Here is a 61,251-nt window from a genome sequence, read left to right on the forward strand (position 1 = left end):
CACTCCTACTTTATTCCATTTTTACTCTTATTTGGCCCACCAAAACTTACCCACTCACAATACTTTAATATTAGTTTTCACCCACTCACATTGTTGGACAATTTATAGCCACTTATTTTCCATTTGTTACTCCACCATCACATGTTCACCAAAATTCCTTAATTACCGTGCAAATAGTAACCGTAAAGATCATTTAGGAACGGAGGTAGTAGTAACTATTACAAACATATAGTAACCTTTGAAATCATATAGTAACTAATGTACAAAAAATAAGTTCTAAAATAGTATAGTAACTATTGTACAACATAATAGTAACCTTTCAAATAATATAGTAAATACAGTAAACATAGAGTATCCATTTAAATCAGATAGTAACTATTTATTAGACATAGTAATTGTTTAAATTTATAATAACATTTAAGAAAGATAGTAACTATTTATAACACATAGTTACTGTTTTAAAGTTATATTTACTTTCTAAAAAAGATAGTAACTATTTATAACACATAGTTTCTGTTTTAAAGTTATATTTACTTTCTAAAAAAGATAGTAACTATTTATAATACATAGTTACTGTTTTAAAGTTTATTTACTTTCTAAAAAAGACAGTAACTATTTATAACACATATTATTGTTTTAAAGTTATATTTACTTTCTAAAAAATATAGTAACTATTATAAACAAAAAGTTTCTGTTTAAAAATCATAATAATTTTCTAAAAAGATAGTAACTATTTTAAAAACATAGTTACTGTTTTAAACATATAGTAACCTTTTAAAAAATATAATTACTCTGAAAAACTACTAGCACTACGAATATACCAGTCACTAAAAAAACACTTACAAACTTCGTAAAATAAAATAAAAGGTAACTATATCTTTGAAACAGTAACTTCATGAAACACTAACCCTAATTTCAACAAAAACCACAAACATTTCAATAATTCAAATCAAACAAAAAATAAGTTCAAATTACCAGGAATTAGTTCACAAACAGGATTTGGCCGTCTTCCTCGCCTTCGAGGACCTTCAACTGCCACTTCAGCGACGATATTATCGATTTCAGGTTTCTTCGCTGCCGGTTTCTTCGATGCCGCTTTCTTCACCATTTTTGACGAAAACGAAGATTGGAAGAGTAATTTGATGCAAATGGATCAAAATAATCACTGAAATTAAATTTGAAATGGAGAGAGAAATTCAGAGAGAAGTTCGAAAGCAGTTTAGAGAGGGAAGTTGAGTGAGAATTACAAAAGCCGGGAAAAAAGGAAATTAAAAAAAAACATATATATAATTACGAAAACACGTGGCAGTTCCAGATAATAGCAACACGCAACTTCTCACACACGCAACACGCAAAGACTATAATACCCTGGTCCATAGCATGGAACGGGTTTATTATAGTGTAGGACTTTTCATAATGTAACTCTCCTTACCGTAACAAAATCAAATGTTTTTTTATGGGTTCTGAATCAGACACAATGGCATTACAAATCCCAAACCTTTAAAATGTGTGGGATGGAAACACTATGCTTATGCATAGTGTTATGAGTCTTATATCCTTGATTTTCACTATTCATAAGGAATTTTCCCTACATCCCTTCCCTTTGTTTGCTCTATGCTATTTGCTAAGCCACCCAAGGTTCAAACCTTGATTCAAGCATTTTCCCAAATTCCTTTTCCTTTCTTTATTTTTCCTTCTTTATTTCCTGCTTTCTTTTTTCTTTCTGTTTCTCTTTTCTGGCGGTTCTCTTTTCTTTCTGTTTCTTCCTTCCATTTTTCTCTCCTCTGTTTCCCCTTTTGCCTCACCTTCTCCACCTGTGTCTCCTTCTTCGCTTTGCTCCCTTTGATCCAGCTTGTTGCTTCTTCGCAGTTCGTCTTATCTTGTGCGGCGGCGCTATTCTTCTACGACGATCGGAACTCTTCCAGCCTGTGGGAAGCATTGAATTCATTACCTGACGCAATTGAATTGGTTAGTTAGGCAAACCTTCATTCCTAGATGATCATTCGATTGGTAAATAGTTCATTGCTTCCCACATGCTTGAAATCTTTCCGCCTTTGGTTACTGGTTAGGATGGTGGTTTGATTAACAACTTGATAGGTTGTTAACAGGTATGTTCTATATTTATCATCTACTAATTTTGAGTTTTTTTTGCGATTTAGGGTTTTTTCGATTAAATCTTGAATCTGGAAATTGTTGATTCAGAGTAATTTTGGGGGTTTTCTTTTGCAATTTACCTCTTTTTCGATTGCATCTGTAAATTGTTGATTCTGGTGCATTAATCATCTTCAGCCTTATGTTATTTTTTGTTGCTTCCATTAATTCTCTTGATTACATGTTCATTCGTAGGTTGGAGTGTTAACTGTGGTGTTTTCTCCCCTTAACTGTGGTGCATTAATCCTTTTTCTCTTGATTTTGGGTTCTGGAATTAATCCTCTTCATTACATGTTAATTCATACTCTACAGTATTACTTATGGTGTTTTAGCTTCACACTTAGATTTCTAAGACAACCCTGTTTTTTGGGTTCAACTTGTGCACATCCCTCTTTTTCCTGGGATAGTACAACCTTCCCCTTACTCTTGGGTTCGGCTTGTGCACATCCCTCTTTTCCTGGGATAGTACAACCTTCCTTGTACTCAAAATCACACCATGCTGCCTTTTTTTATTATCCCTTTTTTTGTGGCTGTGTGTGTTAGAGGGCTTTATCAGTTGTCCTTTTTCCAATTTCTAGAACTGCTGGTTTCCAAAAGTAGACACCTATATATAAAGGGAGGGGGGTTCTCTTTCCTTTTTAGGGTTTTGCTTCACCGGTTGTTTTACTTTGTTTGGAAAGGTAGTGCAATCAACTTTGCTCCCTTTTACCAGTTGTTTTCCTTTGTTTGGAAAGGTGGTGCAATCAGCTTTGCTCCCTTTTATTACTCATACTAATAACAAGGTTAAGATTAGCTATGTGTTCATGTTAACTCACATAATTAGAGTGGTTGTAATGTTGCTTCTTGATGCTCGTTTGTTGTCAATCTAATGTAATCTGCCTATTTAAAATCCCAGGCCATATGATCTACCAGAAATTTTGTCTACCCTTGACGGAAATCCTCCTACGATCTATGGACATGTATCGGTGAATACTGAATGTGCACTCCTTGGTCCTTTGCTGGTGTTTTTAAAAAAGAACATCCGTTTTTTCCCCATTTGTTTAGTGTTATTTTGTATACTCTGTGCACATACTTGTAAATTTATTGTCCGTTCTTCTGGGGTGCCATTCTTTCAGTTAACACAAGTTTCTATATAATACAAGATGAGGATCATTATGCACTAAGGTAGTTATGTAGTCATATCCCTAAGCTGTGATGAAATATTGAGATGTTTATGCATTGAGATCCCTAATTCAGTTTGCCGTCTTTATTGGTAACGTCCCTGAATTTCGAGGTTCAATGCTGTAACATGGTCTTTGTGTTGGCTAGGTCGTCGTGTTGCCTTTTACTGCACTTTTTCCCTGTCACTTGTGTGTGTGTGTGCGCACATACACAATATAGAACTATTTTGTCTATGCATAACTTCCCTTTGATGCTAATTTTTATCAGTGTAGTTTGGAGCGAACACGTGCCTCTGTTTCCAATTTTTGTAATTAGGCATGTTTTATCCAGTTGTTGTTTGGCATATATTTGATAGAGTAGTTAGCTAGCTAATTTACGTAAACTGATGTGTAACTGCCGTTTGTTACTGTCTAAGTTTTGCATTTTGGATCCGTGTTTTTATCTGGGGACAACTAATTTAGTCATTTGTTCTTGTCTGTTGTTGCATAGGCAGGACAGGTGTTGCAAGCATCATTGCTCGGTTTGGTTCCGAGTGTTTCCGGCTATCCTTGCTTTGCCTCTTGAGTGCGTTAGGTGAGTGCCCGAACTATTCTGCCTGCTGTTCATTGTGCCGGTTATTATAGTTTTTCCGTCCTGGCCTGCAATACAGGCAGCGTTGGTTTGAATAGATTGTGTTCTTGTTGCTTAGTTGTATGCATATACATGTTTTGCCATTGCCTGCTGGTTTATTAACTCTCTTGGGGGTTACCAAAGCATTCATTTCCGTCCGAGATCCCTCTTTTTCCCTGTAATATTTGGGTCACAACATTAGAGGTAGTCAACCCTTCAACCGCCCTCTAGCCTTATCCTTTTATGCTTATAGTGTAAGCCCTAGGTGTGCATCCATGTGTGTGGTGATGTTTTGTCCATTGACCTGATTATATATTTGTCTTTGGCTTGTTGTGATAGCATACTGAAATGGGACAATTGGGTGGAAGTTAACATAGCATTGCAATTTTCAGCAGTCACGCACTAATTACTACGGGGTGATTCGGGGTATCAATCTGTTGCTATTGGTATGTTTAGTCGTAATATAGATGGAGTATCGTGTATTGTGTGTTTGTTGGTAGTGTTTAAGGTTTACACACTGAAGAGAGTTCAACTGTCCCTGGATATACAGTGCCACTAAAATCCCAAACATATAGGATAGCTCAATATCAATCGAATCCTAATACTATAAGTAAGTATGGCTGACGGAGTCACTGTCTCCATGTAGTCTGCCTGACTGAATAGCTACCTATAGTGTGCTTACTTGAATCAGACTGTGACCTATAGTGTGGTTGGCTACAAGAGTTAACGAGAACCTAAGTCTTTTGGAACCGACTCACCTTTTTCAATTGGTCCTAACTGACAACACGTACACACAGCTAATAGTGGTGAGCCCAGCAAGGTTTCCCCCCTTTATGTTTATCATACACTTACATCCCAATATTTTAAAAAATCCAGTGTTAGGTCTAGGTTTGTGCTAGGGTGGTTAGCCAACATTTGAGTGTTTTAGTTTTTGTTGCTGCCTGTAGAGCAGTTGTACAGTGGGCTAACAAGCTAATTGCCTTGTTCATTTTGCATGGTCATCTGCAATCCTGATTTTAAGTCCAACAGCGAGTTCTTGTACTTCTTGCTTTGCTCGGTGTGCCTAACCATATACGTGCCCAGTCTCAGACTGTTTGCTTGCTTATGTGCCTAAAATCCCCTTAATTTAGCCTTTTCCCATCACAGGTTATGGCAGTGCCGCCCGCACAAATCCGTATTCCTTTTCAGCCTCTTTTGAGGCAGGTTGTAGAGTGCTTGCACTTTCCAAAGCCAATGTACGATATGTTAGATATAGATAAAAATAATGTTTGCGTGGCGGTGAGGCCGGGAACGAGTGCAATTGCTTATGTGTACATTGGCGGAGAAGCTCCTACACTGGAGGAGTCTTGCGAGAGAGCTGCTGAGAAGGCTGTCCGTAGCCTTATAAAAAAATATGATGTTGTTGTTGAGGATTTTACTTCTGCTAGCAATAGGGCCCTTGAAAGATGTGCGAGGTTGTATCGTCTCAAGAGAGTTGAGTTAGAGGGTATTGAAAGCGGACATCCACAGGTCCTGCCTCCAGAACATCATTGTATGGACATTCGAGTTTCTGTGAAACACGTGCGTCTGGATTATATAGGAGTATTGCGCACCGTGGTTGCCCAGACTCAAGTCTTGCTTGCTCCTATTGAGCATCTCCAGTTTGGGCCTCACACTTGGGTTTGTTGGTTGACATTCACAAGTCCGCACAAGAGTAATGCTATGGAGTCTGTTGTTGGGGATTATACAGAGACTCTTGAGGATGCTAAGCAAAGTGTAGCAAAGAAGGCCATCTATTGCTTGATGCGCCTCTATGCTTTTGAACTTGTAGACGCGAACTATGGGTCTGGGAAATACGCTGCTGTTGTGTATTCTCTTGAACAAGAAAGTTGCTCGACTGTGAGGGAGCGCATGTCCGGGGTTAAAGAAACTATTCAGCCTAGCGCCCTTGTGATTGAGCAAGACTGCTTGACTCCCCGTGGTTGTCCATTTCAGATACCCTCTATGATTACTGCTCCTCTCCCCCCCAAAAAGCGCATGTCCAGACCCTCTTTTGTCAGGCCATCTGTTCCTGGTTCTACTTCTGCAACCCCGGTCTTCTTTGTTCCACCTGAACTTGACACTGTGTTCAAACGCCGGAAGACTGTTTAACCTACCGAAATAGTTCAACCTTTGGGGTGTGAGCACACCGTGCTCTGTTTCGTGAAACTGCCTCCTCTTTTGATGGGACAAGCCTAGATGTATTCCTATAATTTAGGTGGCTTGTATATGTAATATTAGGGGTGATGGTTCTCTTTTGGTTCCCTCTTGCTGTATCGCCATACAGTTTCTCTTTTGTTAGCTGTCAAGCTTGTTAGGTAGTTCAAGTTGTAATGGTGCTATGTTTAGAAATTCTGGTTCGTCGTATATGGCGATCATATGTATGCTTTTAATAGCAGTCAACTTTGTATTGAATCCTTATGTTTAAATGAAATTCAGTTTGTTTTGGAGCACTCTTCTTTGTATCCTGCTTTACAGTGCTTTTCCCTTTCCTTGATGTATCGTGTCTCACTTCCCTGATGCTGCCTCCTGCTCATGTTTCTTGTTGTTAATTGCATTCTAAATTTACCTAGGGTTGTTTGATATGTAAATGTAAGTTGGTGGACACACCAGACTAACATGTATGTCTATTCAGGTCTGTAGGTTGTGTTCACAGTTATTGAATGTTGGGTTTTGGTTGAGGAGAGGCTCTCACTTGTGTTGTTCGTTTTGTACACAGCGTGTTCTTTGTGCCTTTGTTTGTCGACTTAGCTTATTTTGTGTTTGCAGATTAAACAGCTGATGGTTTGTGCAGGGAACTGAACATTTGGAAATAGGTAGCGTGCCAACTTATGTGATGAGTAAGTTCCTCCGCCTTTTCATGCGTGTGGTTTTTTTTATTAAGTGTCTTACACATAGCCTGCTATGAATTCTGTTAAACATAGATCAATTCTTGAGTAGTTCGTATGTAAGCCGTCCAAGATGCAGCAAGCGCATGAGGAGTGTGCAGGCCATGGCTGAGCCTACAGGTTCATGCAGGTAATGGTATATAACAAAGCCATGTTCCATAGTTACTTTGCATGTTTATAAACAGGCTTATTCGTTGTTTTACAGTGAGTTGCCTGAGGTTAGAACACAACCACCCAAGAAACCGAGGGCAAAGAATACTAGGCCAAAACCACCAAGTACTTTTAAACATGTCCTTAAATCATCTTAATTATTAACACCTGGTTAAATATCCATCGCTAATATGTATACCCTGTGAACCAGAGGTGCCTGCTGCAGTGATTGGACAGCCATTACCGGCTGCACCTCTTGCACTATCTCCACCTGAATATTGCCCAAAATGTTCTGCAAAGAAGTTCCAATTTGAGTCGCTGCACTTTTGTTGCGGCAATGGAGAAATTAAACTAGCTTCCAATGCATACCCAGATGAGCTTGTAAAGCTATTTGATTCCCGAGACAGTGATGCTGTGCATTTCAGAACATATGCACGGCTTTACAATAATCTATTTGCTTTTAGCTCCCTTGGGGGGGACTTAAGTTCGAAGACCGAAAAAGGCATATATGTATTTAAGCTACATGGGCAAATATATCACTATCTCCCTAATTTGCTTCCCACTAATGACAACCCTAAATATTTGCAACTATACTTTTATGATGGCCAACACGAGGCTGAAAATCGGGTAGGCTGTTTCCCAGAATTAAAGCCAGAAATTATCGCTATCCTAATGAATGTCATGCAAAGAAACCCATATGCTAGATTTTTTAGATCCTTACAAGAAATGGAGGTCCATGAAGATACCCAGATTTTACTTAACAAAAACACTGTGCTAAATCAGAATGTCTATAACGCTCCTACATCCGATGAAGTTGCAGTCATTTGGTCTGAAAGCACATCTTCCAGTACAAGTAGAAGTCCACATATATTGGTTTCCGGAAAATCAAACAGTTCCCATAGAATAATGCATTATTATGGTTGTTATGATGCACTTCAGTATCCGCTCTTATTTCCATTTGGAGATTGTGGATGGCATCAAGGGCTTAAAAAGATGTCAACGGGTGGGCAACAACAGCTTGCCACTCATCAGGATCCTGTCTTATCGTGTGCTGTCCACACTGTTGAAGACTTCTTGGCTCAAGAAGATAACCGTATGCCTTACTAATTTCATTTACTCTGTTCTACCCATGGCTACATTCTTTTTTTAGCATATCTCTTTTGCATCTGTAATAACATATGGCCTATTGTTTTGCTTACCAGTTGCTCATCAAGGTCGGGAAGGATCAGCTAAGCATATCTCTTGCAGAGAGTATTATGCTTATAAGCTTCAGATACGCCCTTGTAACATGCTGCTAAGGGCAGGGAGGTGCTTCCAACAGTACATTGTTGACATGTACGTGAAGATTGAAAACACTCGCTTGGACTTTTTCCGAAAGAACCATCAAACTATCAGGGCAGATTTGTACCAAGGTATACTCGACACTGTCGAGAGCGGTGAAAACAGTGCAGCTAATGTGGGGCATCGAGTTGTGTTACCACCAAGTTTTCTGGGGGGGCCTAGGGATATGAAAAAGAGGTATTTGAATGCGATGTCCTTAGTTAAGAAGTATGGGAAGCCTGATTTGTTCCTTACAATGACGTGCAATCCTAATTGGCCAGAGATTAAACAAGAGTTGGCTGTCGGAGAGGAGGCACAAAACCGGCCAGATTTAGTTTCAAGGATTTTCCGTGCTAAACTGATAGCGCTAAAACACCATATCATGAAAAAAAAAATATTTGGTGAAGTTGCTGCTATGATATATGTTGTTGAGTTCCAGAAACGGGGGTTGCCGCACGCTCATTTCCTTGTTATCCTTAAACCCAATTCTAAGATTAGAAGCCCTGCTGACTTTGATAAGTTTGTTTCTGCTGAGATCCCTCCTCTTGCCAACCCTCACTTGAGGAAGATTGTTCTTCAACACATGATGCATGGCCCATGTGGACAACTGAACCCTGATTGTGCGTGCATGAAACGGAAAGGTAATGAGGGGCACTGCAAGTATGGATATCCGAAAAAATTTGCTGCCGAGACAACTAACAGCAGCGATGGATACCCACTTTATAAAAGGATAGATACTGGAGAAAGTGTTTGTATTCGCAGGGTTAATATGGATAACAGGTCAGTTATTCCGTATAACCCGTACCTATCATCACTTTTTGATTGCCACTTAAACGTTGAGGTTTGTTCGACCATAATGGCAGTCAAATACCTGTACAAATATGTGTACAAGGGCCATGACAGGATCTCATTCAACGTGCAGGATGGTAGCACTGCTATTGTTGATGAGATACAACAGTACCAGGCTGGGAGGTGGGTTTCCCCGTGTGAGGCAGCATGGAGAATTTTCGGGTTCGATCTGTTTGAGATGTTTCCATCGGTGTTGCCTCTGCAAATACATCTGCCTAACTTGCAGACAATCCAGGTAATGCCTCATGAGAATTTAGACGAGATCATTTTAAATGATAAAAGATCTCGAACTCAACTTACAGAATTCTTTAGGATGAATGCTGCCACACCTGATGGAACGGGCTATACATATGCAGAATTTCCAGAGCATTATAAGTGGGAGGGTAAAGAATGGAAAAAAAGAAGCAACAAGACCGTTGTTGTTGGCAGGCTCACTTTTGTAGCACCTGCTGAAGGGGAACGTTACTTCCTCAGATTATTACTGATGCATGTGGATAGCCCGCGATCCTTTGATCATCTCCGAACTGTTGATGGATATAAGTGTGCCACTTTTCAGGAGACAGCTCTGCGGCTGAAATTGCTAGAGGAAGACAACGCTGTCGACTTGTGCTTAGCTGAAGCGTGTGAAGTGCAAATGCCGACTGCATTCCGACAGCTCTTTTCAACAGTGCTGATCTTCTGCCAGCCAAGTGACCCCAATGCCCTTTGGTTAAAATACTACGACGCTCTCTCTGAAGATTATAGGCACCAGTATCCGAGTTCTGATAGCAGGTCAAGGGAGCTCACTGTTAGATCTGTTGAGCAATCTCTTGAAGCAATGGGGAAATCATTTAGAGACTTTGGCCTACAACATTTAAATGATTTTCAAGATGAAGAGTTCAGGCGAACAAAAGACATTATCGATGCACTTGATGCACCGATACCTCGGGACTGTATTGATGCCCGTAACACATTAAACCAAGCACAGCAGGAGGCATTTGACAGCATTATTGACCACGTTCTTAAAGGGAAACCTGGTGCATTCTTCATAGACGGGCCCGGAGGAACAGGTAAAACCTTCCTATACAATGCTCTCTATGCAGAGGTTCGTTTGATGAACAAGATTGTCCTACCAACTGCGACATCTGGAATTGCAGCATCAAATATACCTTCTGGGAGGACTGCTCACTCTCGGTTTAAAATACCGATAGATTCTGATGCTTCCCTTGCTTGCGATGTTCCTAAACAGGGCAGTCTTGCATGTTTACTAAAAGAGACATCGTTGATTATTTGGGACGAAGCTTCAATGGCAAGGAAAGAAAATGTTGAGTCATTAGACATGCTTCTACGAGACTTGTGTGATGAGAATACCCTTTTTGGTGGCAAGCTTGTGGTTTTTGGTGGCGACTTCCGTCAGGTCCTGCCCGTCCTACCCCGCAAAACACACTGATCAGCTGTTGCTGCTAGCTTAGTGAGTTCTGTTCTATGTACCTTTGTTCTATGGACTCCCTGAAGCTAAAAAGGGTATAAACCTTTGCTTTTGTCCTATGTACCTTGATTATCGTCTACAATTATTAAAACTCCAGTCAATGACACAATAATCTCAGATGATTTCATATTCCCAACAACAAAAAACTAATATTTCTAGGCTGCCATATCAGTGTTGGACTATGTTTGCATTGCATAACTGCTAAGCTAAGCTAAGCTAAGTAAGGAAAAAATGTCAGTAAAAAGAAAAAAAAAACGGATAATGGAAGGAACATCAAAGATATTACATAGCCTAAACTAAATTGCGTTGCATAGCTACTAAAAATAGATAGGGAATTTAAGGACTGCTACAACATCATCATTGTGTTTACATTGCATTGCATAACCTAAACTATATTGCATTGCATAACTGCTAAACTAAGTAACGACAAAATACCATCCAATCAACTACGCTAACTTTACATTCAGTGAGAACAGAATACACAGGTAGTTTTTGTCTGATTAGAGCTGTTATAATGTTGCTTCATAATAAAGCGATCATATGCGAAAAAGTGACGGCCTCAAGAAAGTGGCCCGGGGTAACTGAGCTTAAACCTGTTGGAAACCCACACTCATATGCGAAAAAGTGATACACAAATAATGTATGTCTTATTGTTCCGGTAATGTAGATGCACTTCAGAATATAAAGAAGTGTGCCTGACTTGTGAACCTGTCGGATTTTTTCCCTAGCCTTACAACACCTTGCAAGAGCAACGCCATTGGCTCAGGGTTACAATACCCAACCCTCAAATGAGCACGATCAATGCATACCTGGGGTGCTCTGCTTGTGGACGGCGTGGAGACATTCCAGCAGGGACATCCTACACTTGCACCAGATGTAAGGCAGATACCGTGTCTACTCCAAAGTAAGCTGCAAACTTTAGAATGCTTTGTTACAGACGAATACATGTAATGCTGTGTCACACTTTTGCAAATGATCATTGCAGGATTACCTACAATTTCGTGGCATCTGATGGGACTGGCACAATGGAATGCACCTCGTTCACTGAAGATTCTGAAAAGTTGTTCAGGATGACGGCTGCAGACACGTTCAGGATGAAGAACAGCGTAAGCCTATCTCCCTTAGACTAACAAGTCAACCATGGAAGAATGTTGCAAAACCCATTAGAATGTACACATATACAAATTTAGAAAGAAAAGAACGCAACACTGCACATTGTTATAAAATTAGGCGACCACTGTAAAAAATCAACTTTAAATTTATCAGGTTAAAACTGCAAATTACATAAGAAATGAAAGACAAACAGAGACCACACAAAGGGCATTCGAACTTGTTATACACACTTCCCTGATGACATTTAAATTCTTACAGTGGACTATCAAAAACTTAGTAGGTAGATAACTTATTAAACAATCAGCCATATACTTGCATATGAAATTAGGAGCTTATTGCAGTTTGTGTTGCCTTTATTAATCCTTCGGTGTCAGTTGTTTCTTCTACCATACATAGGCTGGAAAACGTTTCCTAAGCTTAACAAACACCTGTGTTTCCAGAATGATGCAGCGACCTTTGAACAGCTCCAGGAAATGCTCAAGTCCAACCACTTTCTGCTGGAAGTCGGTCCAACAATGGGTCTTTCAAAGAACGGCGTGCTTGAATGGTGCTTGAAATCGATTGATTTGGAATCTGGGGAGGCCCAAGCAGAAAATGTTGAGCATCACTTTGCTGATCAGCAGGCTGAACAGGGTCCGAGTGCCAGCCAGGTGCTTGCACAAGCAACGATTGCTAGGCAGCAGCTTGAACAACCAACGCTTCGTAGGAAGAACCCTGAGCAAGCAATGGTTACTGGGAAGCAGCCAGAGCAAGGAGCCATTCCTCAAAAGAAACTGAAGCAGGCCCAAGCAGAAAATGTTGAGCATCGCTTTGCTGATCAGCAGGCTGAACAGGGTCCGAGTGCCAGCCAGGTGCTTGCACAAGCAACGATTGCTAGGCAGCAGCTTGAACAACCAACGCTTCGTAGGAAGAACCCTGAGCAAGCAATGGTTACTGGGAAGCAGCCAGAGCAAGGAGCCATTCCTCAAAAGAAACTGAAGCAGGCCCAAGCAGAAAATGTTGAGCATCACTTTGCTGATCAGCAGGCTGAACAGGGTCCGAGTGCCAGCCAGGTGCTTGCACAAGCAACAATTGCTAGGCAGCAGCTTGAACAACCAACACTTCGTAGGAAGAACCCTGAGCAAGCAATGGTTACTGGGAAGCAGCCAGAGCAAGGAGCCATTCCTCAAAAGAAACTGAAGCAGGAATTCATAGCTGAGCTCCATGCTGCACAGGGGAGTATTGCAAGACAATCAGACGAAGAGGAGGATGACTCCTCTGGTAAGTAATTCAAGTGCATCATTAGTTGTCCCTTTTGCTTAGGATGAAGAAGCCAGATCCTCTGGTATGTAATTCAAGTCAATCAGTCATCCACCCTTTTGCTTAGCTAAGATTAATGTCTTGTAAAATAATTAGTATTGTAGTTGATCTACCTTGGAAACTTGTAAGATATAGGTAGTCTCTACTTAGCCTGGAATCAACGAGTCCTACACTTCATGCCAACAGAAATAGCTTCTGTTGCGATCGTATAGAAGGTGGGAATGAAGCCTCACTATCTAGAACCCCTTACATATTTTGTAATATAAACATAAGAACTCTTGTTCTATTCTAACTCGGGCACTATGCCGAGTACCTTATATTCTAATTTGCACGAGTGCTTTGTATCTATATTCCATTATAACTCGGGCACTATGCCGAGTACCTTATGTTCTAATTTGCACGAGTACTTTGTATCTATCTTCCATAGACAAAATTATGATGGTCGCCAATTCGTACGGTTCCATAACTTCGTGATTGTTTGTGTCATCTTTTACCATTTGCAATTGTTTTGAGCTTAATGGTTAGCTCGGTGTTTGAAGCACGCTAATTAAATATACCAAACCGATTCTAATATCTTGGGGGACCGCGCGCGGTAGCGCGCGGTCCAACAACTAGTTATATATAAATGAAGGAAAACGAATTTGAACTTTAACAATATCGATTGGATACAAACTCTGAGCCTTTATCACTAGACCGGCCAATACCTTATTAAATAGCTAGAAATCAAAGAAGCATATACTCCTCATATAATATACAAAAATAATAAAGGTTGTAACATGCGACCTTTAAGCCGTGTCACAATGATGACATGACATGCTTATGTGTCATGATTTAAATTGGAAACTAAAATATTTAACTTATACATTCTATTATACTACCTCCGTTTCAAAAATATCTTTACACTTACTATTTGCACGGGCTCCGGTGCAATTTTCGACCGTTAATATATCCAATTCTATATGACAAAAAATTATAAAAATTTGATATTTATAAAATACATTTTGAGACGAATTTAACAAGATATTTCATGATAATTTTTGATAGATGTAGTGGTGAGAATTTATGGTCAAAGTTTTGATTTTTGAGCACATTTTTCTAAGCGTAAAGAACTTTATGAAACGGAGGAAGTACATGTTTAAAAAAAAGATAGGAAATTCTTAATATTCTAATTTGTTTCCTTCTTTATATCGATTACCTTTACATATTTTCATAGTAAAAATATTGCATTAATCGTAAAAAAATATTATGATGACTCATGGCCTACGTGGCGCCTATATGTACCAGCTGAACTCCGACACGTAAGATTGAGACAATTAAATATTGTCGCAACTTGCAACTTTTATCATCATCCTATAATATATACTACCAGTTTAATTTTTTTTTTGTTAATCGAATGGAGTTACTTCAAAATGTTAAGCAACTTAATTAAGTAGAGATCCAATTTGTCAAAGTTGTTCAATAACAATTAACAAGTAACAACCTAACATATGTGACAACTCGAATCAAACAAACGTCCAAGAATGTTTGAACTATATTTGACCATAATGCAATTGACAACGATGATAATTAATTCTTGAATTATTTCAGCAAAACGCAACCAACATTAATTATAATAGTTAACCAATTTGGATGTCCTATTTTATTGGAGTAGTAAAACCTATAAACGAACCTTTACTTCCAATGCAACCTCCTTTCTTTAATACTTGTAACAATTTGACAATTACGTCAGTTATATGCATTAACTTTGATCACATTTTGTTACTAACAGAGGGAATATGTTACATATCTAGTACTTAATACATGAGTGCCTTTCTCCCTCCTCTCCCTCCTCTCCCCCTCTTAAACCCTAGCCTCCATTAGGGAATTTTGAAGGGGCTTCCATCGATTTTATCGGTGGAAAGCCCCGATCTTTTTATTTTGTTGTTCTTTTTCTAATTTTGTTTGATTTTTAAAGTTTTAATAATACTTCCTCCTTGTGCGAGGAATTGTTCTCCCTCGAAAGATAGGGTTTTTCTTCTCCTTTTAGGGAGAATTTTCTTAGGTTAGAGGATCCTAAATTTCTGGTGTACGAGGGAGAATATCATCTAATTTCGCAGGAGAAATTGATTCAGCGATGAAGATTTGTGCGGTGTCGCAGCAGATGTCTGTTCTACATCTACAATCAATTGAATCCGATTTAATTCAATATCAAAATTACAACAGATCAAAAGACCCCCTCGTTGAAGGTTGTATCAAACAACGATGTGTTAGAGGGTATACAAAATGTTCGATGCGCGATGATCGTAGTTTTGCAGAAAACGAGTTTTATTTGATTCGATTTATTATGTATTTGATAGATTCATATTTCTTTTGTAGATGTCGTATGACTTTTTATTAATGAATTAATTTTAATTAAAAAAAAAGTTACTTAATATATGATACATGATACATTGATACATGCATGTACAACCAAGAATATACTTTTGCGGCTTTGCCCTTGTGTTCATAGAGTCACAGAATAAGATCGAACACAACTGTACAAGATACAACTGATTGTAAATGAAAAAAGTCGTCACATTGTCCTAATATAATAATGCTGACAAAACTTATCACTTTGCTAATTGGTTACTCGATCGATTTGTTTCTCTATAGACACCAAAAAGTAACGATGTCACAATTTATCTAAAACTTACGGAGTAGTTAATAACATTTATAATCAATCAAAATGTACATATATAATACTCCGTATATAACTATATATTATCATAATCTCATGAATTCATGATGATTATTAGGGAATACGTGTGGACGGCTTTCTACTTAATTGGCATAACATGAAGGAGATAATTATTGTTAAGATTATCTAATTTATCCCTAATAGGCTAATAAGCTTGCCTACATAAACGTAAACAATAATGCATATACTATACTATAATCACTAATGTCTTTTTTTTTATGTGCGAATGAATCATAATGGTAGTACATATGTCTTTATAGAAAGGCGAGGAAGGGTGATACAATTAAATTTAAACCTTGACATATCGTACACGAACCATTGATATACATTACTTTGTAATGTCATATAAGTATAAAACAATGGGAAGAAAAACTACGCTAACTCCCACCTTGACCGTAGGATGTTTCAATGCTCCTTAAAACCATATGGCATTAAGGGAGTAGTCCTTTACCCTTATTAAGTTATTAACTCTTTTATCTTTTATCAATGTACGTGGGATACTCAATGTGTAATCTGGGAAAGATATGTTTCAACACGTATTCTCCCTCACACGTAAAGTCCCTTTTTCAATATGGTCATATGTGATGTGTCATGGGTCAAACGCATTTCTCGGCAATATAAGAGTAACCTAACTTATTCATTCGGATGATTAACAACGTTCAGGTCAGTATCAAAAGCTACGAGACAATATATAAGTAGCGACGAACACGAGTGACGTGACCTCTATTAACGCAGAAGTTCACAACCATTTTCACCTCCGAATCAATGAACCTAATAGAGGATAATAAGGGTATACATTCACAGAACCACCTTAAAAGCTCTCGAAATGCCGTAGATTCACTTCAACATCATTAATAAATAATAATAAAATATAGTATTTCATGAAGAAAGTACTTCATAGTTCATACTACTACGGAGTATTATTTATTGAAAATCATTTGTAGATTAAAATTAAAAATATTCAAAGGCTGACACGAATATTCCTATAAAATGGGTGGTTAATTAAATTATGAGTCAACACATAATAAATTAAACAAGTAATGCAAGTTGACAATTATTAGTTACACTTCAAAGAGAAAGAAAAGAATAGCCGGTGCATATACTAGCATGCATGATTGCATGTGCATCTATAAATCATATCCATACATACACTTCAAATAATTTCATACATCTTTTATTTGTAAAATGATTAGCGACTTTTATTGTGAAATTCAGAAATTGCTCCAAAATTTCCATTATTAGCAACCAATAATGAATGTAGTGTTTTTATTCACTTTAATTTCGCTTATTTCAAGATTAATAAGTTTAAATAATTTCAGAAAAATAAAGGCTATTAAGGTCCTGTTATGTTTGACTTATTTTGACTTATTTCAGACAAAATAAGTTCTGTTAAGTTCTTATAAATTCAGATAATATAAGTTCAGCAAAAATAAGTTTTTTTCAGACATTTTCACATACAAATAAGTTTATTTCAGATAAAGTACGTTTTTCAGATAAAATAAGGTCATATAAGTTCAGTTAATTAAGTCAAAATAAGTACAATAGAATGAAGCCTTATTTTGTAATAATTTTTAATTAGGTCAAACAAGTGAAAATATTGACGATTGAATAAAACGCTCTTGAATTAATTAAACAATTGATTGGGAATTGAAACTCCATGATTTTGTATAGGGATGTCAGTGGGGCAGATTTCATGGAGACCCGCCCCACATCAGCCATTCAGCCCCAAGTAGATGGGGATGGGGGGAGGTTTGGCGGGTGATGGGGCAGGGATGGGTTTAAACATTGTACCCGCTATGTGTGATGGGGCGGGTGTGGATTTTTTTGTTGGACCCACCTCACCCCCTTCATACCGTCAAGCTGACCCAAATATCATTTAGTACATGAATTTAAAATTTTCAAAAATACTCAAGTTGAACATTTTTTTTGTGTATTTAGATGTGTTTTTATGTGATAATATATATGAATTTAGATGTGACTTTTAAGTTTGTTTGTTTGGATTTTTCGTTATGGTATATACTTTTTTTTTTCTTCCCATTTTATGTTTCTTTTTGTTGTGGGTGTTTTTAAAAGAAAAACTAGGCGGGTATTGGCATGAGTATGGGGCGGGGATGAATTTTGAACCCGCCATGGGTGATGGGGATAGGGATGAAGTTCGCCCCACCCAGTCTCATTGACATTCCTAATTTTGTAAGGGTAACATTGTGTAGATAACTTTTTGTAAGAAAAATTTCGTATAACTTCTCGTGTTCAGATAATGTCAGTTAAATGTGAATAAGGGTTACTAAAATAAGTTATACTTCGTAAAAATTGATTTTTAACAAGTTCAAACTAGTGAAAATTCAGGTATCGAACAGAACACTCTCAAATTAACTAAAGAGAAGTTTGAGGAAAAAGCTTTGTCTACTCACCACTAATAAAGAGTAGTGGTAGTGAAATCCACGTCAGCTTTTATTAATTGTTTTTTAATATTCTATTAGTAGTGGGTTCTCTACCCAGTAAGTAGATATAGCAATATCCGAAGTTTGATAGTTGGTTTTGAAACTTTGTGATTAACTTCAACGTAGATAACTTTTTGTAAGTAAAATTCGTGTAACTTCTCATGTTCAACCACACAACCAGTCGATAATCAAACAAAATTCGTAAAGAGAGGCATCTTTTGGGACCAAATTCATCAACCGTGCCCTCCTCCACTTGACAACCACACATGACACGTACTCTATTTGTTCACTTCACCATATAAATCACACACAAGAAGAGACCAAAATCATCGACGTTTTTCGGAGTTAATCAATTATGTTTGGCGTTGACATTAATTATGAATTAACATATTACTAATGCTCTATGTTTCCCTTTTTGCAAAAACTTATATATCATGGTCTTATGCAGGACCAATTTCTTTACAAGTTGTATTTTTTAATCAAAAGTTTCACATCGTAATCAAATACTCCCTCTGTATTTTTTTAAGGGATACACTTGCCTTTTCCGGCCGTATTTATTTAAGAGATACACTTGCCATTTTTAGTAACTTATCAACCCCACCATCTAATTAAATAATACATCTAATATATCCTATCACCCACCATCCTATTAAACAAATATTTTCATAAACCCACCCCACCCTCCACCCACCAAAATGACATGGTCCCCACATATTTAATTATTAAAATATCTATCCAACCCCACTTGCTTTATTATTTTATTTCATTCAATTATTCTTCTTAATACTCGTGCCCGGCCAAGTGTATCTCTTAAAAAAATACGGAGGGAGTAGTTATGTTCGACTGTTACTTCCTCTGTCCTGGAATACTCGCACCGTTTTAACTGGACACACTTGTCAATGCATAACTTTGACCACCAATATCGTGAACTACATATTATAAAAACTTATAAAATATTAATATTTTGAAATATATATTATAATGACGCCAATAATATATTACTCCCTCCGTATTTATTTAAGGGATACACTTGTCTTTTTCGGCCGTATTTATTTAAGAGATACACTTGCTATTTTTAGTAACTTATCAACCCTACCATCTAATTAAATAATACATTTAATTTAACATATGACCCACCATCCTATTAAACAAATAATTTCATAAACCCACACCACCTCCCACCCACCAAAATGACACGGTCCTCACTTGTTTACTTAATTAAAATATCTACCCAACCCCACTTGCTTTATTATTTTATTTCATTCAATTTTTCTTCTTAATACCCGTGCCCGGCCAAGTGTATCTCTTAAATAAATACGGAGGTAGTATATACTAACATTTGTTTTCATATAATAGAAATAAAATAGGGTCAAAGTAAATTATGAGAATAGAGCAAAAAGTCAAAACGGTGAGTATTCCGAGACAGAGGGAGTATTAATTATACACTCTCTAATAAAATGCTTATACTTTCTAATACGAAGTAGTTATATTTTTAAATGTTGATATAAGCAGTCTTATATGTATATCGGTCTCATAGGAGACTTACTATTTTCTTTTTTACAACTATCTCTCTCAAAACGTCCTTTTATTAATTAATATTCTCCTTTTCCCTTTTCTTAATTTAGGCTATTAGAGTGAATTTATTATTCCAAAAAGACCAAAAAATAAACTATTAATTAGATTACCTTTACAATGCTCATTGTGCACCCCGATTTTTGAATATTCATTTAATACATAATAAACACGGAAAATGACTTTAATGTACGCGTACAAGTGGACCATTTTATTATATGTTTTTTGGATTTAAAATATATATACTTCCTCCGTTTCAGAAATATCGCACCATGATTGACTTTTACTCTTTTAACCATTACTTTGACTCTTAATATCTCAAATCGTGTTCAAGTAAAAATTATAAAAAAAATTAATATTTAGAAAATATTTATCGATACAAATCTAACATGACCCCACATGACTAAAATTTCCTTACGTACGAATGACAAAAAATAGCCAAAGTCGTAGTGTGAATAGTGTAAAAACAAATGGTGCGATATTTCCGGAACGAAGTAAGTATATATGTTCATTTACTATATGTTCTTTGCGTATCAACAATATGTTCTTTAAATTTGGACTATATATTCATTTAAAAACAGGGTGCACAATGAGCATTATGCATCCGAGTGCATAAATACATTATTTTTGCTCAATAGGCTTTTCTATTTGAGGAAAAGACCCACAATTTTTATTTGGGTCGGCAAATAAATACAAACATATGCATATACTTGCCCTAATTTGATGGTCACTCTCAAGCTCCAAGAGACAATAGTCATCATGCCACGCCGTTACGTATGATAGGTCCATTTATTGTTTTTTTTTAAATAAAACAAACTAAAAAAAGAGAAAGAAATATTAGCTAGCTAGGTACTAATTAATTTTATTGAATTGTTCATACAAAGTTGTTTAATAATTGTGTAATAATATAATTAACTAACTAATATTGTAATTGCCTTATTGAGTAATTGGTAAGGATTTGAAGTTGACTCAATGCATGGAGTCGGCCTTATTTTATAGCATTATTGCATGCATCTCCCAATAAATTGTAGTACTGACTTTTAACTAACATGATAATGTAACATATTCTTTGCTTTTTAAAAAAAAATTAATTAAACTTTGAGGTGATGAATGATGATCGATAAATAAAAAATAGTGAAAGTTTGGTTGGATAATCGAAGACAAATTAAGCACACGAATGAATAGTTTGAAGGTTTACACTAAAAAATGTGGGTAGTTATTTTATTTTATTTTTTTACAAAAAATGTTACTCCGTATTAAAATAAAGTTATACGACATCTACAATCAAAATTTCCCCTAAACGCGAACAAGCACATATCTAATACATAATAATTTAATTTTCCAAATAACTAAATAAATAAATAATTAAGAACGATTCCAAAACCATAGTATATGTTAAACCATGATATAACTTCAACGTCAGAGTATCTTTTCGTTAATTGTTTGGAGGACCTTGTTACAAATTAACGTTATAGTCATACTGAAAACAGAACCTGCTTTATAATTTATATAATCTTGATTATCAAAGTGCATTCATCAAAGAAACAACACGATTTTCACCATGAAATACAACAACAATATCCATCGACTCGACACACATAAACATAAAACCTCTTGACAAGAAACGAAAATAACCCTCTCCTTCAAGGAAGAATCGCTCCTTTCCAGAGGATCAGGAGCCGTATTAGACTTCCAAAAACAAAAAATTATAGGAAATAAAAATATAGAATTACGTAGGCGCTTATCACCGGTGAAAACCAATGGGAGCCCCTCAAAATTCACCAATAGATCAGAGGCGTGCTAGGGTTTGCAGGAGAGAGAAGAGAGAATCTGCAATAACCGGTTAAACAAGCTTTTAAAAACGGAGAAAATGACTTGCCTAGCTATGTACTCTTCCTTAGATACGTAAATATCTCCTATGAGACCGCCATATGCGTAGGCCGCTAATGTCAGTATTAAAAAAATATAATTATTTGACTAAAAGGCATAACTATTTAATTAAAAATATAACTATTTAATTGGAGAATATAATTAATAATACTAGAATATAACTAATTGATCACATGGAGTAAATATTTGATTGATGGTCTTATACATAAAACCGTCTTATTTAAGTTTTTGTATACTACGAAATATTACATTTCACTAACTGAAGGTTCGTGTACGTTAGGTCTCAAGTTAGAATCTCCCCGCCCCCATTTATAATTTATATTGCCTTAATTTATGGCTCATTCGCACCAAAATAAATAAATTACATTTCACTTTAAAAAAAAAAAAAAAAACTTATAAGAATATACTCCTTACTACGTCTACATACTCCACAATACTTTTTTTTTTAATCAAACGACCAGCTAAAAAGACGTACTTGTGATAAATTGGCGGCAGCATATACAATCGGTCATTTGACTACCATACAAGAACTTAAAACTTTTCTAAGAAAAGAAGTTAAAAGTATATACGAAGTATTTAACAAAATTAAAGATGATGTAAGTACTACAAAGTTAACCTCCTTTTGTTATTATTCAATTAATAATTTTCCTTTACTTGTTTTAGAGTGATGCAATACCTAAATTGATTTGCTAAGATGATGTACGTACTAGTATAGAATGATTGTTAAAGTCGCGAATTGAAATATCGTTCGGTTCAAATTTACAATTTTACGATCTTACAACGCAACTATCTAATATAAGTATACAACATCGACAATTTGATACGCCACAAATATTCTCTCCTACGAATATAGTAAAAGAAAAGCTAGCATACATGAATATGTAATGTTTTAATTTAAACAATTTAACTCCAAGTTGTCATTGTATACTCTCGCGGGTCACAAGGCGGCGGGGGAAGGAGGGGGACACTGATCAAATGGTCGGTCTCACTTTCTCACGTAAAAGCTATCAGAATTCGAACACGCCGCACTGCGTTGTATATTGAAAAATGGTAAACAATTTACGAATTTTATCATAGAAACTCACTTCCGTATTGACGATAATATGGATTATGGAAAAGGGAAATAAATTTGCCTGTTTTTTCAACGAAAAAATAAAAATAAGTCACCGTGCATGATCTGCTTTTGGCCTAAATTAATTTTCTATGCATGCATGACTATTCAATTGTCAATCTTCATTCGAGTGTGGTAATACTTGGTTTTGTCGACAACTTTCATGCCAAAACCAATTGCATGAACAACAAACGGCTATAAACGTTGCGTGTAAGCAATCTTTATTTAGAAAACAAGAGCAAATTGAGAATTCTCCACAAATTTATTTGTTTAAATAGATAACCTATTTTCAACGGTAAAGGTCATAATCAGTGCACAAAGCTTCCGCTATTTAACACAGAGTATGGATTAAAAGTACGCAGTCTTACCCTTATTTTCATAAAGAGGTTGGTTACATGATCAAACCCGTGATCTTAGCGGATATTCTGTAACAAGTAAACACTTGACCATCGCATCGCATCGAAGCACGACCTTCAATCTATACTAATCTATTAAAAAGTGTCTCTAATGATGTATGTTTGTCACATAGAACTTTTTAATCACTAAAACATGCCACGTCATCTCCTTAGCAAATAATACGTAATTATAACATATAAAATGTCAAAAAAAAATAAAAAAATCAATAAGACTCGAACTTGAGACCCGTCACATAAAAAAGTTGATATCATACCCTCTTAGCCAACCATTAAATATGATATTCATTACACATAAATACGAATAAGTGTATAACTTGAAACATCCAAATCCAGGTGTATATAATACACACCGACCTTTAACATGCACACCACAATATATGATGTTCAAAGTAAGAAAAGCGGGGGCATTGCCCGGGCCAAACACTAGTTATCACTTATCATCACATTATACTGAAACATACATGCTTTACAGAGTAAAATCTGTTTACTGGTTGAAGTCTTGAAGAGTACAGAGTAAAATACAAGTATTATTTCCCACAAATTTGTAACATAACATAAAATACATCACATGTTTTTGGAAACAAAATATATACAACACTTTTGTCCATCTAAAAAAAGTGTGTTAACCAACTGAACCTTCAAGTTTGATGCTCATAAGTTGATTGACTTCAGCACCAAACTCGTCAGGAAGCTCATTGAAGACATCCTTGCAAAACCCAGAAATCATGGCAGCCATTGCTCTTTCATAATCAATCCCTCTTTGCTGGAAATAGAAGAGCTGGTCTTCTCCGATTTTGGATGTGCTAGCTTCGTGCTCGATCCGTGCTGTAGGATTCTTTACCTGTTTTAGTTGTGAACATTACATAATTATTGACAAAGCACAAGGAAAGAATTCACAAGTAAAAAAAAGTACAACATATGAACAGCAATGTTTATACTATTAGTAATATAGTTTTCATTAAACACAACAAAAAATACAAGTGAAGTTCAGAGACTTCAGACCAAGATTAAAGTCACAATTGGGAAAGAAGTCACAGAAATAGCAACTTATTGCAGCAAACTTGAAAAACAGTCTCTTTACAAAATAGAATGCATGATGAACAAATCACCAAAATGTCTCAGGACTTGAATAACCGAGAAAGCATTACATATCTTGCCTATTGATTTATTAGAACTTACGTCCAATGAGCAGCAATGTTTATACTATTAGTAATGAAGTTTTCAGTTAACAGTTACTTGTACAAAATATCGGTTAGTCTGAGAGGGAAAGCCTCACACATACGTAGGGATGTCAATAGGGCAGGGCGGGGCTGATGCGGATGTAGGTCCCTCCATCCCCATCCCCACCCCCACCTAAAATTTTCATCCCCATCCCCGCCCCATCACCCATGGCGGGTACAAAATGCATACCCATCCCCGCCCCAACGGGTACAAACTAAAATCCATTTTCGCTCCACCACCCACCTGGGTATCCATCCCCGTTTCATCCCCACCCCAAATCCGCGCCAATACCCACCTAGTTTTTCTTTAGCAAACATTATGGAAAAAAGTAACTTCCATAACAAAAAGAATCAAACAAACAAAATTAAAAGTTTCGCCTTAGTTCATATTATCACATTACAAACAAACCAAACGCATAAAAAAATCAACTTTTTATCTTCTTTAAATTTTTAATTCACATAAGAAATGATACTCGGATAGATTTTACGAGTATCAAGCGGGGCGGGTGGTGATGGGGCGGGGCGGGCGGGTCCAACATAAAATCCACACACGCCCCATCACCCATGGCTGGAATGATTTTTATACCCATCCCCGCCCCATGCCAAACCTCCCTCCATCCCCGCCTACTTGGGACGGATGCGAGGCGGGTCTCCCATAAAACCCGCCCCACTGACGTCCCTACACATACGACATACTACATTTAAATGTTTAGAATACCGGACAGTCTGAGAGTGAGTATTAGGCTCCGTTCTATTGGACTTATTTTGACTGAACTTATATTATCTGAACTTATCTGAACTTAACTAAACTTATCTGAATTTATATGAACTTAACTGAACTTATCTTTATTTTATCTGAAATAAACTTATGTGTGTGAAAATGTCTCAAAAAAACTTATTTTTGCTGAACTTATATTATATGAACCTATCTAAACTTAAATGAACTTATTAGAACTTAACTGAACTTATCTGAACTTATTTTGTCTGAAATAAGTCAAAATAAGTTGAACAGAACAGAGCCTAGGACATGGAATATACAGAGTTCATCAAATCAGGAGATCCTTTTGCAATTAGTTCCTACATTTGATTCTCAATATTTCAGATATCAAAATCAAAATCAGACAGGTATGAAAAATTTTGGACATACAGAGCTCATCAAACCAGGAGCAAAGAAGTTATTACCACAATCCTTCAATGTGCTATATTTCTGAGAAGCACCTACAATTGCTTTTTCCAAGGATTAGGATTTCCTTAAGATTGCACCCGGAAAAATTAGCCCTCAGATTGCTTTCATGAGGGGTGAAATGAAGATTAAGGGTAGTATAAGTGCCTACCAGGAATTCACTCTTGATATTTTCCCTAAGCATGCTAAGCTATGATCCGTAGTTACACTTAAGCTAGTTTAGGGAATATTTATGTTATGAATCAGGGCATACATTGTTGTTGTAAGATTCCTGACTCTTTGTGGATTTTTTTTGGTTCTGTACTTGCAACTTTTTAATGAATAAAATCCGTCCTAATTTGGGCACTTATCTTCCCTAGCTTCAGTTCCCTCTATTAATTGTTCAGCTTTTGTGATGCTAGTTGGTTGACCTTCTACTGGCACTTTAAAGTAGTTGTGTACTTGGGTGTAAATAATGAATAGCTTCTTTCATTTCTACAACTGGGTGATTGATGAGATGGAAAAGACTGCTAACTTATTGAACTGGTGCATCCTTTTGTATCTTGTATGCATTGAAGATTGCTGCAGTACTATACGCAGTTTAAGTTATCGACTTCGCAGGAGTCCATTAGTTCATTGGCATCGTGTATGCCGGCCAGTGTTACCAGATTCGCGGGTACCCCCTGTGAATCTCGAACCGATTTGCCCGTACCGAATCGGGTTCTCCGGCGACCCAATTCGCTGTGGTTCGCGAACCAAATCGTTGGTATTGTCATGCCGAATCCGAAACCCTAGTTATAGCTATTGAAGGTCAGGGAAGACAAGAGAAGGAAATATATGTTGGGGCTTTTATTTGGGAAGGAAATAACCTGTTATCTGAGTATGAATGTATGAGTCTTAAAATAAAATCTTGAACAATTTTGTTTCAAAAATCCTGGAAAAAAAGAGTTTCAAACCCCTCTTGCGAACCTAAAACCAGCCAACCTGCGAATCGCGAACCCGAACTCGTACACCGTACCGTAGCGAACCACGAATCAGGTAACCCTGATGCCGGCTTATGGTCAGCCAGACAAGGTTGATGGGAGTTCTGTTTGGCCAAAATCTCAGACTGTCAGACATGTGTCAATTCTTGAGTTTAGGTCAATTGTCTTCCACTTTCACTATGTGTTTGGACAATAATTTGAGAGGGAAGGTGAAGGGACAAAATGGAAAATAAGATTTCAGAGCAAGAAAAATCTTTTCGAAAAATGATATTATATCTTATCCTGGATATTTTAGTTCTCTTGGACGGAAGGAGCTCCAGAAATCTGAGGGATTGTACCTTGAAGAAACATACATTTAACAAGAGTTACTGCAGAGAAATTGTGTACACTTCTTTGTTTCTCTCTTGTGGCCAACAGTAGAAGTGTTTCCCTTTCTGGCCAAATTAAATGTGTTTTAGCTTTGGGGTTCTCTTGCAATTGACAGCCTATGCAAAAAATTTCAGTATCAGGTAATTGTATAACTCAATAAAGTTTTCTCTTTATGTTTTTCCGGTATTATCTTTGTTCAGTCTTTTAATTATAGCCCTGTCCTATTCCTGCTTATGAGTTGCAGGCTGTATTTTCAACAGTACAACTGATAAACTACTTGTCCCAGGCCAGGATTTGTTGTAGGTGAGTAGATCAGCGGCGCAGAAGTAAGTCTTTTTACATATACAACCAGTGTCAGATCACATAGGTCATTGGTCAATGTTGTGTTTTTGCCCTTAGTACTTCTGCTTCTGTTTTGATCTCTGTCTTTCCAAATGTGTCACGTTTTATTGACTAGTGAATTATGAGGTCCTCTAGATATTCAAATTGTTATTGTCGTGACTACCTATTCTTGCTGTAAAATAACTTGGATCATTGAAAACCTTTCATATACCCTCATAGACAGAACTATATCCCCGAGTTTGGTTTCCTCATGATACCGTACCATATTCATACTCAAATTCTCTGTTTAGTCTCCGCCTATATATTTTGATGGTATAATTGGGGTGTTGTGGCAGGTGTTGCAGCCTTACCCCTCTAGTGTTACCTTGGCAATTAGCTGCTAGGCATCAGGAGATAGTATGTTGTATTAGCAAGTATGAATGACAACAATTTGAATATGTAGAATGCCATCTTAGGGCTAGAGGACTTTTATTATTATTATTATTATTATTATTATGGTTATTCGTGTATTCTTTTAAAGGTACATTTCATAGAAGTTAATGTTTCAGCAGTAATATGTTTGCAGGTTGGAATAGCACATTAGGTTCATTATGCTAAATAAAAGAAGTTTTCAGCCTCGCATCCATATAGCATAAGGGTTTGATGTTATTTCTCCTTGAATTTTCTAGGTGCTTCTAGAAAATGTAGCACATTGAAGGATTGTGGTAATAACTTGTGTTGGATCACATCACAAAAACTCAGTGCTCTTATCTATTGGTATCTTCCTGGTTGGTTGTGTGTTATTCTCATGCTGAACTTCTGGAATTAGAAGTAACGTCCAATGAGCAGCAATGTTTATACTATTAGTTAACTAGTTTTCACTTAACAGAATAACAGATACTCGTATCAAATACCGGATAGTCTGAAAGGGAAAGACTCACACATAAGACATACTACATTTAAACGTTTAGAATACAGGAATACAGGACAGTCTAATAGTAAGTATCAGGTATGGAATGTATTTAGTATGGAGGGGAAACAACTTTGTCATCCCTCTTTAAGGTCATAGAGATTGCCTTCGCTAGATTGACAGTCCCTACACTTGATTCTCAATATTCAGATCCTAGAATTTGCACAGGTCATTAAACCAGGAGCAAAGGAAGGGGGGAAAGGGAAGTAATATATATTTTTGTAATTAAAGTTTAGAGACTTCAGACCAGGATTATACTCAAAACTGGGAAAGAAGTCACACAAACAGCAATTCATAATGCAAACTAAAAAAGAAAAATTGATTCTTAACGAAAAAATTGATTCTTAACGAAAAAATTGATTAAACAACAGCATCCCTTAAACTTCGTGATATTTCCTGTTTCATGAGAACACACATGGGAAGAGAAGGGAACTAAACTAATGAGAGCTTCCGGCTCCAACAATGATATTGCCGTTTGGCAGCCTTGTATTATTCCTATGGTTACTGATGGTTTTATGGTGGAAATCGGGAGTATAAAGCAGAGCCATTTCAATTTGAGACGGGGATAAGAAATATCAACTCCACAGTAGCAATTGAAGGCATCAGGCATTCCCAATAGAAAAGTGAAACACAGATAAAAATCAGAAGCAGCTGACACTAATTGCTAGGTACAACTAGATGATCAAAGCCACTGAAACTTACGACTGTCCTTACACGAGCCTCATTTGTATCAACTGTTGCAAATACTGATACATGAATTGACTACCACTTACCCCTGACTTTTCTATAAGAGAAAACAATAATCTCACTGTAATCAATCATCTATGAGGTACTTGTACACAAGACATTGATTTTAGGGGCAGCAAAATGCGAAAGAGATGTGATGACTATTTCGTGTGTAATGTATTCACTCAAGGAGAAGTCATTTCTCAAGAGATGACCATTTTACTAGTCCAAGGTTTTGAAAGAAGGGGCGAAGGATTAAAGGTAGAACCTTATCCAACACACGCTCTGAGTTACTGCTTGGTTAGTGAAGATAGAGATGTGACTGTGTGAGTGAGTAACTGAGTAGGTGTTCCTGAAGGTCCTAGAGCTTGAGTCAACCACCAGTCATTATACAGCTGGAGAAACCAATGATGGTGGGTTATTAAAAAAATTATGATCCAACTCTATCACATTCATCCGACTTATTATTTACAGAAAAATGACGTGAACCTTTCACAGGCTAACCCTTTGATGATGTACATTCTCGGGCAGGTAGTGACACATCCATATAACCATTATCGAGTTTCAGGTCAACTCATTCACAAAGCCCTACCATATATATGATGCTTCTAAGTTCTAACAATATGGTTATGGTCTATCCTAACTTGAGATTTGTAAAGAAAAGCTAATATTAGGATAAATGAGCCGGATCAGTATTGGAAGGCACAGTTGAGATATATGGTCAGGTCAGACCGTCAGACCACTAAAAATGGGTTCAGTCAGGGTCAGCCCAAATGATATTTCTTGCAGTTTCACTAGTCTAGCATCAGTTATTTGTTTCAAATCATATTTCATAATGTCCCAAACTCCCACCCTCTTAAGGCATCCGAAACTGCAAAACTTCCAACGCTCATCCTTCTAACCCTTGGGTTATTTATTATCGGAAGGCAATTAGATCATGGAGATGCATGCAACATTTTTTCTTTTTTATTTTATTTTAACGTTTGTTACTATTGGTACTTCGACTACTTCCTTTGTATATGTGCACGCAACTCACTTCATGATGTGGTATTTACTATTTAGGCTAATGGTTCTGAGATCATGTTTACAGTGAATTTCAACTAATTCTTCTGGTATGCTTTGAAATAGTATATAGGCTTGTTTCTGCTTTTTAGTGATTCATAATAATGTCCTGCCTTACCACAGAATCGGGAGTCCGAATCAGCTTTCTACTGAGCTGTTTCTATTTACGGTTTTTTCATCTTTATTACTTGAAAGCATTCATCTTTTTTCAGTAAGTCATTAATGTGAGACTGTTTAGCTATTGACTACAAGGGCCTGAAGCAGTTGAACCTATGGTATGATTTTAAGTAGTAGGCCATTCGATAGGCTTTTTGACGATTGTCTCATAAGACAGCCAGCCTTACTAAATGCAGGGGTAAAGTCGCGTAATATGAACCCTTTACCTCACTCTATGTGGTATCAGTATCATGTCACCCTTGTTAGCATTGTTGGGGTTATGCCATATTGTCATGGAATGATACATGAAATTAGGAGTCAATTCCTTTTTATTTGCTGCAGGGGGTTGTTAGGCATCTAAGAAATCTACAGCCAAAAGTAAGCACTCAAATCAAATAAATGCAACATGAAAATAATGGCATTTTCAATGAAGTACCTGAACTTACTGCCAAAAGGAGATGGAACTTACTGCCAAAAGCACGCACTCAAATTGAATAAATGCAACATGAAAATAATAACAGTTTATGGCATTTTCAATGAAATTTCATACCTGAATATATGGATAGGTGTTTGCAGCAGCTTTATCCCCAATAAGCATAGAATCGCACTGTGAGGAATTCTTCGCGTTATCTGCCTTTGACTGGACCTGAACTAGACCTCTATACACATTCCTCGAATGCCCTGCCGATATACCCTTGGAGATGATCCTACTTCTAGTATTCTTACCCTTATGTATCATCTTCGTCCCAGTATCTGCTTGTTGGTAATTATTTGTCAATGCCACGGAATAAAACTCCCCAACCGAGTAATCACCCTCCAATACAACACTCGGGTACTTCCAAGTAATAGCCGACCCTGTCTCGACCTGAGTCCACGATATCTTTGACCTTTCACCTGAACACAATCCTCTCTTGGTAACAAAATTGTAAATCCCACCTTTCCCTTCTTCATCACCAGCATACCAATTCTGTACTGTAGAGTACTTAATCTCCGCATCATCATCAGCATACAACTCAACCACAGCCGCGTGCAACTGATTCGTGTCATATGAAGGTGCTGTACACCCTTCCAAATACTCCACAAAACTACCCTCATCAGCAACAATCAAAGTCCTCTCGAATTGCCCCGTTTCAAACGCGTTAATCCTAAAATAAGTTGAAATCTGCATAGGGCATCTAGTACCCTTAGGTATGTAAACAAAGGACCCATCACTAAACACAGCCGAGTTCAAAGCAGCGTAGTAATTATCATCACTAGGCACAACTTTCCCTAAATACTTCTTTACTAAATCAGGATACTCCTTTACGGCCTCTGAAATCGAGCAAAAGATCACCCCGGATTTCGCTAATGTCTTCCTATGTGTAGTAGCAATGGAAACACTATCAAGAACAGCATCAACAGCCACATTCCTACTACTAACATTAGCTAAACGGTTCCTTTCAGTCAAGGGCACACCCAATTTATCAAAATACATAAGAAGTTCAGGATCAGCTTCATCTAAGCTATTCAAAGTGGGTTTCTTCTTAGGAGCAGAATAATAACACAAATCCTGGAAATTGATTTTAGGGTATCGATTATCTGACCAGTTTGGTTCAGCCATTTTCAGGAATTTACGAAACGAACTCAATCGAAACTCAAGCATCCAATCAGGTTCTTCTTTTAGGGCAGAAATTAGCCTGACAGTTTCTTCAGATAACCCTTTTGGGATTGTAAATGAATCGATTTTCTCACTGAAACCCCATTTATAGTCTCGTTTGAGGAATTTCTGAAGTAAATCATCTTCATTTTTTGGAATTGAAACAGGAGAGAGAGATTGATTACTATTATTACCTGGGTCAGAAGTGATGGCTGTTCTTGAATCGTACCCAATTCCAGCTCTGATTTTGGCGAATCTGGGTTTTAAGGTGTTGGGGCTTGAGGATGATGGTGGGTCCAAAGAGGGTTGGAGAGAGAAACGAGCGATTGTGTTTGCTACTAGAGAAGACATGGCTTGATTGATTGATTGATTGATGAAGATGAATATTGGTTTGGTGCTAATTGATGAAGATGAAATCAAACTTGAAAGAGTCAAAATACCCAAAAAAAGCGCAAACCCCAGAAAAACCCCAGATCAAAAATCAAACAAAATATATTTTTTAACAGAGTTGAGCAAATTTCTGGGTAAGTATCGGCAAAAATAAAAGAAGCACCCAATAAAATAATTAAGCACAAAACATTACCATGAAAGGAGAAGCAAATACATGTATACAGAGAGAGATGGCTGGAAAATATGAGATTATTGCAGAGAAGGGGATGAAGATGAAGATGAAGATGAAGATGTGTAAGTTTATAGTTTAATTTGTGTGGCTATTGAAATTGGTAGACTTGTGGACGACACGAACCATCTTGAACAATTTGGCGTTTTCAGAATATCACTTTGTCCTGTACTTTTGGGAATTCTTGGCCTTTGGATAGGGGCAAACTAGTTGGCAGTGAAAACTATAAGACAGTCTAACGTAACGGTGTAAGTTAAGTAATTAAACCAATTAGTTAATCACTTAAGCTCAATTATCAAGTAACTAAATCGGTCTTTTCGGTAAGGTGATCTTACACAAAAGTTGTCGTTATATGCGTTCGGCTATCTGGGTGCACCATGTAATCCTCTCGCACTTTCTCATTACTCTCTCTGTATTTATTTAAGAGATACACTTGGCCGTGCACGGGTAACGAATAATTGAAGGAAATAAAGTAATAGAACAAGTGAGGTTGAGTAGATATTTTAATAAGTAAAACAAGTGGGGACCATGTCATTTTAGGGGATGAGAGGTGGGGTGTAGTTATGAAATTATTTGTTTAATAGGGTGGTAGGACATAAAATATATTAGATAGATTATTTAATTAGATGGTGGGGTTGACAAGTTACTAAAAATGGCAAGTGTATGAGTGTATCTCTTAAATAAATACGGCCGGAAAAACAAGTGTATCTCTTAAATAAATACGGAGGGAGTACAAGTGAGGAGAAAACGTGGTAGAAACTATTAATGGAGTAATGGGCTTAAAAATACCCTTGATTGCATATTGCACCCGGTTACAACTAATAATTTTCACGTGAGGACCTCTGTGCTCGTATACCTCTCCGCTAAAACACAAACTCGTAATTAAGGTGGGTGTACTATAAGTATTAGAGAAGGTGTAAAGTTAGGGTAGAATGTTTTAAAGTTACTACATCGGTTAATTCTATTTACCTCATTCGATAAAAAAGTATCCCTTCAAAATCAATCTCATAATATATACAGTATATACAGGTAATCATATAATCATTTTAAAAATCTACTGACTAAAAATCACTTCCAAATATAAAAGGTTAGTGAAAATTTGTTAAAGGTTAATAAAAGTTGTTAAAAAATCATCTCGTATACAATAAATTTATTACACGACCTTCTGCCGTTAAGCGTGTTTTGAATTCGGACCTGAGGCTAGAAGTGATACGAATATACATGTGTGGCTAAGTGGCTTGTGTCAAGACTAGACCTGTGCAATGGGCTGGAGGCCCGTTAAAAGCCCTATCCCGACCTTTTTATTAAAGGACTCAGCCCTTTAACTTACTAGGAATCGGACCGCGCGCGATAGCGCGCGGATGCCCGTCAAAAAAAGCGATGAATTTTGTTTATGAAGAAAATAGCGACAACAATGTATGTGCCTAATAGACAGAATGAACTCGACATTATTGTACATAATATCAGCGATAGTATAAAATAAAAGTAAATTACCTTTTAAAAATGAGATTGTATTAAAAGTAACTACTAAATAAAATTGTATTTACTATGTTTGCACTTTTTATTACCGAGTACTACGTAACTGAGTAGGAAATAACTGCTGTAATATCCCAAACCTTTAAAATGCATGAACTCAAAACACTATGCTTAACAATAGTGTATTGAGTCACATTTAGGTGAAATTCATGAAGGAAATAATGCCCTTGGTCCAAGTATGCATTCTATGTTAAGTCTAATAAATGCGGTTCAGTATTAATTAACAAGTTAATAATTCAGTGAGATCAAGTGAGCTGAATGCCTAGCTAGAGGCCGCTTCAGTTCAAGTGGAATTAATGATATTAATCCACAGCTTACTCTTGACTGAACCCGTAGGGTCACACAAATAGTACGTAAACGGATCAAGTATTTAATGGCATTAAATACTCCATCTATGAATATTCGGAACCGACGGATCTTGGTTTCAGTGGGAGCTAAGATCGTCACAGGCAAGAAATGAATACTCCGGAAACGATGATATTGCCGGAAACGGAAATATGGATCGTATCGGAAATATGAATATTATCCAAGTCGTAGATGTTGCCGGAAACGGAAACATGGTACGTATCGGAAAATATTGTTGGAAATGGAAATATTACCAGAATCGGAAATATTACCGGAAACGGAAATATTGTCAGAATCGGAAATATTACCGGAATCGGAAAATAATTCCGGAAACGGAAATATTAAATATTTGTTCGAAACGGAAATTAATTCCGGAATCGGAAATATTAAATATTGTTCGTATCGGAAATAGATTCCGGAAATGGAAATTTAATCGGAAGCGTATCGTACGAATTAGCATCGGACGAGGCCTGCCGGACGAAGGCCCAGCACGAAGCCAGGCCATCGCCCAGCAAGCACGCACGCCACAGCCCAGCGCGCACAAGGCCGCGCATGCGTGGGCCGCGCTGCGTGGGCTGCTGCTCGCATGCGTGGGCAGCCCTTGTGGCTGCCGTGTGTGTGTGAGTTTGAGCTCATGCGAGATTCCTGAATCTGCAAGAGTCAGTGTATGATTAAATGTCTATTCCTATTGGATAAATTGATTAAGTAGAATTCATGTAGAATTCTAATTCCAATTAATTCGCATCCTACTAGGATTACGATTCCTTTTCCATAACTCTATAAATAAAGGCCTAGGGGTCATAATTTATATACAAGTTTCAAAGTATTCAAAAGTGAGTTTTTTGAGAGAAAATTAAAACCCATCTTGCCCCAAAAGTGCCGAATTTTCTGAGTACCTTAAGGGCGATTCTAGTTGGTCAATCTTAAGGCGGATCCGGACGTGCTGTGGACTTTCTACGGAGGGACGACACTTGGAGTCCTAAAAGACTTGTTCTTGTTCGGTTCGGGCGCAGCTAGGGAAGGCACGCAACAAAGAGTATGCATTTAAACTATGCTAAATGATTATGTGTAAATAATATGTTTCCTGGGTTAATGGTTGTTTCCGCATGATTTATGTAAATGTCATATGTATCATAACCTAACAGTGGTATCACGAGCCCCTTATTATTTTCATAATCTAAATTGCATGAACATGGTTAAATATTACAAATTTGCAAGAATTAAAAGGGGTGATTAATTTTCGTAATTGTTAATTAATTGCAAATTGCGTTTATTTAATTATATGTACGCAGTTTTTCGGCAGTTTCTTCATTACTCATCCGAATTGAGTGATTTTTGTGTCAATTCCGCATGTAAAAGGCATTCTAAAATTTTGACAAAAATAGTATTTTTCTGCCGAACCCAGAATTCTCAAATTCGAAGCCTAACTATGACTTTTCGAAGGTTTTAGTTTTTCGGATGCAAAATTTCGTAAATTTAAGATGTTAAATTAAATATTTGCGATTCTTGTTGATAAATCTTGAATTTTTGATTGACCTACTGCATATGTTTAACAAGTTTGAATGCCTAGTCTTGTTAATTATGCAATCTAATTTGTAATTATGATTAATTTGTTGAAAATTAGAATAATTTAGAATTAATTTGATTTTCATAATTAATTGTAATTTAATTAGAAACCTATGATTAAAAACCACCATAAAAATTGTAAATTTACGATAAATTTTAAATTTTTATGACCTAGACTTGAATCCATATCAATCGGAAATCAATTGGATAATAAATTTTCGATTTTTTCGCCCTAAAATTATGAAATTAATATTATTTATTAATTTGTCATTAATTTTAAATATAAATTTTAAATTTTTATGCGATTCGTTCAAATAACTTGCACGCACGAAGCAATGGACGCTTCGTGTTACCCTTAAGGGGTGTTGTATAATGCGGGCATGCGACGACGAGCAAGGGAGCTCGTCGCCCGTGCGGCACGAATGCAATGAGCAAGGGCGTAGTGCACGAGCGCAAGGCAGCAGCCCTGCCTTGTGTCGTGTGCCACGAGCAATGAACGGATGGGCATGGGCGAGGGGCGAGCCAAGGCAGTCGCGTGTGGGCAGCAAGCGAGCTGCGCCACAGCGCGCGCTGCCTCGCACAACAGCGCGCAACCTCGTGCGCAGCGAGCGCAAGCTCGCGTGCCACGAGCGCTGCGCACAGCATCACTCGCGCGCACAGCGCGCGACGTCGCCCGCCCAGCGAGCGATGTCGCGCACCAGCGAGCGATGGCTCGCGCGCGCGCAGCGAGCGATCTCGCGCGCCAGCGAGCGATGGCTCGCGCGCACCAGCGAGCGATGCAGCGCCCCAGCGAGCGATGGCTCGCGCGCACCAGCGAGCGATCTCGCGCACCAGCGAGCGCGGTAACGCGCGCGCGCTGCGAGCGATAGCTCGCGTGCGGTGGGCGCTGTGCGGAGGCTTGCGTATGGGACAGCAGCAGCTATGCAACGAGCGCATGGGCTGCGCGCACATGGCCAGCAATGGCTGTGTGCGTACAGCCCATGGGCGTGCAACGCATAGGATGTTTGCGTTTCGATTAGATCGTTTTTGAATGTTTAATTTGAAAATTTCAGTTCACGTAATTTTAATTGATTTTAAAATTAATAATTTGAATTAATTTCTTGGATTTTAATTTTGAATATTATAATTATAATAAATGGCATTTATTCTAATTATTTTACTAAAATTAAAATCATAAATTAATTTAAATGTGACTGAAATTAAAATTAAATTTTTGGATTCAATTATAAATTTATATGAGCTTTAAATTTTAATTAAATTTGTATGTTTCCGGTTAGACTAGAAATACAATTTTATGTTTAAAATTAGTAAAGCATATGAATTTATTGGTTTGAGTGGGAGTGCTTTTAGTCATAAACTCTTGATTAGGTCTACAAATCCTTAAGGTTAAAACAACTCGATTAGAATTAATAAGGACTGAATAATTGGTAGATTATTGGTGACCTTGATTAATTGCTGCAAATGTTTACGTGATGCATAATGTGTTTTAACTAACCAGCTATGTGGGCCATTCATGATAATGAATGGGTGAATGGTATATATTGTATATGTACTGTTTTGCAGGTTATGAAGTGACTAGTATGGCCCAAATAGGATAGAAAATATGGTCTGCGTACCATTAATTTGAATGTAATTGGTCTAAAGCACCAAAGTTATTTTTCAATTCAAATATGGTCTGCGTACCATCAAATAGTTGTAATTAGTTATAACTTATCCTATTTGAAGAAAATGGTGCCTCCCACGGAGATTTTCAAGACGGACTTTGAAGTCAAAGCTTCAAGATGAAGTCGGGCCATACTAGATCACAAATATCTTATGCATGTTTTAAGTTATTTATTGCTTTAAATATGTCTTAAAATGCATGAGATCAAAAGCTTGATTATGTTGCATGATTAAGGATTTTAGTTCACTTAAAATCTAACCAACATAGTAAGAGCCTTAAGTTCCAAACTTAAAAATTGAGTTAAAAGGTGCCATGCCAAAATATACACTTGCTTGGATATCCTTTACATCAATCTAGTAATAGTTTTCGCTCAGCGAGGTGTTACTTATTGGTCCTAAAGGGGCAAGGTACACAAATAATTGTGAGTACATGTTAGTTTTGGTGAAACTCAACGATATAAGTAAGGAGTCCTTTTATGTCGTGGCAAATTCGATAGGTTTACCTAATAAGTTCTTAGACGTACCTATCAACCAAGAATAGTTTCTAGACTATTAGCAAAAGGCTTTTGCTTACCTAAGATGTTCTAGGATTAAGTCGACAAACTGTGCTTAGTTCTTCAATGATTTTAGGATCTTGGAATCATTTTATTCACACCTGCCGGAACACATAACTTGAATAAAATGCTTAATAAACATTGAATTATGCATGAATGCTAGAATTTAAGTTTATTAAGAGAAACTGTGAATGGTTATTTATTTGTTTATTCTTTTCAATTGTAGTTTTTAATATGGCAAACAACAATTCATTCAACATTCGATCAATTCTCGAAAAGGAGAAGTTGAACGGGAAAAACTTCCTTGACTGGCAAAGGAACTTGCAAATAGTTCTTATGCAGGAAGAAAAGGAGTATGTCCTAGATGAGGCGATGCCCGAAGCTCCAGGCGACGGGATCACTCAGGCAGCCCTCAATCGTTGGATTGATGCCAACAAGGATGTGAAATGTCTAATGCTCGCCACCATGAGTGCGGATCTGCAGAAAACGTTCATCAACTCAGATGCTTTCACAATCATCAGTAAGTTGAAGAACATGTTCCAAGATCTGGCTCGAGTCGAAAGATTCGAGACTCATAGGCAAATTCTTGAGACCAAGCTTAAGAGAGGCGAGCCCGTAAGTCCACATGTTCTCAAAATGATTGGACTCATTGAGAATATGAGTCGGCTGGATCAGCAATTTTCTCAGGAAATGGCTATAGACACCATCCTCCATTCTCTTCATAGCGGGTATGATCAGTTCAAACTGAACTACAGTATGAATAGTCTGGACAAAACGCTCACTGAGCTTCACGGTATGCTGAAGACCGCTGAAAAGACGCTCAAAAGTGATAAGCAGGATGTGCTTATGGTGCGTGGGGGCAAGTTCAAGAAATCTGGAAAGAAGAGGAATGCTAAGAAAGGTGGCAACAAGGCCAGCCCAACTAAGCATACTGGCGCCAAATCTGCAAAGAGGAAGGTCAGTCAACCCACTTCTGAATCCGAATGCTTCTACTGCAAGAAGAAGGGGCATTGGAAGAGAGATTGCTTGAAGCTAAAGGAAGATCAGAAGAACGGAACAGTCGTTCCATCTTCAGGTATTTTCGTTATAGACTGTATACTTGCTAATTCAACTTCTTGGGTATTAGATACAGGTTGTGGCTCACACTTATGTTCCAATCCACAGGGACTAAGAAGAAGTAGAAAGTTAAGCAAGGGAGAAGTCGACCTACGAGTGGGAAATGGAGCACGGATTGCTGCATTAGCCGTAGGAACTTACTATTTGTCGTTGCCCTCCGGGCTAGTTTTGGAACTGGAAGAATGTTTCCATGTTCCAAGTCTTACTAAAAACATCATTTCAGTTTCTTGCTTAGATGCTAAGGGATTTTCCTTTATAATAAAAGACAATAGTTGTTCGTTTTATTTTAAAGAGATGTTTTATGGATCTGCTAGATTAGTCAATGGACTTTATTTATTAGATCACGACAAACAAGTATATAACATAAATACCAAAAAGGCCAAAAAGGATGATTCAGATCTCACCTATCTGTGGCATTGTCGATTAGGCCATATAAACTTGAAACGCTTAGAAAGACTTCAAAGGGAAGGAATTCTAGAACCATTTGACTTAGAGGATTATGGTAAATGCGAATCATGTTTACTTGGCAAAATGACAAAGCAACCTTTCTCTAAAGTTGGAGAAAGAGCAAATGAACTATTGGGTTTAATCCATACAGATGTATGTGGACCAATGAGTACAAATGCTAGAGGTGGTTTCAGCTACTTTATCACTTTCACTGATGACTTCAGTAGGTATGGTTATGTCTACCTAATGAAGCATAAGTCTGAATCCTTTGACAAATTCAAGGAATTTCAGAGTGAAGTAGAGAATCAATTAGGCAAGAAGATCAAGGCACTGCGGTCTGATAGAGGCGGTGAATATCTGAGCTATGAATTTGATGACCATCTGAAAGAATGTGGAATTCTATCAGAATTGACTCCTCCTGGAACACCACAATGGAACAGTGTGTCAGAACGGAGGAACAGAACCTTGCTAGACATGGTCAGGTCAATGATGGGTCAGGCCGAACTTCCATTAGAATTTTGGGGACATGCACTAAATACAGCTGCACTCACTATAAATAGAGCTCCGTCTAAAGCTGTCGAAAAGACTCCATACGAATTATGGTTTGGAAAGCCTCCAAATGTGTCTTTTCTTAAGATTTGGGGATGTGAAGTATACGTCAAACGATTAATTTCAGACAAACTTCATCCAAAATCTGACAAATGTATCCTTGTGGGCTATCCAAAGGAAACAAAGGGGTATTACTTCTACAATACATCTGAGAACAAAGTGTTTGTTGCTCGAGATGGTGTCTTTTTGGAGAAAGATCACATTTCCAAAATGACAAGTGGGAGAAAAGTAGACCTCGAAGAAATTCGAGTCGAACAACAAACTCTAGAGAATGCTCAAGATGACATTCAGGATGAAACTCAGAGATCTTTAGAAGAATCTGGTGAGAATCATGGTCAATCTAGAAATGTTACCCCGCGTAGATCGCAAAGATATAGATCTCAACCGGAAAGGTACTTAGGTATTTTGACGAACGAGAGCTATGACGTTCTATTACTTGAAAGTGATGAACCTGCGACTTACAAGCAAGCTATGACGAGCCCTAGCTCCAAGCAGTGGCAAGAAGCCATGCAATCTGAATTAGACTCCATGTCTGAAAACCAAGTATGGGATTTGGTCGATTTGCCAGATGGCTACCAAGCCATTGGAAGCAAATGGGTTTTCAAACTGAAAAAGGACAAGGATGGGAAACTTGAAGTTTTCAAAGCTAGATTGGTTGCGAAAGGTTACAGGCAAGTCCACGGTGTGGATTACGATGAAACCTTTTCACCAGTTGCAATGCTAAAGTCTATTCGAATAATATTAGCAATCGCTGCATATTACGATTACGAAATATGGCAGATGGATGTCAAAACTGCTTTCTTAAACGGCGTTTTAACAGAAACTGTGTTTATGACACAGCCTGAAGGTTTTGAGGATCCAAAGAATGCTAAAAAGGTATGCAAGCTAAAGAAGTCAATCTACGGATTGAAGCAGGCATCCAGGAGCTGGAATATACGTTTTGATGAAGCAGTCAGTGACTTTGGTTTCATCAAGAACGCGGACGAATCTTGTGTATACAAGAAGGTCAGTGGGAGCAAAATTGCTTTCCTAGTATTATATGTCGACGACATATTGCTTATCGGAAATGACATTCCTATGTTGAACTCTGTCAAGATTTGGCTTGGGAAATGTTTTTCGATGAAGGATCTAGGAGAAGCACAGTACATATTGGGCATCAAGATTTACAGAGATAGATCTAAAAAGATGATTGGACTTAGTCAAAGCACTTATATCAATAAGGTGCTTGATAGGTTCAAGATGGCGGACTCCAAGCGAGGCTACCTACCCATGTCTCATGGAATGACTCTAAGCAAGACTCAGTGCCCAAAAACACTTGATGAGCGTAGACGAATGAATGGGATTCCATATGCATCATTGATTGGTTCAATAATGTATGCTATGATATGTACACGCCCGGATGTTGCGTACGCACTCAGTGCTACGAGCAGATACCAGTCAGACCCAGGAGAGGCGCATTGGACTGCTGCCAAGAATATTCTGAAGTACCTGAAAAGGCACAAAGATGACTTCCTGGTCTATGGTGGAGATGATGAATTAATTGTTAAAGGCTATACGGACGCAAGTTTCCAAACCGACAAAGATGATTTCAGATCACAGTCTGGGTTTGTCTTCTGCCTCAACGGAGGAGCAGTAAGCTGGAAAAGTGCTAAGCAAAGCACCATTGCGGATTCTACAACTGAAGCGGAGTACATTGCTGCACATGAAGCAGCAAAGGAAGCTATATGGCTAAGGAAGTTCATAGGAGAACTTGGTGTAGTCCCCTCCATTAAAGGACCAATAGCCCTGTATTGTGATAATAACGGAGCTATTGCACAGGCAAAAGAGCCTAGACACCACCAGAGAGTCAAGCATGTACTTCGTAGATTTCACCTTCTACGAGAGTTCGTTGAAAGAAAAGAAGTCGAGATAAGCAAAATTGGAACTGATGACAACATATCAGATCCATTAACTAAACCTCTGCCGCAAGCGAAGCACAACTCGCACACTGCAGCTATGGGAATCAAGCATATTGGAGAATGGCTTTGATGTCTCTGTTTAATGTTTTAAAGTTTTAGAGTTTAAATCTTTGTAAAACATTATTGGTTAATCATTCACAATAAATGAAAGGAATTCATTTTTCCATTTAATTTGTGGTTTATTAAATGATGAGTCCCTTCAACTTGACGATATATTCAAGATAGACTGTCAGGACCAGTCCTGTGACTAAGAAATGTCTATCAAGTGAACTTGAATGTCAAAGGTTGAAAATGGTCCCTAGTCGGAGTTTTCTATAAAATTGGACGCATAGAAAACGTTAGACGATTAGAATGCAAGATGACTAGTAGTTCTGTTTCTTGAACTATGTGGACATGGCAATGTCATAATCATTTGCATAGATACTTACTTTGGGAAGACTAGTATCGGACAAGACCTATGAAACTTTACTGTAAGAGATGAAAGTCTGTCATAAGTAAATTTCATTAAATTATTAGACACTAAATCCTCAATACCTGAGTGATTTGAGATTACTTGTTTGAGAACTGGTTGCTTTGACGTTGACCAACCGTCGCACCGTAAAAGGAGGCTATAAAGGCAACGCTCAGGTAATCACCTATCAAACGAAGTCTAATCTCAAGATCGCAAGATTGGGATTGTCCTCCCATAAATCGGGATGAGATGCTTAAAAGTTGTACAAGGCCACTCGGAGAGCTAGAAACTGTGAAATGCATGGCCGTGCTCGGATGAATCATAGGCTATGATTATCTGTTTATTTGATCAGTTGAACTCTGAAACCGAGGAACACCTCTGGACATAATAAGGATGACAACTCTTACCTTATGTTCAAGAGCAAGCATCGAGCGACAAAGGAATTAGGAAATGCACACTTGTCCCTAAGGACAAGTGGGAGACTGAAGGAAATAATGCCCTTGGTCCAAGTATGCATTCTATGTTAAGTCTAATAAATGCGGTTCAGTATTAATTAACAAGTTAATAATTCAGTGAGATCAAGTGAGCTGAATGCCTAGCTAGAGGCCGCTTCAGTTCAAGTGGAATTAATGATATTAATCCACAGCTTACTCTTGACTGAACCCGTAGGGTCACACAAATAGTACGTAAACGGATCAAGTATTTAATGGCATTAAATACTCCATCTATGAATATTCGGAACCGACGGATCTTGGTTTCAGTGGGAGCTAAGATCGTCACAGGCAAGAAATGAATACTCCGGAAACGATGATATTGCCGGAAACGGAAATATGGATCGTATCGGAAATATGAATATTATCCAAGTCGTAGATGTTGCCGGAAACGGAAACATGGTACGTATCGGAAAATATTGTTGGAAATGGAAATATTACCAGAATCGGAAATATTACCGGAAACGGAAATATTGTCAGAATCGGAAATATTACCGGAATCGGAAAATAATTCCGGAAACGGAAATATTAAATATTTGTTCGAAACGGAAATTAATTCCGGAATCGGAAATATTAAATATTGTTCGTATCGGAAATAGATTCCGGAAATGGAAATTTAATCGGAAGCGTATCGTACGAATTAGCATCGGACGAGGCCTGCCGGACGAAGGCCCAGCACGAAGCCAGGCCATCGCCCAGCAAGCACGCACGCCACAGCCCAGCGCGCACAAGGCCGCGCATGCGTGGGCCGCGCTGCGTGGGCTGCTGCTCGCATGCGTGGGCAGCCCTTGTGGCTGCCGTGTGTGTGTGAGTTTGAGCTCATGCGAGATTCCTGAATCTGCAAGAGTCAGTGTATGATTAAATGTCTATTCCTATTGGATAAATTGATTAAGTAGAATTCATGTAGAATTCTAATTCCAATTAATTCGCATCCTACTAGGATTACGATTCCTTTTCCATAACTCTATAAATAAAGGCCTAGGGGTCATAATTTATATACAAGTTTCAAAGTATTCAAAAGTGAGTTTTTTGAGAGAAAATTAAAACCCATCTTGCCCCAAAAGTGCCGAATTTTCTGAGTACCTTAAGGGCGATTCTAGTTGGTCAATCTTAAGGCGGATCCGGACGTGCTGTGGACTTTCTACGGAGGGACGACACTTGGAGTCCTAAAAGACTTGTTCTTGTTCGGTTCGGGCGCAGCTAGGGAAGGCACGCAACAAAGAGTATGCATTTAAACTATGCTAAATGATTATGTGTAAATAATATGTTTCCTGGGTTAATGGTTGTTTCCGCATGATTTATGTAAATGTCATATGTATCATAACCTAACAATTCACTATTCATAAGGAAAGTTTTTATTTTCCTTCCCTTTAAAAGCTCTATCAGCCTTGCTCAATCAACCAAGGTTCGATTCTTGGTCCTTGCATATTTCCAAAATATTTTGCTATCCCTTTTCTCCTTTCCTTTCTTTCTTCTGATCCACCTCCTGGATCGTTTTCAATTTCTAACCTAAGCTCCTCTCTCCTCTCACCTCCGCCCCCTCTCCTCAAATCAAACTCCACAACGAGCCACCAAATTCCGATCTTCCCACCACCATTCATGTGCCGTTCGTCACAGACTCAACCAGGTGGTGGCGGTGCTGCGTTCGAGCTGAATCGTTTCTTCGACGGCGGATTTTTTTTCCTGTTGGAACACCAAGACGCAACTCAATTTCAGTTGGAGTTGAAGCTTTGATTTTTTGGGTAATTTGTTCTTGTTCTTTTATAATAATCATCTGGATGTATTTGGTTTAATTTTTCGCGGATTTGTTGATTTGTTCAATTTTTTTTCCAATTGTTAATATGATTATCGTTCTTCGTTTATGATTTTACTGGACTTGCGTTTTTTTTTTGTTGTTTCATTAAATTTTTGCTGATGATTTCTATCTATTTTTAATGGGATTTTGATTTCAGTTGGAGTTGAAGCTTTGGTAATTCTACAGGAACTCAAATGGCCATTTGTATCAGTGTTTAGAGTTTGTCTTGCCTTTAAGAAGGATTAGGGGAAGACGACGTTGACTGAACGAGTTCTGTTTTACACTGGACGAATTACCATTCAGTGATGCTACTTACTGCAGCTGGAAGGGGTATCAGGTATTCATGAATTGTTCAATCCCAATTATGTTTTTTTTTTTCATTTTTTGCTTTCAGACTTTCAGTTGAGATTAATTAAGTATTTTGGTAGACTTGCGATATAGTTTGCTGTTGCAATTTGATTTGATTTGTTTGGGAAAGTCTATTTGATTTGTTAATGAAATGTCATTTCTGATCGAAGAACTGCCGTGAAACCTTTAGTTGTTTGTTGAAGTGGGTTAAGTTTGTCATCATTAATTTCTGGAACTACGAGCTTACCGAAATAGGAGCATTGGAATGAGCTTCCCGAATTGCGGGTTATCTCATTCCCAACTTTGAATGTAGGCAAAGGCAACCTTCAAATAAATGAAAAAGCAAAAAATGTGAACTTTTGTGCTCTTGTTTTTATAGTGGGTTAAAATTTGGCCATTTCATGGGTTTAAATAGCTGATTCCATCGGGTTACAATTGGGAACATTTCACTAAATTTCTATTTTTTTGGACTTGGGCCAATGCCTTTGAAATGGGATTCTTGCTAATTTAGTAATTTTTGATCCCAAAATCTGCAATTTAGGTTGAAATGTTGAATAATCTTTAATTTGTACATTTTAATTAGATTGATTTTTAGTTAGGGTTAGCAGTTTAACATAGTACATGTTAGCTATTTAGCCTTATTCTATATCATTTAGAAGCAAAATTTATATGGATCAAATTGTTTTTGAAGCTCTCTCTGTTAAGCTTAGCTACCCTAAAAGCCTAAATGCCTATTTTTCAAACACATACTACCACCACCATCACCTCAACTCAGTATAGATTCTGCCATAAGCTACGTAAATTGAATCTACCAGTATAATTGAAGACATCTTTAAGCAATTAAGCATGCCAAGTTGCCAACTGCCAATAAAAAAAAGTCTACAGAATCACCAGAGTTGATGGAAGTACCTTTCTTACTACTAATTTGAATCAAAATTTTCAAATGCATGTTTAAGTTTCAGAGTTTTCGAAACTTGCCTTAGCAATATACTAATTGCCTACAAGTACATAAACAAAAGCCTGCCAAGAATTGTCTTCCTGCTGTCCAGGTGAATTTACCCAAATTTCTGTATAGACCTGGCAACGAAATTTAGGAAATTCAATCGACTTGTATTTGTAGTGTGAGCTGTGAGCACAAGAAACCTCACCGTGGATATGTATCACCGACCATCTCCTTTGAGTTTTAAGGCTATTGAGTCGTATGAATCCAAATCAGTGAAGCCGTTAAACTGGAATGAAAAAATGTACAAATGAGATTAGATATCATGTCATTGGATGTTCTTTAGATTATCTCATAAAAAGGTGATCAGCCCATCATTTTTTTCTATTTTAAACTTCACTATATAAGTCATATTGTACAGGGCATGACAGACTCTGCAATGAGTCATATTGTACAGGGCATGACAGATTCTGTAATGAGTCCATTAAACATGTGTACACAAGTTCTATAGTTTTTCTGTCACTGACTTTCAGTTGAGCCTTAACCAAAGCTTCCGAGTGCTCAAAAGCAAACCAAAGGAAAAGCTATGGATTCATATATCAGTTATATCTGATATGGGGGGAAAATGGAGTCTTGCTACTGTTTACTTGGTTGGACACTCTTATGTAGAGGGTGCAGTCTGGTGAATAGCTGGGACTAGCATCAGCTTTGTAATTATTAGAGAAAACAACTTTAGTTAATCATGATGGTTATTCAGAGAAATGTTGTATTGTGTAGTTACAAACCTGAAGCCTACTATAGTTAATCCTTAATCCGCCCAGAATATCCTCATGTACTTTAACTGCAGCTCTGCTGCTTTCCTCCATTTCTAAGTTCATATCTGTTTATTTTGGTGGAAGTGTATCACAATGTTGAGTTTTTATCCTGATGCTTCAATCTTGCATGTTTTTCCCATTTTCGTTCAACTCGGTTTTCTTGGTTGAATCATGGTGGTTATTGCAGGTTTGAAAAATTATGGCTGAAGGAGAGGAAGACATGCCCAGGGATGCAAAGATTGTGAAGTCATTATTAAAATCTATGGGTGTTGAGGAGCATGAGCCCCGCGTTGTGCACCAGTTTCTGGAGCTATGGTACAGATATGTCGTCGATGTCTTGAAGGATGCACAAGGTTACTCAGAACATGCAGGCAAAGGCACAATTGACTGTGATGATATTAAGCTTGCTATCCAATCAAAAGTGAATTTCAGATTCTCACAACCGCCACCTCGGGAGGTACTTTTAGCTTTCCGTTTACCCCTTCTTTCTTTAAATAAATAAAACTATGTTACATGTACATTTTATTGGAATTGCTTTTGTTATGATCTCATTTTCCTATATAGGGAAATAAATGCCCCCTTTCTTTAAATTGCCTGACATCTTGATTCCCTACTTGTATGATTGATTAGTAATCAAAACTAACAAATAATGGCTGCAAAAAACTACTAGGATTGAACGATCCTGAAGAGAAGATGAGATTACTTCAGTTAGAGCAAGAGGAGGCTGCGAGAATGGAGAGGGAGCGGCTAAAGGTTAAGGAGCGAGAAAGGTAGTTTCTGCAAGCGTTGGAGATGGAGAAGAAGAGGAAGAACAACGCAAATTCGAAGAAGAAGAATCTTAGAGAAGGCTGGTTAGTATTCTTTGCAGTTTTGTTATATTAAGTTGTTGATTTAGTTGCTCTTGAATTTGAGATTGAGTAGAGAGTAATATTGAATAAAAGTGACTGAATTTTCTGGTATCATCGTATTTTAATGAGATCTCGGCTTTGATCTTTTGCTTGTACTTGAGAGACGATTAACACATGTTTTGATTGCCATATTAATTGGAGAAAATATTAAGGTGTTAGCTGGATGTGTTCAATATACAAATGATAGGGTGACGAAAAATGTTTTATATGTTAACATTTCAAGTGTGTTAAAAGAGCAGGAAAGTTGTCATTGATTTAGGTGGTAATGTTGGTCTTACTTGTGTAATTTTAAGGAGGTTAATGAACTGATCTAATAATATGTAATTTTAATTTGCCTTGCTTCTTCTTGATTTGCTGATATCATTTATTTGTACAGGCTAGGGTTGATTCTCAAGAGATTCACTTTCTACCTTTCAACCCCACCGACAAAAGAACATCATGATAAGGATGGTAAAATGCATAAGGTCAGCAAAGGTGCTCCAGAACAGGTATATTATCGAAGTCTTACTTACATGTCTTTAATGCATTTTTTGTGTGAAACATCATAAAGAGTGTCTTTTATTACTTCACAGATATTGATTTTGTCTCACAAGTCACAATAAGTCAGACATAGAACGAAGAGTTATTATTTTATTGACAAGTTTACTGAACAAGGCTTGCGTTACTTGCTGTTGCATATCAGGTTATTTTCTATCCATAGAGAAAGTAACATGTTGTAAATAGGAGACCTATATTACATTAAAAATGGTTGACTACTATAATAATCTATACACGTAATTTCTGGAAGCTCTAGAGTGGAGGAAAGAAATTCTTGGAGGTCCATGGCAATTCATAGGCCTCGTGCCTCTCTTTAGTGCAGATACTTTTAAGAGGGATTTAAATCACGGAGTAAGTGTGACAATTACAAACGAAGTCCTAACAGTAATGCCTTTTTCTTAGCCTAGATCCAAACCCTTTAATTATGTTACTTTATTAGGCTAAAAACTTCGACTTAAATTCCCTGTAGTGAACTTTTGCTTTCTGTAAGGTCTTAACTCAGATAGGCATGTTCGTGAATGATTTCCTTATGTGTACTTTATTAGGCTAAAAACCTACAAATGGTTTACATAGTTAGGTGCTTACAAATTCATTGTATCATTTGTATTGGAATATGTTAAAAGAAGAAAGCAAAAGAGGAATTAAGAATCACAGAGGAAAATCACTAGCTTAGGTACTGTTCCAAGGAAGGGGAAGCCTAGAAGAAAAGGTGACAACCGTTTGCGAAATTGTAAAGATGTGAGGAGGTAGGGAAAGAGTTGGGTAGGGGAGGGTAGCAAGTACCATTCTAACCATTCTAAAGTTATATTTTCCTGTAAGCTTGATTATTCTTTGGTTTTAAGTGGGTTTTGTAAAGTTGACTAGGAGTTAAAATGGTTCTAATTAACTTGGCAAGAAATGTTGCTTTATGAAAGCTTCAATAAATGAGCAAGACAAAAGGTTCTAACTCACATGTTGGGAAGAGGGAGGAAGGAGAAGGAAAAGGAAGAGAGATCAGGGGAGGGAGAGAGAGATTATTAAAGAAAACCAAATTACATCAACTTATGGGAAATATGCCGGCAAGAATAAAAAGTAGGTGGATTGAAAAATAATGTTAGGAGATGGGAAGATAGGGAGGGTAGAGAGTTAAAAACTTTGAAAATGTTATGTTGGTGGGAAAATTGGTAAGGAGGAGAGGTTGTCAGTATTTGATAAGCTTATTTAATTTTATAGACTATACCAATATAGAGGCAAACATTAATGATTTGATTTGACAAGTTTTGTGTACATGTATTGTTTGTGGCTTAACATTTTGATAAAGGGTTAAGTAACTACAAAGAAATTTATGCTTAATTTCTGTATGGTGAACTGATAGGAGGGCAATATTATAATATTATGAGGTATAATGTACTCCGTATTTATTACTGATTATATGTCAAAGCTCATCTTGAACTCTTTAAATTGTATATTGGGTCTGAAAATTGTCAATAATACGCATCATAAACTATCTATGCCTTATCCTAATTTTTGCCAAGAAATGTCAATTATCATGCCCTACTATTTTATTTTATTTCATTTTTTTTAAGCTGAAAGATATAGTTAGGAGGTTATTTCTTTTGAGATCCCTATACAAAAAACATTCATGTTGTTGTAATTTGGATGAAAATGACAGGTTTACATGGCTGCAACTGATACGGCTCTTCCCATGGGTTAGAACTAAAGCTACAAGCTAGAAAGATAGGGTGAATGATGGAAGATTGGTGTGCTACGAAAAGCGGAGTTTTTGGGTTCACTCCCTCTACTCTATGCGATATGTATGTGATTTCATTCCTGCCCCCAAAAACAGAGGTTAAAAGATTACTACATATTTAATAAGCATCAAATCTACCGGGAGGGTCTGGACATAAGTCTTCAAACTCCTAGGGTCCAAGCTCTTAACTGAGAAGAACCTTCAAAATGACGTGCGAAAAAGTGGTATTTAGAACAATTATGGAAAAATATAATCATGTAATTGATGTACTCATTCAATTTGCTTATTGAGTTTTATTTTATTGCAGACACGTAGCATAATTTACTACAGATCGTGTCAAGGAAGAACAAGGAATGTTAGACTAAAAGAGAAGAAATTATAGCTTTTCATGATTTATTTGTTCTTGTCTATTATTCGACCAATTATATCGGTTTCATAAATATATGATTCCATCAAACAAGTTGGCCCTAACTTCAGAAATTTAAAACAGAATTGATCAACATTGGACGTGTAATTGTTATTTACGTAAATGGTTAGACGAGGTAAAAATAGAAGAGAATTCAACAAAATATATGGATGAAATACTGCAGAGAAATTGTTATTTAAATAGATGGATTCAAACATAATATATTCACATACATATTAATGAATCATGAAAATTTTGTCTAATTGTTTTTTTTCCCCCTAAGGTCCTTTAACATGGGTTCTTTTCCCTAATCGCTTTGCTTATTTGCTAATTTCGTTCTGATAATTGATTTTAATATCTTGGGGGACCGCGCGCGTTAGCGCGCGGTCCAACAACTAGTTAATCTAAATATGGAAAGAATGATGCTAAGGAAATCTATGGTTCATCAATAACGTCCATAAGCAACACTAAACCCAAAATTTACCATCAAAAATCTTTTTGAAAGGATGTTATTTACACTTATCCAACATAGTATGCAAAAAAGAAAGTTAGTACAATAGTGAATAGTACTTTTTCAAGCTTTATAAGAGAATTCAATCCCATTTTGCACTTATATAAGCATGCATCAGGGGTTAGTACATCAACTACCCAAAAATATTAAAATTCGTCCAAAACTAACAAACACCATGTACTATTTGATAATGTTGTTGCAGAATCGCACGTGAGATGGTCAAGAAACTAATGGAATGCTATCGATCACTTCTTCACCAAAGTGGACAAGTAGATCTTCCCGGGACATTGAAGAATGATCGTTGTTCTTGTCTCTTACCCTAATAGTCACCTGTAGACAATAGGGTATAAAACATGAGCCCCAAAGGCAGATAATATCAATTTCTCACAAATGAGATAACATCACCGAAAGATACATATAAGATTACTTTTACATGAAAATGAGAAACATGACTTGTAAATTAAATGATGCATAGCTAGCCCTTCACAATCTCATAGGGAAATGAAAAGTAATATCTAAAGGTTGGGACCTGAGACTTAGAAATATGGATGATTATGGGAAAATAAGATCAAACATGCATGAAGCCAAAAAAAATTATAACAAACATAGGCAAATGCAAAATTGAGCATAGGACATAATTCTCGATTTTCGACATCTTTCTCCACCAGTACTTAGTTGTATTATGACATCTGAGTTTCTCTTATCTAGGGGCAAACAAATTATAGACATCGGATTTTTCATGAAATACCCCCGAATTTTTAAGAAATTCACCAAATGCCCCTCGACTTTCAGAAATTCATAAAATACCCCTATTTCAATAGTTAATGTACCAAATACCCCTTGATGACGTCATCAACCCTAATTAACCCGATTAACACTTAATGAACCAACTAACCCCTAATCAACCCACCCATTAACCCATAATTCACTTATTCATTAACCCACCAACCCACCCATCTTTTCCAACCTTTCCTTCTCTCTTCCTTTCCTCCACATCCTACTACTGTCACCCCTGCAATGAAACCCAGAAAACCGACCCACTAACCCCTTCTCCTCCTCACCGCCACCACACACCGCCACCGACACCAAGGAAGAAGCGAAGGGCGAGCACATGCGACGTGCGTGGGTGAGTTTGGGCGAGCGCCGGCGGAGGGGACTGGATTAGCGCCGGCGGCGCACGACCGGCTAACCCGGATCTTGGAGAGAGGGGTTGGATAATGGTTATAACCCCTCTTTATCTTCTTTTAAATTCAATTTAATTGACATTTATTCCTAAGGCATACAAATTGAAATCACCTACATAACTACCACATAGAAATCATGCTGTGAGTGTTGATGGTGGCCGGAAGTCAACTTGGTAGCCTGAGCAAATTTGAATTGCTGGCTCTGGTCATACTCAACAAAAAGAAGACGAGAAAAAATGGGTGGATTAATGCCTTAGTGGAAGGAAGAAGGAAGGGGAGAGAGAAAAAAGAAAAGAAATGGGTGGGTTAATTTGGTTCGTTAATAGGTGGGCTGATTAGGGGGTTAATTAAACATTAATTGGTTGATTATGGGGTTGATGACGTCATTAGGGGTATATGGGTTATTAAGTTTTGTTTTAGGGGTATTTTATGAATTTCTAAAAGTCGAGGGGCATTTGGTGAATTTCTTAAAAGCTCGGGGGTATTTCATGAAAAATCCGTATAGACATTAACCAAAAGCTCACAACTTAATGGTGTTGAAAATATTACTACTTCTCAGCAACGATTAAAGTGCAACATTACACAATGTATGAAAGAGCTCTTTTATTTTTAGTTTCATGTATTCAGAAATATGCAGACGATAAATGAGATGCAACACAAGACAAACCCTAAATGTGACTGGAAAAGGGAAACAGATCTGACACGGGTCAGAATACAACTACCAGATTCTTGGTTTGAACATATTCAAGAGGGAGAGCAAGTATGTCTCAACAATATCCCAACAGAAAAAAAATAGCTAACTAATTCTTTTACCACCATACTTCATTAATGAAAAAAAATCCGCACCTTTGCATTCAGTCTCTAATAGTTCCTTTAAAGAAATAATATCCAAGTTCCTTTAAAGAAATGTGCATTCTTGCGGCTTTAAGCTTTGATTCCTATTTAAGCAAAGACCAGGAGATACGTCTCAGTAAGTGTGTTGATTGAAAACACTAACCAAATCAGTGGTTAAGCAAATTTACCTTCTCCTTCAGAGATTTGATTATTCCATTGAAAGTAGCAGCAACATCAGTAAAATTGGCAATACCTCCTCCAACCACAAGGGTTCTCTTGCGACCATCGGGGTCTGCAGTTGCACACTGCATAGTTTTTAAAACAACAAGTAAGATGTAGGATTAGGGTAAACGACATTAATTATGAACACAGAGTTGGAGATGGTATTTCACAAAGGTGATGGCTGTTGGATTATAACATTATTTTCCATCCGACATGAAGGTGTTTTTCATGCTTATGCGGGAAATCTAAAACAGATGAAGAGCTCAACGAAGATCTAAATAGAGAAATGGGCTTACATCAATCACAACTTTGGCATACTGTAAGGCCTCGTCTTCATTGGGAGCACCAGTATATTCAGCATAGTCCCAAGCTCAGATGCTCAACCAAGACCCCCAACCTAAAGTAAGGAAAATATTCAAGCAATAAACACAAAGCTTTAGCTATACAAAGAATCAAAATGTTCATTCGGATATCTAAGTTCACCATACAGTATCTGCATAGATAACACTGGCTCCTCCTCCAGCCACCATGGTCCAAATCCTTCCCTTAGGGTTCAAAACTGTGAATTTCAATGAAGCGCTAGTCTGCATAACAAGGAACACATAATACAATAAGATGACTATGTAAGACACTATTTTTCCATAATGTAGATGCACGATAAAGCTTGCTGTAGGAAATTGACAAGGAACCTCGTCCAAGAAAGGCCACCATTTTCTAATTTCTACCTTCTCATCTAGACCACAGACAAAGTTCTCTGTTGGGCTCATAATTACTGTCCGTCAAGCTCGCAAATGACTAATGAGCAATGCAAAATTACACATTACACAATTGAAAAACTTGTAAAGCCACGTCATCAGGCTTGAATTTTCTAAAATAAGGCCACTCGTTCAGGCTTTAAAGAATACATCTTCTAATAGAGTTAAATATTTCCAATCAGAATTTTATACTAATGATCCAATTGATTGATTTCATGGCTGAAGGGAAATACGAACGTAAGTGGAACTCATGTCACACTATCTTTAAACTCAGACAACGACGACCAATTTCATATACTGGTCAAAACATTCAAACAAGACAACGTCTAAATCTAAAAGAAAAACAGATTAGAAAAATTTCAAGTGCTCATTTCCTCCTACAAAGCCCAATATTTCCCATCCATGGATGAGAAACCTGTAAATAATCTATTTGTTTTGTAAACAATCTGCCGCTTCTTGAACATTTGTAATGGTTTGAGCATTCTCTTCCTCAACTGTAACCTCAAATTTCATCACAATCTCAACCTTCCAAATATAGTTGTAAAAAACGTTAGCAACTTATGTGACCCAGGATCTTCATAATTATGTATTGATCACTTCCCTAGCACAGTCAGACAACTGAGTGTCTATCACCGACAGATTCGCAGATGCGACCACGACTTATTGGACTCAGGTTCTTCAGAAGCATGTTTTAACTAAAGAGCTAATAGTGCACAGGGTGTAAACTGTAACGGGATTAGGGACTGATCAAGCATGCAGTCTTGAGTCTTGATGCAATAACAGTAAAAGCCGTAAACTTACTGTGTCAAGAGAATCGGCTCCGATTTCTGAAAATTTTGTTTCGCCAGTAACTTTAGCATCCTCTGCCAAAACAAGCTGACTTTTCACTATATCACTGACCTCTGTGACCATCTTGGGCTTGGCCTGTTCAACAACGCCAAATGCAGAATATTAGCTTAAAAAATATACAAGAATTATTGGCCACTGAAGCATAATGATGAAAGGAAAACAGGATTAAACTGAGGAAGAAACTACTTACAGCACAAGAGACACTTAGACCACGTGGCATCACTGGACTTTTCCTCTCTAACGAGTAATGACACTGATGACTTCTGGGCATAGTTCTTGGAGTTAAACTGTCAAGAAATAAAATACAAGAGAATGAGTTCATAGACAACTTTAAAGATCATGTAACCACCAGAAATGCAACAACAGCAGAACAATTTGCCCCGATGATCCAATTATATGAAAATACAAATTGGGAAGTGACATGCAAACATGCAAAGGAACCGTCCTAGCAACAACTGACTAATTTGCTCCAAAGATCGAAAATTCCCACAAAAAACAGTGAAAGTAAAACTTGGGAAGTGACATGCAAAGGAACTCATCAAGGACTCACAAAGCAACTACATATATTCGTTTATGTACTTTTTCATGGGGTTAAAATCCATGGAAAAAAGGTAGGACAAAACTCACTTGAAAAGAAGAATTTTTTTTGGTAAATCATCAACTAACAAAATTAAAACGACATTAAGATCATAGTTACTGTCATTGAATCATCATGACCTAATCGAAATTTGATCTGTACTAAAAAGATGACAAATTTAAACTAAATGCAGGCGGGACCTCCATCATACCTGATTTTAAGACCTGATTCATCTCCTGAACTTCTATTCATCACAGCTGGTCCACTGTCGTCCAAGTCCATTAACCTTTGAGTTGTGACTGCGCTGTGCTGATGTATGATATCAAACCAACTTCAATCAAGTGAATGAAGACTGAATGATCTCAACATTGTCTGGTTGTTGATCAAACTATACTGCACTATACAAAATAAACAACATAAGGGAACTAAGGCATAAGACGGCCACACAAGTGAATAACAAAATGCAGGTGCTGTGATAAAAAAAACAAGCACCTGGCGTAATCAATAAAAAAGCAAGGCAGATCAGAGCAAAGCAGCGATAGCAGCGATAGCAGAGAAGACTAACGGTTGTAGAGCAGGAACCTAAGGAGGAATAAGTATCTAAATATTAGGGAAGATAAGCAAAAGTAGAGCAGGAACTATGGCGAAACATGACTGGTTTTTCTTCTCTAAGGTTTTACGTAGACGGCAACCAATGACCACCCCTACTAATTGTACGCAAAATGCCAAAATGGCAGGCGGAAGAAACTGAGAGCAAAAAATGCCAAACAGACAGGAACCGGAAAAGACCCTCTATTCCCTACTTTTCAAAAGATACGCTTGTGACCATAAGTAGAATGTAAATGATCAGTTGGACGAAACGACTATGAAGCAGCAGAAGCTGCAGAACTGCAGAAAAAATATCTCATGCCTGATCCTCATAGTTACTCCTAGAAAGCACGAGGTAAAGCATTAACAATATTATGATAAAATAGATTCGTCCAAGGTCCTAACTAAACAATAATCGTCTCACTTGTAGTGCCAGGTTTCTTTCAGTAAAAGAAACAATGAAGTATGTACTTAACAAGGAACTCAGAAATTAGCAAAAACAAACTTCAAAACTCTATGAAACTGACTGTAAATATCACCAGAAGGAAAAAAAAAAACAAAATCTAAGAAACCCAAAAAACTAAAACCATATAATTTAATAGAAAGACAGATCACAGAGAGAAAGGAGTTGAGAAAATACCAAATGTGTGAGGGAGTGAGTGACTGAGTAAGTGAGTGACCTAATTAGATACAAGCATCAAAAACCAATCTTCCATTTTTATTGTATTTTCTTCTTTTCTTCAGTGGGGGGGAAATGCTCAGATGTTTTGGGTTGTACTTGTTCGATGACAAAGACTTAGTATTATTATACCTGGTCTGCTATGATTGGAAATCCCTGGTTACACGTTTTTAGTGGTTATATACTTGCATCAACATGGACCTTGTACTCCTTCCAATTCAGTTACTGTTTTACATTTAAATTGAATGATGTTCGTTTAAATTGACACGTGAATTGAGTGATACCAGTCCTCTTACATTTCAGCTTGCCATCCGTCTATTATTGAGAATAGCATTAAATTGAACAATGTTTTCTCCTTGTAATTGTGTTCCCCACATTATCATGTTTAATGAGACACATGTTTACAGTGTGCCCTATATCTAGAATCTGCTTTGTTTACTCATAGTAGCTAACATAATCCAATAAACCATAAACTTAATGAGACACATGTTTACAGTGTGCCCTAATTAAAATTGCACTAATTCATCAAAGTAAACCATAATCCAATAAACCCTACTCGAAAATATCAAATTCCAAACATAAATTCATCAAAGTATACCATAAACTCATGAAATATCAAATTCCAAACACTCATTTTAGAAATTAAAGAATCGACCAAAACATAAAGGCTCAATATTCCATTAAAACACAAATAACTAACCGGATCAGGAACATCTTTAAGTCTTTAACATCTTCCAGAACTTGAACCGCAGGCACCACTTCCTATAATAGTTACAATAAACAATTTCAATAAGAATTGATCAGATAAGTAACAAAAGGAAAGAAGAGTACTTTAAGCTGTTGAGGAGAAGCAGCGCGACCTCGTCGTTCCAATATTTCTTGACAATTTGTTACAGCTTGGGTGTTGTCCATAAGGTCCACTTCCCTCCACAAAATGCACATTTACTGAATAGTTTTAGAATGTGTTAGAATATAATACATTTTGAGCTCATCAACATAATCAGGATCTAGAAGCTAGAAGTTAGAACCACTAATTTCAGCATCTTCTTTTGGACGCTTGGATCATGCAGTTGTCATGTTGCTTATAGAACCTTAGCCTCAAGGATCTAGCCTTGAGCCTTCAACAAATCATCCAAGAAATCCTACCCTTTCTACTTGATAGCCAAGGGATACAGCAATATCATATCAATGAACTTTAAAAAAACTATTCTACTTTGTCCGTTCTGAAAGCTAATCAAGCACTGAAACCTAGCATACGACGCTGATATGAAGCAAGTCAAACAATCACCTTCCAAGATAATATTGGAGATAAATGGTGCTTTAAAGTATTACAGAAACTTGAAGAGAAACATCTAGGGTTCAATAGACAAAAACTAAATCAATGCAATAGATGTTGGACCATCAGAGTAATCCGACTTGCAATCTTTCTTCATCAATGATAAAGCAACAGATGAAAATTGAACACACTCCAATAAAACAAGAGAGCATCAAAATCAAAATAAAAAACCTAAATCAAAATCCTAAAATAAAAAACCTAAATCAAAATCCTAAATCAAAAACCTAAAATAAAAAAACCTAAATCAAAATTAAAATTAAAAACTCTACCAATTTCAGCAACATAAATCAATTTCAATTAGTAACATTTCGCAAAGATAAAATGAGCACGGAAAATCAAGAGAAGAGAGAACAACAAACCTCTACTCTTCGCTGTCCTATCCCATCGGCCACCATTATTCGGTATACAGAAGGAGAAGGAACGCGCATCAACGTCGGCAAGGAGGTGACGGGGACTGTGGTTGAGGTTGAGACGGCTTGGCTGGTGAGTTTTCCTGGGTGCAACTACTGAGGGAGAGGAGAAGATCGCAAAAGAAGGTTGGGCGCCATTACCGGGTGTTACTTAATACAGAAAAGATTTTCTTTATGCAGAAAATAAATTTACTAAAAAATTTCTAATTAATTAATTAATAAAAAGTTATTAAAAGAAAAACTATCGATGAATACGTGAAGCCGACAACTAGGGATGGCAATGGGTAGGGTCTGGGTAGGGTCTAGTAATACCCGGACCCTAACTTTTTGACATATATCCATACCCTATCCTTACCCTATAGGGTCTAAAATTTTAAAACCCTTACCCGAATCCTATGGGTCCGACAGGGTATGGGTAGGGTCTAGGGTCTTATGCGGGTCCGCGTTAAACTATAACTTTTATTTCATTTTTTGTATGCAATTATATGTAATATGCAAAAATAATACAAGAACAACGATTAATAAGACATTTTAAAACAAATAAATAGCTAGTCTTCAAAAATTATCCTTGTCTTTCCTTAAACACAATACATTTTAAAGTACGAAGCTCATAAGTTACAAAATCCCACATTCTTAACTACACAACATTAATGTTAATAAATAGTCAGTACTTTAGTAGTAGTTATCGTCCATATCATCATCTACTTCATCATCAAGATCCTACAAAAAAAAAGTGAAGTACATAAAAATAACAAAATTTAAGCGGGTCTACATATAGGGTATGGGTAGGGTATGGGTCTTAAGGGTCCGCGGGTAGGGTATGGGTAGGGTACGGGTCTGAAAAATTAAGACCTTTACCCTACCCTAAAAAAAACAGCATATGCCCATACCCTACCCTTACCCTATAGGGTCTAAAAAATAAAGACTCATACCCTAATTTTAGGGTAGGGTCCGACAGGATCCGGGTAGGGTCCGACAGGATTCGGGTAGGGTCCTGGACCCGCTGCCATCCCTACCGACAACCGATGATATTGAAGCATGAATTTACAATATAACAATTCTAAACTGATTCTAAGTAGAAGTAAGGTTAATTTGTGCCGATTTCTTGGACTTCCACCATTAAACAATTCTGCTGTAAAACCATTACACAATTCCACCATTAATTTGTTTCATCAATTCTTTGTAACTTTGTTGACATTAAAGGAAAAAGAGGACCAACCAAGAGGAGCAAATAATTTTGCCATCAAAGGAATTTCCGTGAGGGAAGCAATTTTTATCAGTAGTTTGATGACCAACGTACTCCGTATTTAAAAATTCTAGCAATATTAACAATTAGTAACATTATTTTCATCATTTAATTCATAGTTGTAATATGTCAGGAAATAATAACACATAATATCACTTACTAACACCTACTGAATTCGAGCCAAGGATATTGACGACATAACGTACTCCATAATATTCAATTTATCAATACCCATAAAATACTAATGTACTCGATATTGACGACATAACGTACTTGAAATACATAGAAAAATAAAAAACCAATAATACTATATAAAATTAATCGTTCATACGTACCTAACAAATATTATTATCAAAGGTCGAATGCTCTCGTTCATTGATATGTTCATCATATTTATAAAGAAATTTGTCCTATTTCTAATATGCATAGGAAACATTATATCTATATAACTCTAACTCTAGAATCCTAATACATACAAACCAAGACAATAATATTTGTAGTATCAAATAATACAAGGAGTAAAATTATATCTTGGTCAGCTATATAATTATATATTGCGTGTGATTATACGTTGAGATAGATTATTAAGAATATTAAATAAACTAGTACACTTAGAAGTGCATAAGATGTAGGACTAGTTAATAATTCCTTATTAGAGTAGTTGTAGGAGGCAACTACTTATAATATACGAAAATAGGGTATCCTTAAAACAAATATGTAAGTCAGGGGTAAGTAATATAATAGAGTATCCTTCAAGAAAACAAAAATATAATAGAGTAAACTAATTATCTAAACAAAAGGTAAAGTAATTAGGGGATGCCAAGCCCAAACAATGCCGTGTGTTAGCATCAGCATATTCCGTATTAATCTAATCCACACTATTCCACTTTTTATTTAATAATTTTTTATTTTACTAATTAGGGATATAATGGTAATTTTTAATTTCTGCACAAAGTAAATATTTTCTGCATTTAGAAGCTATGTTATTGAGGGAGAGGAGGTTAGGTCCAACGTGCAACGAAGTAGGGGTAAAATTGGTAGTTCATGTAAAGTGCAACGAAATAGGGGTAAAATTGGTAGTTCATGTAAAGCTACTGTTCCAAACTTCAAGTTGTTGTTTTTATAAGGGTTATAGATTATATGGGTTGGGCTTTTAAAGGACTTAATTTTAAAGGGTTATTAAAGAATTGGATAAGGCTTTTAAAAGACTTAGTTCAAAGGTTATTAAAATAAAAAATTCAGCAAACTCTAAATCAAAAACTAACAAAAAAAAAATCAAGTTTTCTTTGTGTCTAAGAATCTGTTAACCATTCCAACAATTTTGTATCAAGCCATGCTTTGATTTATAAAGCTTGCGTTGGACCTTAAATGTGTTTAGACATTCATCAATTTTGGAAGATCTTCAATATTCAACAACAAGAACAGAAATCTGAAACGCATATCATCTATAA

General features: G+C 37.0%; 4 protein-coding genes and 2 long non-coding RNA genes across 11 annotated transcripts; 3 read left to right on the forward strand and 3 right to left on the reverse strand.

The window, feature by feature from the left end:
- The first annotated feature begins 1,502 nt into the window (after nucleotides 1-1,502).
- LOC130462885 (uncharacterized) lies at nucleotides 1,503-10,575 on the forward strand. The gene is made up of 5 exons (XM_056831856.1): nucleotides 1,503-2,108; nucleotides 3,802-3,885; nucleotides 6,709-6,779; nucleotides 6,864-8,070; nucleotides 8,180-10,575. Exons 4-5 carry the CDS (start codon nucleotides 7,650-7,652, stop codon nucleotides 10,573-10,575), a joined length of 2,817 nt encoding a protein of 938 aa, XP_056687834.1. The 5' UTR covers nucleotides 1,503-2,108; nucleotides 3,802-3,885; nucleotides 6,709-6,779; nucleotides 6,864-7,649.
- A 301-nt stretch (nucleotides 10,576-10,876) lies between these two features.
- On the reverse strand, nucleotides 10,877-12,321 carry LOC130464246 (uncharacterized). 2 transcript variants are annotated; one of them, XR_008924623.1, is made up of 2 exons: nucleotides 11,606-12,321; nucleotides 10,877-11,523 (listed from the first exon to the last, which is right to left on the reverse strand). It is a non-coding gene; the product is annotated as an uncharacterized lncRNA (long non-coding RNA). The 2 variants fall into 2 exon arrangements; XR_008924624.1 differs by having other exon boundaries at nucleotides 10,877-11,530.
- LOC110792639 (uncharacterized) lies at nucleotides 11,386-13,372 on the forward strand. Its single transcript, XM_056833718.1, has 3 exons — nucleotides 11,386-11,518; nucleotides 11,600-11,720; nucleotides 12,168-13,372. The coding sequence occupies exons 1-3, from the start codon at nucleotides 11,403-11,405 to the stop codon at nucleotides 12,993-12,995; spliced, it is 1,065 nt and encodes a 354-aa protein (XP_056689696.1). The 5' UTR covers nucleotides 11,386-11,402; the 3' UTR covers nucleotides 12,996-13,372.
- A 10,176-nt stretch (nucleotides 13,373-23,548) lies between these two features.
- LOC110778781 (UPF0051 protein ABCI8, chloroplastic) lies at nucleotides 23,549-32,583 on the reverse strand. The gene is made up of 2 exons (XM_021983341.2): nucleotides 30,692-32,583; nucleotides 23,549-24,013 (listed from the first exon to the last, which is right to left on the reverse strand). Exons 1-2 carry the CDS (start codon nucleotides 32,126-32,128, stop codon nucleotides 23,795-23,797), a joined length of 1,656 nt encoding a protein of 551 aa, XP_021839033.1. The 5' UTR covers nucleotides 32,129-32,583; the 3' UTR covers nucleotides 23,549-23,794.
- An 11,891-nt stretch (nucleotides 32,584-44,474) lies between these two features.
- Nucleotides 44,475-50,481, forward strand: LOC130462670 (uncharacterized). Of its 2 annotated transcripts, none has more exons than XR_008923316.1 (6): nucleotides 44,475-44,873; nucleotides 45,084-45,263; nucleotides 47,217-47,486; nucleotides 47,700-47,880; nucleotides 48,314-48,425; nucleotides 50,126-50,481. It is a non-coding gene; the product is annotated as an uncharacterized lncRNA (long non-coding RNA). The 2 variants fall into 2 exon arrangements; XR_008923317.1 differs by having other exon boundaries at nucleotides 45,113-45,263.
- A 590-nt stretch (nucleotides 50,482-51,071) lies between these two features.
- LOC110778038 (acyl carrier protein SF2, chloroplastic) lies at nucleotides 51,072-58,751 on the reverse strand. Of its 4 annotated transcripts, none has more exons than XM_056831762.1 (11): nucleotides 58,504-58,751; nucleotides 57,669-57,753; nucleotides 57,509-57,570; nucleotides 55,753-55,939; nucleotides 55,155-55,251; nucleotides 54,917-55,039; nucleotides 53,844-53,944; nucleotides 53,657-53,757; nucleotides 53,327-53,443; nucleotides 53,151-53,242; nucleotides 51,072-51,450 (listed from the first exon to the last, which is right to left on the reverse strand). In XM_056831762.1, the coding sequence occupies exons 4-8, from the start codon at nucleotides 55,821-55,823 to the stop codon at nucleotides 53,715-53,717; spliced, it is 435 nt and encodes a 144-aa protein (XP_056687740.1). In that variant the 5' UTR covers nucleotides 55,824-55,939; nucleotides 57,509-57,570; nucleotides 57,669-57,753; nucleotides 58,504-58,751; the 3' UTR covers nucleotides 51,072-51,450; nucleotides 53,151-53,242; nucleotides 53,327-53,443; nucleotides 53,657-53,714. The 4 variants fall into 4 exon arrangements, with proteins under 4 accessions (XP_056687740.1, XP_021838291.2, XP_056687741.1 ...); XM_021982599.2 differs by having other exon boundaries at nucleotides 55,753-55,934; nucleotides 58,504-58,750; XM_056831763.1 differs by having other exon boundaries at nucleotides 53,849-53,944; nucleotides 58,504-58,742.
- Nucleotides 58,752-61,251: the final 2,500 nt, after the last annotated feature.

The sequence above is a fragment of the Spinacia oleracea genome, chromosome 6 (assembly GCF_020520425.1).
Source record: "Spinacia oleracea cultivar Varoflay chromosome 6, BTI_SOV_V1, whole genome shotgun sequence".
NCBI classification, from domain to species: domain Eukaryota; kingdom Viridiplantae; phylum Streptophyta; class Magnoliopsida; order Caryophyllales; family Amaranthaceae; genus Spinacia; species Spinacia oleracea.

Excerpts from the sequence above, each read along its gene's own strand:
- LOC110778781 (XM_021983341.2), bottom strand. The coding sequence starts at position 32,128 with ATGTCTTCTCTAGTAGCAAACACAATCGCTCGTTTCTCTCTCCAACCC. Across the intron at positions 24,014-30,691 it reads ACACCTATCCATATATTCAG|GTAAAGAATCCTACAGCACG; the intron begins GTATGAAATTTC and ends CAACTAAAACAG.
- LOC110792639 (XM_056833718.1), top strand. The coding sequence starts at position 11,403 with ATGAGCACGATCAATGCATACCTGGGGTGCTCTGCTTGTGGACGGCGT. Across the intron at positions 11,519-11,599 it reads GATACCGTGTCTACTCCAAA|GATTACCTACAATTTCGTGG; the intron begins GTAAGCTGCAAA and ends TGATCATTGCAG. Across the intron at positions 11,721-12,167 it reads CGTTCAGGATGAAGAACAGC|AATGATGCAGCGACCTTTGA; the intron begins GTAAGCCTATCT and ends CTGTGTTTCCAG.
- LOC110778038 (XM_056831762.1), bottom strand. The coding sequence starts at position 55,823 with ATGGACTTGGACGACAGTGGACCAGCTGTGATGAATAGAAGTTCAGGA. Across the intron at positions 55,252-55,752 it reads GAATCAGGTCTTAAAATCAG|TTTAACTCCAAGAACTATGC; the intron begins GTATGATGGAGG and ends ATTTCTTGACAG. Across the intron at positions 55,040-55,154 it reads GTCTAAGTGTCTCTTGTGCT|GCCAAGCCCAAGATGGTCAC; the intron begins GTAAGTAGTTTC and ends GTTGTTGAACAG.
- LOC130462885 (XM_056831856.1), top strand. The coding sequence starts at position 7,650 with ATGAATGTCATGCAAAGAAACCCATATGCTAGATTTTTTAGATCCTTA. Across the intron at positions 8,071-8,179 it reads CTTGGCTCAAGAAGATAACC|TTGCTCATCAAGGTCGGGAA; the intron begins GTATGCCTTACT and ends TTTGCTTACCAG.